At 32.7% G+C, this 72,089-nt stretch overlaps 3 protein-coding genes and 1 long non-coding RNA gene across 4 annotated transcripts in view; all 4 read left to right on the forward strand.

Annotated features, from left to right (window-relative positions):
* The first annotated feature begins 20,722 nt into the window (after positions 1 to 20,722).
* LOC134692212 (uncharacterized) lies at positions 20,723 to 35,873 on the forward strand. The gene is made up of 5 exons (XM_063552662.1): positions 20,723 to 20,931; positions 21,323 to 21,747; positions 28,842 to 29,004; positions 34,747 to 34,967; positions 35,820 to 35,873. The coding sequence occupies exons 1-5, from the start codon at positions 20,829 to 20,831 to the stop codon at positions 35,871 to 35,873; spliced, it is 966 nt and encodes a 321-aa protein (XP_063408732.1). The 5' UTR covers positions 20,723 to 20,828.
* Positions 35,874 to 39,908: 4,035 nt separating this feature from the next.
* On the forward strand, positions 39,909 to 43,394 carry LOC134692213 (serine/threonine-protein phosphatase 6 regulatory ankyrin repeat subunit A-like). Its single transcript, XM_063552663.1, has one exon. It carries the CDS (start codon positions 39,909 to 39,911, stop codon positions 43,392 to 43,394), a length of 3,486 nt encoding a protein of 1,161 aa, XP_063408733.1.
* Positions 43,395 to 58,168: 14,774 nt separating this feature from the next.
* Positions 58,169 to 60,000, forward strand: LOC134693262 (uncharacterized). The gene is made up of 2 exons (XR_010102378.1): positions 58,169 to 58,336; positions 59,684 to 60,000. It is a non-coding gene; the product is annotated as an uncharacterized LOC134693262 (long non-coding RNA).
* Positions 60,001 to 67,535: 7,535 nt separating this feature from the next.
* LOC134693186 (basic phospholipase A2-like) overlaps positions 67,536 to 72,089 on the forward strand; it is an 8,871-nt gene continuing 4,317 nt past the window's right edge. The window contains exons 1-2 of the mRNA XM_063553906.1: positions 67,536 to 67,600; positions 69,981 to 70,128. Of these exons, the coding sequence (XP_063409976.1) occupies positions 70,028 to 70,128 (101 nt within the window). The 5' untranslated portion in view covers positions 67,536 to 67,600; positions 69,981 to 70,027. The remainder of the gene's footprint in view (positions 67,601 to 69,980; positions 70,129 to 72,089) is intronic.

Raw genomic sequence — 72,089 nt, forward strand, 5'->3', positions numbered from 1 at the left:
TGGAAGAAAAACTCAAAATTTTGAAAAAAAACCAACCCCAATAATGATGTACCACAACCCCAAAATCAATTCTAATCTTCCTTTTGTGTATTGAATCTTCTGGTAAAATTTCATAGAGATCCAGTCACTTATACTCAAGTTATTGTCTGGAATCCTGTGTCTTCTTGAAAACAACTATGACATGATTCAGCAAATTTTTTACATGTTTATATTTCCGATTTCCATTCTCAATTTTATTTTGCTGTCATATACACACTTGAAAAGTAAGCTACATTATGTGCATGTAATACAAAAAATATTTGCAGAAAATAACATAAAACGTACTCTGAATTAGTACATGAAATTGATGTAGAACATGTAGAACTCACAAACTGAAGATGATCAGAGACACAATTGTTTTTTTATTTGAGTCAGATTTTTTTTTACCGAAGCCCTTCAATTAAAATTATTAAGTCAAAATTTAACACTAGTATTAATGTTTATCATAACAAATTGGCAAATACAGCCTAATTATTATACGGCCTTTATTATCACCTAAAAAACTACTGTGTACAGACTTACATGTGCGGTTTGGAAAGTTTTTATGTTTTAAGATATATATAAAAGTTAAATTTAATTTGCAAATATATTTGAAAGATAAAATCATTTTTGGTGAAGATCTGGATAAAAACATTTTTTTTGTCCTATGCTTGAACAGATTTTTTATTCATCAATTTATAAACCAAAATATTTTTTCCGGAAAAATACCATAACCCCTCTAGTCCTATAACATATGACCTTGGGGGCATTATTTACTATTTCTATTTACTGTTCTGATAATTATTTTTTTTACTATCAACGTGCCACCCATATTCCAAAAAAATAAAATATGAAAATATCAGTATAAAGACGTTAAAAATTTAATAAGAATGCGAAGTCATATGTTATAGGACTAAACCCCTCATGCTTTTTCAAGTTCAATGTTCGTTCCCTTAACATTTTCTATCTGAACTTATAATTTTATTTTAGACATAAACAATACGTTGAACCAAGGACATTTGTTCTCAACATGCATGAAATATTTGCCACTGGACGTTAAACAACCAACAACTAATCAAAACATAGGACATTGTCTTAGTATAAAGCTGGCATTTAAGGTAGCGCCTTCCTCATATTAGAAAATTATTGCCATATAACCTACTAATATTATTGACGCATTAGACCTATGATATGTTTTTAAAGAAATATAAATAATAAACAGTTAATAAATGTCCGAGTGACCTCTTGGTGGGAGAGTAGTCTTTTAAATCTTTTACTAAGATGCATTCTTATCTTAATAACACTTAACTCAAAATGCTGAAAATACTTTTAAGTGGTAATTATTCACACAATAATACGTCATGCATCTCTTATTGAAGCATTGGGTAATAACTTAATGTTATCATTAAAAAGCAATTGTGCGTCAAAGTGACTACTTAAGGGATATTGTGTATTCTTATCTCAATAAGATCTAAAACATATCGCTAGACACTAATATGATAGGCTATGGGTACGTTATAATAGTTTATGAAGCGTCATATACACTAAGTTATTGTGAAACTGCCTATTCTAGAGGTGGCGTGAATCAGATGTGGATACTTAAAAATTCCAAAGATCTTTTAGAGTACATACAATCTAATTCTCTTTCATCTTGTAACAGTATTAAAACATTTGACTTTTCTACTCTTTACACAAGTATTCCACATTCCAAACTAAAAGACAAATTAAAAGAGTTGGTATAACTTTGCTTCATAAAAAAGAATGGCCAACGTAGATACAAGTATCTTGTCTTAGGGAGGGATAAATCATACTTTGTAAAGAATCATTCTGATTCAAACAAAAAATTCTCTGATACCGATATTATCAAGATGCTTGATTTCTTGATTGACAACATATTTGTTACGTTCGGAGGACGTGTTTTTCAACAGACTGTCGGCATCCCAATGGGAACAAACTGTGCCCCTCTACTTGCTGACTTGTTTCTTTATTATTATGAGACTGACTTCATGCAGGAACTTCTTAGGAAGAAAGATAAGAAGTTAGCAATATCCTTTAACTCTACTTTCCGCTATATAGATGACGTTCTTTCACTAAACAATTCAAAATTAGGTGACTTTGTGGATCGCATCTATCCCATCGAATTGGAGATAAAGGATACTACAGATACAGTTAAGTCGGCTTCACTTACATCTAGAAATTGACAATGAGGGTCGGTTGAAAACAAAACTTTACGACAAAAGAGATGATTTCAGTTTTCCAATTGTGAACTTTCCATTTCTAAGTAGCAACATTCCAGCAGCACCTGCATACGGGGTATATATCTCCCAATTGATACGATATTCCAGTGCTTGCATTTCCTATCACGATTTTCTTGATAGAGGGTTACTGCTCACAAGGAAGCTATTAAACCAAGAGTTCCAAATGGTGAAGTTGAAATCATCCCTTCGTAAAGTCTACGGACGCCATCACGAGTTGGTTGACCGTTATGGAATAACCGTTTCACAAATGATATCGGATATGTTCCTTACGTCGTAACTTCAATCCCCTTCCCTTTCATGAATTTGACCTACCGAATAAGACTATTTACTGGATTTGTAATCACATAAGCAACACGACGGGTGCCGCATGTGGAGCAGGATCTGCTTACCCCTTCCGGAGCACCTGAGATCACCCCTAGTTTTTGGTGGGGTTCGTGTTGTTTATTCTTTAGTTTTCTATGTTTTGTCATGTGTACTATTGTTTTTCTGTTTTTCTTTTTCATTTTTAGCCATGGCGTTGTCAGTTTGTTTTAGATTTACGAGTTTGACTGTCCCTTTGGTATCTTTCGGCCCTCTTTTTTTAACAACTAAGAGATCTGCGTAGCTAACGAATACTTAACGAATACAGCTGAAGGACGCCTCTGGGTGCGGGAATTTCTCGCTACATTGAAGAACTGTTGGTGACCTTCTGCTGTTGTTTTTTTATTTGGTCGGGTTGTTGTCTCTTTGACACATTCCAATTTCCATTCTCAATTTTATTGTATATGTAGAATTGATAGTATTTACATCTAAGTATAATGCTTAATTTTATGATGTTTTGAAAACAATTCTACTTTAAAGTTATGTACGGGTTTATGTCTATATTTTCAACAAGATTACCTATAGTAGGCTTTTATAGATGTTCTTCCTAAGGTAGATGGGGTGTCTAAATTAAAATCCATAGAATTTAAAAAAAAATCAGAAACGTAGTTTATATCATGCTTTTAAAAAAATAATAAAAAAAATTGGGTCACGGGGGCTTATTTTCACGCTACGGTGTTCAAAATTGACAGCTTTCAGAAAATTACATTTGAAGACAATTAGTCTTTTTTTGGTCACGTGGTATATCTAAATGAAGAAATAGTGAAAAAAATACCAAATCCTTAGGCAAAACGTCGTGCAGAGACATATTGTTGCGCTTATAGGTTAAGGTTTTTGTGGAAACACAATGCTTCGAGTCTGTTAAAGACAGACAAGTTACTATATTGGTATTCAAAGAAGAATAACGTGCTAAAGACTTTGAAATATAGATGTCCGTAACATTCAAAATAAATGACTTTAGACGCTCTTTTCGTCCAATTTTCAACTTGGTCACTAGTTATTTGTCTAATTCGTTTTCTATCAACCAGTAACCTAAATGCTGTTTTTACAAGGGAAGATTCATTGAATTACCAATGCTAGCTTGCTCAGACACATCCTGTACCGAGCCCGATGGAGCAAATAGGGTAAAAATGGAGGGGGCATATCCATTCTTTTAAAAACGTTTCGTTGGTTTTCTTATTGAAATTGAAAAGACTTGAGCAAAGTTAAGTTAAGTTACTTTTGAAATAGGAAATGATTTTTTTCAACTTCGAACACGCCATTTTTCCGCCTTGGGATAGTTTAGCATACCCCTGCGCCACTGGCATCGTCAAGAATATTTAGAAATTTAAGTACTTAAGTCTTCTACTCAGAGGGGAGGTCACTTTACCCGTTGAATCTGTACACACCTGATTATTTTTATGCCCTTTCTTATCTCATTATACTGTTATTGTTTACATTGTTTATAATTATAACTTTGCAGAGGTCAAGTACTCCTTCACGTTCTTGTGCATCCGATAAGCAATTATAAGCAGTTTGGGAAAGAGATCTCTACCAATTGCGTAATTTTCAATCAACTGGCAATGTTTTCTTATTCATCCTGCCATTTGTTTGAACGATCTATTATTGCTATAATAAAATTAACGGTACCAATTTTCTTGCACCAGATGCGCATTTCGACAAAACATGTCTCTTCAGTAATGCTCGTGGCCAAAATATTTGAAATCCAAAGCTTATATAAAAGATGAAGAGCTATAATCCAAAAAGTCCAAAAAGTATAGCCAAATCCGTGAAAAGAATCAGAGCTTTGCATGAGGGAGATACATTCCTTAATTTATAATAATTTCTAATATTTTGTAACAGCAAATTTTAATAACACAAAAAAATCCGTATTTTCATGCCAGTCCCGAAGTACTTGCTACTGGGCTGGTGCTACCATCGGGGACCTAATAGTCCACCAGCAGAGGCATAAGATAGTCTTGAAAGTTAAGCTAGCCTTTCATGTACAATTTATTTTATTGTGTAACGGTGTGCGTTTGCTGACTGTTAGAAATTTAAGTACTTAAGTCTACTACTCAGAGGGGAGGTCACTACACCTGGTGAATCTGTACCATCTGATTATTTTTATGTCCTTTCTTATCTCATTATACCGTTATTGTTTACATTGGTTTTGACTTTGCAGAAGTCAAGTACTCCTTAACGTTCTTGTGCTTCCGATAAGCAATTATAACCAGTTTGGGAAAGAGATCTCTAGCTATTGCGTAATTTTTAATCAACTGGCAATGTTTTCTTATTCATCCTGCCATTTGTTTGAACGATCTATTATTTCTATCAGATAGTCTTGAAAGTTAAGCTAGCCTTTCATGTACAATTTATTTAATTGTGTAATGGTGTGCGTTTGCTGACGGTTCGTCGTCATACGGATAAACATTTCGCTATCGAGATTTAAGTAACAACTTATTGGAATTGATATGCTTGTAAATATCAGATCCAGCTTGATATTGAGTTGCCGAAAATCATTCATCTATAGTGAATGAATAAACTCATCATAGATACCAGAATGAAATTTTGTATTTACGCCAGACTCGGGTTTAATTAGTCTTTAAAAGACTTATCAGAGACGCTCGAATCCCAAAAAGTCAAAACGGCAAAATAAAGTACGAAGTTGAAGAGAATTGAGGATCAAAATTCCTAAAAGTTTTTCCAAATACCGTTTTGGTTCTTTAAAATAATAATCAATCTTTTTCTAATTGCTAAAATAGCTTTCTCTGCGATGATACCTATTGGTATGTCTACTTGGTATTTTATAAATGTGAATTAATTTCCTTTTTAAGAAGTTGTTTTACAATGGCGAAAAACCTTCTCAGAGATGATATATTAAACTATGTTTATCAGATAAACATTGTAAATCAATCTCCTTCTATAGAAGTTTTATTCTAACTGCAAAAAAAAATACTCGAGAGATTGTCTTTACCAATAACCTTGTCTATCTGCAATCTGTAAGGCAGTAACCTCGCGTTTTATGGCAATGTTAAATACCGCAAAGTGGAAAGGGATTTATATAAGTTGTAAAACTTGTTTCCCAATCCACTATAAATAAATATGTTTAAACTAAACTAATGTTAAATAAATATCACGCTAAGAATATTTCATTACGGGAATACAGTACAAATAAATACAAGTTCACTCAGACAGACATATACATACAGAAATAATGTAATAGTACATTTCGACGTAATTAAACGGTGTTCTGTTTTGCTGAATGAGTTCACTTTGGGTACTCAGTGCAATTTGGGTACTGTGTGACATTATGTATATTGTTGAGTAAGTTTCTCAAACGTATATCTTCTCTGGTTAAAAAATGTGGTATCGATAACTTAAAAGTATTTTTTACTGACATTATTTTAATTAAAGAATTATACATAATTGGAATAACATTTTATTAATGTCGTGTTTCCTAATCGATTTGTTGATTGATATTACCAGCACTCAAACTTCCACCTTTGAAACCCAATACAAGGACGTAAAAGCTTAATGACCTTTTCTAAAACTCTCAAGATAAAAACTGCTGGTCATTTTGTTTAGTATAATTGTTTTTTCTGTACATATGTATCAGAAAAGTGTCCTTTTATCGAAACGTGTCCACATGACGACACTAAACTGCAAAACATGTCTTAATGTAAAAGGACGCCAAAGCATGTCATATGCTTTAAAATGTTTTCATTTCCCCAAACGTGTCCATATTAAGCTTAATTTGTTTATGTTACTGGAATTATCATACGTGTCCATATTATAATAAATAGGTTGTTTGTTTATTTCTTTTTCATTAATGTATATTCATTTTACTTTTTCTTTAGAATATAGCAATAAATTACTTTAGGTCTTTTTTAAACCCGCAGTATAACTTTAGAAAAAGTGGAGCGTCCGTTCGGCTATGTTGGATGTAAATATAAGCAGCCACGCTCGGTTTAATTATTAATCATAATGCCCCTTTCTCTGTGCATCGAAACCTTCGTAGTAATTCACTCTTTCATGGTGCCACCAGTTGTATTTTGGAAAGCATTTTTTTTTACATTTACGCAACTGAAGATTGAAGTAGTTTCTTACTGAAAAGCACCGGTCTTTACTGGCTCTTAAATATTTTGTATTAAAATCACAACTAGTGCTTATCACGAATAACCGTAAAAATTTAGACACAATCATTAGATCCCGGTATGATAATAAAACTTATCTACAGTATAAGTTGTTAACATGATGTCGTTCAAAGAGGGTGGTAAAGGGTTATTTTCATGCAACGTGATCGTCGTTTTTTATTTCACGTTCAACGTGTTTTCACTTTTTTATTCGACGTTTAGTCGTGCAAGACAGGTGCCTCGTTCAACGTGTTCTGCTTATTTAATTTTACGTGCATCGTGATTGTCAAATGCTTATTTTGCGGGAATCGTCAAGAAATACTTTTTTGAAAAGCCGTAAACCATTTATATAATAAATGTGTATACTAAATCGGGAATATCAAGTAAAACAGAGAGTTCATATATATACAAGAAGACAGTGAATAAGTCACAAAAGGTTTTCATCAAAGTCTTTATTTTTCGTGCAACGTTCATGACAGAAATTATTTCACGTTCAACGTGAAATTATGTCTTATTTCACGTTTTTTCCGTACAAGCAACCCCCCTTTACCACCCTTTTCAAACAATGCATGAACAATTTGGTAGTGGGCGTTATCATGGTTATCGCTCTAAATGATCATGAAATACTTGCAACTGGACAATGAGCATTTCAGTTACAAAATGTAATTGATATGTTACATATTAAATTTGCAATTATGATAATAATAAACAACCGGCATTGAACAAAATAATGCTAATATAACCACTTCATCAACTGTGACCCCATCAAATAATTGCCGTAAACGTTATGATAACATTTGTCCCAAATGCAGATGAGAATGGTATTGCTACTAAGGTGTGTGTTGTGTCGTAAATTCTAGTTCTAGAGTTCTAGAGGATATATTAACCTTCCAGGGCACATGAGATAACCCCAGTTTTCGATGAGGTTTGTGTTACTTAGCCTTTAATTTTCTACGTTGTGTCGTTTAAACAATTATTTGTTCCTTTGTCTTTTTTTATTTTTTAGTCATGAAATTGTCAGTTCTTTTCGTTCTATGAGTTTGACTGTTACTCTGATATCTTTAGCCTCTCTTTTAATGGAACTCAATCAAAGAAGTTAATATTGTTAATGTTCTACAAGTGTCTGATGGAACTCCGAGTCATATGAAAATAAGAAAATTTCGGCAAGGAGATGTGTACAGTTCGTTCCCATTGAAATGTCTACAATATGTTGAAATTTTCTGCCTTATAATTCAACAAATATATTGTTAACAAGACACTCCAGCATACAGATCACGAGTTCCTCTGTGTAGCATGTTTTACCTATTTGTTCACTACATGAATTAACAAAAGATGCTGCCTTGTATCCAAAACTAACAAAATATGTCGTATGGTATAGCAAACTTATAAATTACTTGCGAATGCTACCATTTTTATGTTGAAAAGCATGTGGGTTATTTTTGTAGACGATTTTTTTACTTTTACATTGGGAATGTTGGTATACAGGGTTGAAAAATCCGAAGTTTGTTTTAAATTTAATAAGAACTATAGCTAGATCGTGATTTAGAATTATTACAGTATTCCTTTATCATCTATAGACATAATACATTATACTCTACATCTATTATTGACATGTAACCTACATATATCATTGACGCATTAGATCTTGATATAAAAAAAAATAGCAAATCAATGTCCTAATGACCTGTTTGTGGGAGATTCCTTTAACTATTATTAGCTTACAAAAACATAAAACATTCACTCTTTAAAACGTCATATGTCTCTTTTGAATGCTTTTGGCGTCTGTTTTTATTTAGGTTAAACAAACTAAAAACAACAACTAATGTACGTCACAGTTACCACTTGGGGGATATTGTTCCGGTTATAATGTATTTATTACTAAATAAAATCTAAAACAAAACGCTCGGCACTAATTTAATATACTGAAGCTAGGTTACATAAAAAATCACACTATGAAGAGTCATGAAAATTGAAAACTAAGAGATCCACGTAACTAAAACTTATTAAAGCAAAACGGTAAGTTATTTGTATCTATATATGATGATTAATTAAATACTGTCTTATTCGTAATTTTACATGATAGTTGAATAAGCGTTAATTGTTGGGATGTACAAGTTCCCGGTCATGCCCACTTGCAATTTTGTCCATCTGATGAGGTTAGGAGGGTTAGGGTTAGTTTACTGATTTTCATAGTTCGTTCTTATGTTGTACCGTTAAACCACTGTTCCAGGTTATGGGTGGGGATCCCGGTAACATGTTTAACCCCGTCACATTATGTATGTATGTGCCTGTCCCAAGTCGTTTGTTTATTTGTTACATATTTGTTTTTTGTAAAAATAAATTTATATAAATAAGGCCGTTAATTTTATCGTTTGAATTGCTTTACATTGTCGTTTCGTGGTCTTTTATACCTGACTATGCGGTATGGGTTTTGATCATTGTTTAAGGCCGTAGGGTGACCTATACATGTTAATGTCTGTGTCATTTTTTCCCATTGTGGAGAGTTATCTCGTCTGTTATCATGCCACATCTTGTTTTTTTTAAAGTTAATGTTTTGTTTTATCAAAAATATATGACCATGATGATAGTGGAATAAGCGTTGATGTTTTGTTTATTACAACCACTATATTGCATAAGAATTCATAGCCTTTTATACATGTTCTTCCTCAAAATTATCTATATCATATTATCGGCTTTTAACTCTAGGCGAGAGCAGTCAAAAAAGGTGAATTCAATATATAATCCGATCATTTTGTCGTGTAAAGAAAACTCTTTGTTTTAACATTTTTAAGCAACTCATTATCTAAATTAGTGTATAAATCTAAAGAACATTCTCTAAATTTTGCCATAATTCTGAAACACCAATTTTTCTTTTTATTGATAGCATTTCTCTTAACCATTGACCTACTTTATAATGTACTCTTTTTTGGTTTAGGAACCAAGTGAAGCACGACTTCGGGTGCGGGATTATATCGTTGTGTTAATGACCGATAGCTGGCTTTTGTCTCTTATCTGCTCTTTTGTCTGGTGAAGTCTCTTTGACACATTCCCCATTTCCATTCTCAATGTCATCTGTATGTAGACATAAACTTACATTTTGCCCAATGTCTTAACCGGATCTCAATTGTTTAAAACATAGATGTTTCAAACCCAGATACCATTTGATGGCGTCACAGGGTGAATATTGACTAAGACCTATAAACAATGCATGTAAATGTACAGCCATTATACTAAGTCACTACCAAACATCGTTGGCGCTTTTGATCATAAGTTACATATTTGAATTCTTTAAAAAAAAATTAACCACACCTATTCAAAGAAAAAATCATAATCAGATAGAATCATAAAGATAATGTTTTTAATTTTCATATGGAGATCAAGATTAAGCAAAACCAATTAATGATAAAAACATGTTTAACCATTTATAAATGAAATAGTAGGGTAACCTAAAAAATGCAAATAGAGTAAGAAAATGTTATAAGTTAAGAATTTTAAGTTGAAATGTATGTGACTGATCCTTAAAAACGTTCTATACTAAACATAGATACACAACTTAATGCGTATCATGCCAAACTTGCAGTACCCATTAATTAAAGAGCAATTAAATGTTAGTTTGTGCTTAGTGGTGGTAGCTATTGATGAATCAAGATAAATACAAAAATTTCAAACATAACGGCATACTATCATAACAGCGTATTAGAATGATAATAGTTATCATAGGTACCAGGCTTATAATTTAATATGCAAGACGCGCGTTTCGTCTTCATAAGACTCACCAATGACGCTCAGATCAAAATAGTTAGAAAGTCAATCAAGTACAAAGATGAAGAGCATTGAGGACCCAAAATTCTAAAAAGTTGTGCCAAATACGGCTAAGGTAATCTTTGAATGAGAACATTCTTAGTAAAATCGTTTTCAGGACACATTTACTCTGATTTGTCGGCAGGATGAAGCTATTCAAGTTATCCGTAGTTTTCTTCGATGTACTCGTGGTAATTGTGTTTGATAATCAAATCATATAGATTAGGTTTCAGTACACAAATACGGCGCAATCATTACCAAATTAACATCTTGTTTCATTTTTGTTGACAAAAGTAAGTCGACCTTAGGCGATTTTTTTTACTCTTTATTCGTCTAATTTGGTTATATAGCGCAAAAAGGTACTAGGTAAAAATACTTCGGAGGCCTTCGATGGTTTTATTCTGAGATTTAATGTTAACGTACGAAATTAAAATAAGACTTTAATAATAGTGTTTTGTTCCTTTGATAACTCTTTTGCATTAAAGTTCGATCTCTTTTTCAATAATTATATGATTTTTTGACAATACGGCTTAATATATGGTTGAATTGTAGATATTGGAACCCATTTTGTTTTTTTTTAATTCGTGAGGTCCTAACTCTTAACGTCTTTAAGAAATTAGCCATAAGTTGGTCATTTCTACCTGATCAAGAGATTTAAAAAAAACTTCATGAATCGTTCTGAAAGTTTACAATGCCTGTAAAAATCCATTTGTATAATTTAAAATTTCGTATGTAAGGTGTCTTAAAAGTGACTTATTACAATATATATCTATCGATGTAACGTGAGGGTATCAAATTGCAACTATGTTATCAGTTAGTTTCTTCACCTACATTCATTTAAGAAACATATAAATAAAACGTGTTTATTCTAAAGATTTAGCTTTAATAACCATTAAGCAGCGCAAATTTGATATGGAATCTATAATAAATCATAGACAAATTGGTTTCAATCAACCTCTAAAAGGGTCAGGTTTCTGTTATAAAGAGTACATAACTTGCTCACGTGCTTAACTTCACTTCCGCAAAAATCTAACAACTATTGGTTTGTTTGTTTTCGTCACACTTTAAGAAAAATCTAATAATAGTCTTTGCTTCCTTCAAAAATAACGATTGGATTCCCATGACATATTTTATTGGGAAATTCGTAAACCTTTTTTTACCTTTTAAGGGTGTTGCATGCGACCTTTCCATAAACTGGCTGCTTATACCCAACTGCGGCCAAGCTTCGCGATAGGTCGTGCGACATAATCAGACAAACAAACTTTATTAGATTAACTCTCTAAGGAACGATCGTTTTCATTCGTCAATTCAAACCTTCGACCTCACACCTGCAAAAATAGAACACACGTACTTTAACGTTGAATGGACTGATTAATATTCACGTAGCTGGTCAAGGTCGTCTAAAGCTTCTATCGTCGTATTCGCATACATGATTCTATTAGACTAATAACAATTCTATAGCTTAATGTACATGTGAAATTTATTTCTGTTATAATTTTCTGCAATTAATTGGTAGTAAAGTTTAAACTTTAAAATCTTAACAGTTAAAATATTCAATTTGAATATCTCCTCTAAATCAAGGGACGACATCAAAAGTTTAATGTAGGATAAAAAAACCTCAATTCACATATTTTTTTTCATTGACACACCCATGTTGCTTATCCTGACTTCTCTTTTACTCAATGGACTCGATGAATTAACGTTGTACTTGAAAAATGAAACTGTATACTTTACTACAAACACTTTTCATATTGTTTGCCAAGTTTTAGGTATTCTTCATAGAATAGTGATTTTTTTTCTGATTCCATTAACTTGAAGAAAGAAAAAAAAATTCCGAAATTGTAAGTAAATTCATAACATGTAACACGCTTTGTTAAGAAAAATGGAGATGGCCAATCATGGCACAGCGGATAATTAAATGAAGTTTATACAAACGATATAATTCATGAGGTTTTACTATTCTCGGTTGAAAAAACGAACGTAAATTATATATTGTAAATATTAAACCGTTGGTTTTCCCGTTTGATTGGTTTTACACTAGTGATATTGGGGCCCTTTATAGCTTGTTGTTCAGTGTGAGCCAAGGCTCCGTATTGAAGGCCTTACATTGACCTATAATGGTTTACTTTTATAAATTGTTATTTGGATGGAGAGTTGTCTTATTGGCACTCACACCACATCTTCCTATATCTATGTAAAAAGAAACGAACAATGTCTGTATTCATTAAATCATTTAAATGTATTTATAAAAAGGTGAGTTTCATCTTGTACATACATTTAGTCATCCTTAATTTCTTGATATTTTTTTTTATCAGTTTATCATACACGTTTCGTTTTGTATTTTATTTCAAATACGAATACATACTACATATACTTTAGCGGATTGTTCAACAATGTTATGCAACTCTATTGTTACAGTATAAATTTAAAAAATAAATATTCACTCATTCATTATCGAAAACAGTACATTTTTATGTAATGAAGAAGATGTGGTATGATTGCCAATGCCACAACTCTCCACAAGAGACCACAATGACACAGAAATTAACAACTAAAGGTCACAGTACGGCTTTCAATAATGAGCAAAGCCCATACCGCATAGTCAGCTATAAAAGGCCCCAAAATGACAATGTAAAAACAATTCAAACGGGAGTTGTTCCTTATAAACTACGACATTTCCCACAAGTATTAATATTTATTTAGTTCCAAACATGCGAAAGAAATAATCTTCACTGAATTCATTCAGGTGCACAAATGATACGATTAGTTATTTTGTTTCTATCTTTGGGGAACAACTTCCTCCTTTTATGGTAGCTACTGTGTGTATGTTTTTGCATGAAAATAATAAAGGAGGAATGTCAGTGCAACCCATCATTATTTATTGTAAAGCAGGATCAGTATTATGAAATACTTTATAAGTGACTACGAGTCGACATTGTAAGGATTATAACCTATCGTAGTTATGAAAGAAATTAAAATAAAAGTGGCCCATTTATTCATCCGTATAAAAGCGGCACATATATTTTATTTTATCCTTATATTTCTCATCATGCCGGGTACAAGATAATTGAGTTGCTGCATGCATAAAGAACTTAGAATATCAGTAGACTATTTCGACCACACTATTTGAAGTTAGCAAAACATTTATCTAAATCTTTTTGGCCAAAGGTTTGTAAACTATACAAATCATTGTTTTTACGTTCGTAGTAACATAGTAAATTCCATTGTCGGTCACCTGTGTCAATTCACGTGCACACTGACTAGACTGACTACATTGCTGTTGTATTTAAATCTTTCGGCCAATGAAATGAGACGTTACAAGTTGTTTGTTTATGATACGCCAGAATGTTATCAATGAACTATCAAATGCTAAACTTCACTGCATATCACTGTAATTTACTGATATATAATCATGTGTGTTGGTAAAGTTTTGTGATCTTAATAAGGCTGTTTGGTGTTATTTGTTTGTTTGTTTGTTTGTCAGATTAACATTCACCATTTGCTTTACCCAATTCTGAACGTTATTTTTAAACAAACTGTCCGGGGTTGTCGTCAGTAGCGAACAAAACGCAAAATTTGAAATAAAATTCGTCTTGTCTGTGAAGTTGAATAGACAATGCATGGGAAATAGTGCAGCCATGCAAATTAGAAGCATCTTTTTAACCCGTACATTTCACGTTTAAGAAAAGGAAAAGAACTAGGTGAAATCCAGTTTTCATTTAGAATGCTATACATTTGAGCACTAGGTACAGATCAGATGTGGAAATAAAGTTTGCAATATCCTTATATTCAGCAAGTGTCATATTTAAAAAAAATCCCTATATGATAGGATGAAAAAGTATTTTTCTTCAAATTAAGCTAACAAAACACGTTGTTTTAATCATAAAACCAATAAAGTAATAAAATATAAGATACCTGCCTTTGATTGTCTTAATAAAATCCTTTGATCCTCTAATTATCAAGTTACCCTCAGGCCAATGTAATTATGAAATGTGTTAGTATATTTAAAGCAGTGTATCGACAACGTGTCACTCTATTAAGTGCTAGATATTCAATTTATAGTAAAAACAACATTTTAACAAGAAATGGTTAATACAAAATATATTTTAAGATTTCCAAGCGGGGGGGGGGGGGGGGGGGGGAGGGGTTTTGCGAACCCTCCCCCCCCCCTAAATCCGCTAGTTTGATGTGACTGTTTTATTTATATTCATGTATGTTTAGCGATGTTGTGAGACAAACATGATAGTATTTGTATATACGAACTGTTTAGTCTGTAAGGAAAGCTATACGATGTCCTTGCTTTTTATGCTGATTGAGGTCATATTGGGTACTCAGTGCAACGTTTGTACTTTGACAATATGTATATTGTTTAGGAATTAAAGAATACGTTTGCTGTTTTGATTAAAAATGAGATTCCAATAACTTTAAAATAAATTGTTTTTATTTCCAATGACATTATTCTAATTAATAAGTAATATATGATTGAAATACAATTTTATAAATGACGTGTGTCTGAATTGATTTGTGGATTGCAATTACCAGGAATATCACACAATAAAAGTTTAATGATCTTGACAGAAACTCCCACATGTAATAAAATAGACATTTTTTCAGTATATTTTGTTTGTATAAGATTGTTTTTTTTCTGTTTTTATTTATGAATTGAATGCTTCTTTTTGTAAATCTATTGGGGTGTAAAAGCGTTGACCGAAGTACATTTTGTATGAAGCGCGGAAGCGCTTCATTCTAAAAATGTACGCACGGTCAACGCTTTTACAACCCTATAAAGTTACAAAAAGAAGCATTCAATACTTATAATTACATTTTTTTAGCTAGGACTATAATAACACGATTTCCATGAAGTTAAATTTTTAAATTCACCTGTGCACTTTATTGTGGGACCTCGTGTCATCATGAATGAAATGTTATTGTCTCATGCAACTGCTTACGGAATAACATGTGATGTGCAATTAGCTAATCAGAATAACGTATTATAATGAAACATACATCTAATGTAATTATTACTATCTTTTTTGCCTATTGCATATCAAGTGTTATATCTTATGGAAAATTTGTAGTAAAAAACCCAAGTTTATTGACCCTTAGATAGTAAGACTCTCGAGCGAAACAATTGATATTTGCACCAAATCAGTGATTGTATAATTCATCAGAGATACTAAGATGCGTTTACGGTAGGTAAGGCATATGTTTATTCATTTATTACTAAAATGAATACACGCACTTGACAATACACCGTCATTAGTGCTAAGGATGAGTGTATTGTTAAGTATCTTTCAGACATTTCGTTATTACGTTTATGTGAAATGGTAAATAACAGTCTGAACAAAGATTGAGCGGATCATAATTGACTGAAAGTCATATATCTTAATAGTACTGACTTTACTGCTGTTGATATTTGAAATTTAACCGAAAGACTGAAACTGACTAATCGATTTGTTGGTCAGTCGTATTTCAACGTTCAGATATAATTGATCGTCTCAGATCAAATTGAGAGTTGTTCCTTACACAAAAACTGCTCCTGCAGAGTTATAAAGAATGAAATCGGCAGTACTTAAGGTTTACGGTCACTAACACTTATTCGATGTGTTGATGCCTCCAGTAATTGTTGACATACTTTTGCGGTCTTCCATCTTTAGATACTGGTATAGTCATCTGATTTATAGTTATACCGATTATGCTGTATTCCCGATTGTGACATTTGACTGAGCGTGGATTCTTTTGGCAAGTTACACATACATTATTAGTGATGCTTACCCTATTACTGCACTCGGTCTCATCAGAAAACCTCTAATTTTAATTTTAGTTTCTTGTGAATAGTTCGGAGTTTAGTATGACGTCTATTATCACTGAACTAGTAACATATTTGTTTAAGGGCCAGTTTAAGGACTTTTCCGGGTGCGGGGTTTCCTCGCTGTACTGAAGACCTATTGATGGCCTTAGGCTCTTGTCTGCTCTGTTTTTGATGTCTTTTTGACACATTCCCCAGTAATATTACCATTCTCAATTTTATGTCTGTCTTTTTCATTTTCTAAGGAGAATACTATAGAACCAGGTTTAATCCACCATTTTCTTCATTTGAAAATGCCTGTACCAAGTCAGGAATATGACAATTCTTGTTCATTCGTTTTTGATGCGTTTTGTTATTTGATTCTGCCATGTGATTATGGACTTTCCGAATTGATTTTTCTCTGAGTTCAGTATTTTTGTGATTTTACTTTTTTGTATGTACTCCTATGTACTCCTTTGTAAAGCTTTGTCTCCTTTCAGGAGGGTATATTCCGATAACATGTGTGAAGACTGACTGATTGAAACTAGAAAATAGATGGCTCGGAAATTAAAATCTTGAGGCACAAAGCTGTGCTTAAAATAGTTGAAGAATGGAAAAAATGTACATGCAGCACTGTATAAAAGCGGAGATCGTTACAGCAACGATTTTAAGTAAACATGTGTGCGCAAAAAAATATAGAACTTTCACTTATCTAAAGTGTAAAAGACAAGTGTACTTATTCAATTAATTATCTGTCTTTTTGTTTTGTTCTTTGACTTTCATATATATTCAGAGGCGAACGATACCAGAGGGACAGTCAAACTCATAGATAAATTAAAAATATCCAATTTTTAGTTGTTTTCTGTCAAATTTTAACTTTCGAATACTGCTATAGATTTACATTCAACATGGCCACTGTATATTTTAGAAAGGCACATGTATCTTTTATGAATTTTTTTATCATGAAAATATGTCACGATTGTATGTTGTGTCGTAGACTAGTATCTGACATCTCTGCCATTTTAATTATATGTTTATAACAGTCGCAACCTTATTTACATGTATGTCCATGAAATTCTTTCTTCAAATAAATCATACATTTGTCATAAGCAACCGCACATACTCACTGCAACGAGCTTTTATTTTTAGCAATGAGTATTTTGTGATTATGTTCTTCCCCACTGAAAGGCCTTTAACAAAACTTTATAATATTTGTTGAAAATCAGAATTGTTATCGATATCTATATTTATAATAGCATGTGACAAATACAATGAAGATATCATCATACTGATGACGCATAACTAATCTATTTCATATTACCTCCCTATAAAAATGGCGTAGGCAATTTATCGACATATATGTTGTAAGTAAATCTTTGATTATTTTACATAGTTTGTATCTTGCTTGAAATTCCTACTTTACGATGGATTTTGAAAAGATATGTCGTTGTTAAATGTCGTATGAACATACTTCCAATATCTTCTTTAATTTTATGATTTGACCTTTAAATGTTATTTCTGATCTACTACAACAATATTAAGTTCTATAATTTTATAGATATCCCTCATTTACATGATAGTTGAAGTTAGTTGTTTATTTGTTGAAATTTTCCGTATTAGGCAGATTTCGCCCATATAATTATTCAAGAGGTAAAAATAAAAGATTTCGTTCTACCCAAGAAAACAGGTCAGGCTGAACTGAAACGTCACAGTTTTGTTAGACAATATTTGAGGAGTATTTGCTAACCCTTCACGAGAACCTGGGATCACCCCCAGTTTTTGGTGGGGTTCGTGTTTCATAATCTTTAGTTCCCTTTGTTGTGTCTTGTGTACTATTATTTTTCTGTTTGTCTTGTTCTTATTTAGCATTGTCAGTTTCTTTCCGATCTACGAGTTTAAATGTCCCTATGATATTTTTCGCCCCTCCATTCTTTGACAAGCTTAGTGTATTCAAATTTATCATAAAATGTGTAATATTGAAAAGCGATTTTTAAAAAATATTTTTGTTAAACATATTTGTTCTTATCTAAAGATGATATCGAGAGAAATTCACAGTTTATGGCTTTTCCATATCGCCATAATCATGATATTTATTTTGGACTAGTATTGTGCAAATAATTGTTAATATTATAGCTCGTTTCATTTAGTTGTATGAAATTCAAGATATTATATACGTATCAAAAATACGTCTCTGTATTAGGAGCCCCGTCTTGTTGTTGATGACAGATATTCTTTGAGCGCTGTTCAATGTTACTAACATACTATCATATCCCTTATGCATGCGTTTCGTTTCGTTGAGTGTTCTTGTGTTTGTTTTTTTCTGTACATGTATTCCAGTCACGCAGTATTGTTATATTAGCGATATGTGTTTAATATTATTACACAAGCGCAGTTTTGGCTAGCCATAAAACTACGTAAATTCTAGTATTTGTTCTTAACATGTCCTATTTCAAACCAGGGATATGGCAGTTGTTATCAAATAGTCTGTTTCTATATACAAAAAAAGAAGGTAAATCACAAAAATACTGAACTTCGTGGAAAAATTCAAAACAAGAAGTCTCTTATCAAATGGCAACATCAAATATTAAAACACATCACACGAATGGACAATAACTGTCATATTCCTGACTAAGTAAAGGCATTTTATTTGTGGATTGAACCTGGTTTTGTAGCTTTAAACCTCTCACTTGTAAGACAGGCGTATCAAATTCCATTATGTTGACAACAGTGCGTGAAAAAACCCAAATATACAAAACAGGTAAAAATGTCAAAATAGGGATACAACAGTCAACACAGTGTCACAATCTTAATCACAACAAAAGACAAACAAATATTTAACAAAGAAGCACAAAAAAGCATACATCACAATTAACAACGTCATATATTGCTTACTTATTTTTGTATTTTATTTATGTATGCCAAATCATCTCATTAAGGATCAAGAGTTTGAAAGCACATTGACCAAATCGTAATTTTAACATTAAATCTGGCGTAAAATTAGGTGTTTGACGTCATAATATAAACGTCACACAGGTAGATATATAAAATAGTTTTGTCATTCAAAGTATGCAAAATTTATAATAGAACAATAATATAATGGCAAGATGTTTGAACTATAGAGACACGTCAAATGTATCAAAGAAACAAAAAAAGTCACACGGACAAAGCACACAAGTAAAAATGAAAAGTAATTCAGACTATACAATGTCGGGATGCATAAGTACAGAGCCCCGTCAAATGTATATCACAAGAAAACAGACCAAACAGTAAAAGTAATATTTTTAAAGAATGTATGTATGTTTGCGTTAGCATTTTTGCACCTTGAATTTATCGTTTCCGTGTTTCCATTTATGTAGGTGACGTATTTTCCTCGGTTTAATTGTAATCTGGAATGGTTTTCTATCACCGGTTTGTGATTTTTGAACAACAATACACTACCGTTGCCTTTCTTTAATACTAGTTAAAAAAATATTCTTGATAAAGGGAAATCTGCTTGGAGTTTGGTATAATCATTTAACTACTTGGTAGATAGTAATTGTTTGTTTCCAGCAAATTGGAGGTAAAAGTCGTATGTATTCTAAAACATCCCTATGCATAATATTTTTAAAAAAGTTCTTTTTTAACTTCCTGGTCTGATCTTTAACCTTGCTGGCCCGTTTGTAAATAGAGCGAATGAGTACTTATTAGACAAGTGACCATACTTGTTGCTTCAAGCTGTAATTTTTCTAATCTGCCAGAATTCAATTGTCAACTTTCATCCAAAACATCACAAGATTATTCAAGAAAGGATCTAAGAAAAGTAAGAAATATATAAATTCAACTACTGCATCGAGCGTGATACGATTCTTATCCATTCCAGACAGTTAATTTTTTTTATTTTAACTGTCGATTGTCGTATTGCACGAGATTTGGTGGTGGATTCTGTAATGATTTTTATACGACTTGCAGACAATTTTCAGCCTTCCTTTCAAAAGACTTGCAAAACGATGTTGTCTTTCTACGTGAAGTCATCACGAATGGTCGCCCCTTTTGAGGTGTTCATCTATTAGAACATTAGCAATTTCAGAGAATAGCAAGAACATTCGAAGTCATAATCGAATTTTGAAAAATGAAGAATTGAGATCAAACGAACCACAAGTGTATTAAAGAAAAATAATCAACAGCTTAGGCAAAGGATAAATAGAGTGAGAATTAGGGAAATATATTTCTATTTATTTCCTTTAAACCAATTTTTCAATCTTCTAAGAAGATTTAGTTGTTTAGATACTTTTTCTATTTTTATCATTGTGTGTCCTATTTTCACGTTTACCTATAGCTAATGGGTAAACATTTCACAAATCAATTAACAAATTGTATGCTTATTAATATTATGTTCCTAGAATAAATTGCCAATAAAAGGATTGCTGTCAAGAGATGTGCAAAGATACCGAAATGGAAGACAATCTATAAAACCACATGCTGTGAAAACCCCAACCTTGCTACAAACAGAACATGAAAGAAGAACCTTCGACATCAAGTGGCATAAAACGTTCTATCCCGCAAGAGTTACAAGATAAAATCGATGAGATAGTTTCAAAACGTTCACGAACAACAGGTATTTGTACATCATGTAACTAACAGAAAAAAACAGACTATGTTCGAAATATTTTTGCTGTAAAAAGAGCCAGGGGAAAATCGCCATCCAATCAGGAAAACCTCCAATAAGGAACATAATATCTTCCTTTGCATGGTATTTTCTCGTAAAGCCTAATCTAAAACTGAAAAAGATATCCTCATCTAGAAAGAAAACTACTGCTGGACATATTACATTTTTTTTTTTAAATATTATTGGTGAAAGTTGTCTTATTGGCAGTTATACAACATCTTATTTTATATAAGGTATGAATTAAAAGCGTTAACTGTAAGACACGACCCCTGTCCTCAATTAACATGTTCTCTCAAATTGACATACAATAAAAACAACTCGTTTTTTAACCTTATTTCAGCAAAACTAGCAGATTTAGACGAGAATCAGAAAAGATGGTTGGTTGTTGGAATCTGCCTACACAGCGTAATATCCCCAGCCTTGAGGAATTATGTTGTTCCAATTTTAACAAAACTTTGTTATACGTTATCTGTTCATCATAGACTTGAAACACAAACATTTCCAACGCGTTTACCAAAACATCCACCAACAAACAAGACCTTCCTTAATTACGAAGGAGTCAACAACAACAAAGTAAAACATGGTTATTATAAACAAAGGTACGACTACAAGATCAAGAGTGTTGTGGATTTATCCAAGCTATTCCTACAAACACATATGGCATATTACACAGGCTTTGATGACACATGTGACTCATCCGCTTTGCTGGGATTGATCATCAATATTGACCAGTTCGATCCCATCGTAAAATCGGTTGCCCTGAATGTAAGTTAATTATCTGTCTAAATATATACCTTTAGATTGGTAAATACAAGTTCAATAATGTAAAGGTGTGCTCTTTGACCGGTGGATTATGCCAGAAAAGTGATGGGTCTAACATTTAACATCGATACAATTCCAACAAGTATACATATGCTTTACTTATTTTTTTAACAAACACCATGCTATATTTTATTCTAGCGGTTCATCTTATGCAAGTACATGTATCATGATAAAGGTATACTTAGAATGGTTTTAAATTAAGATGCAAAAAAGTATCATAATACTTGTCTACAAATCAAAATACTTTCAGCCGTTAAAAGTATACTTTTAACATAATGATCATTTGTAAGAGTATTGATATAAAGATTACCCTCATAGAGCAACTCTAGATCTTCGCAACTTTTGATTTGATCAGGGACTTTCCGTTTTGAATTTCCTCGGAGTTCAGTATGCTTGTAATTTTTACTTTTTTTTTAAAACATGATCAGCCACTGATGTTTATTTGTTTCGTAGAATTTTTTTACTTTTAAACCAGAAGTATAAAAAAATCATAAAATTAAAAACAAAAGGAAAATGTAAAACAAATCTCAATATGTTTATAACGGGCTATATCAAGTAGACATAAAACAAGGGACACAATCAAACTGAATGCATGGTTTGAACTATGCATTTCATTGAAATTAGAATAACAGAAGTTCATTATTTAAGGTTACAGGAAGTATTCATTGAAGTGTAAATAATACGGTTTCGAAATCTCGATAAATTAAAACTTGAGTTACAGTGAGTTGACTATGGGTGAAACTGTAAAGCTTAACATATAACTCAACTTGATTCAATATGTTTATAACGGGCTATATCAAGTAGACATAAAACAAGGGACACAATCAAACTGAATGCATGGTTTGAACTATGCATTTCATTGAAATTAGAATAACAGAAGTTCATTATTTAAGGTTACAGGAAGTATTCATTGAAGTGTAAATAATACGGTTTCGAAATCTTGATAAATTAAAACTTGAGTTACAGTGAGTTGACTATGGGTGAAACTGTAAAGCTTAACATATAACTCAACTTGATTTTAAAATTGACACAACAATAGGGACATTTAAATGGACCAGTGGGTATTGTTAGAGTTGAGTCTACTTTGATTCTACCTGTACAGTTTTTTTATTTATCTATTTCAACCTTACGGCATGCTTTTTTCCTTAAGTTTTTCTTTAAAAATGATAGGGAAGAAAATATCTTTGGTTTTCATTGTTTTTAATCCCCAATATATATGATTTATCTAATTTTTACTAAAAATTCTAAAAGATTGAATAAATATTTGTTAAAAACTATAAAATACTTTCCCATGTTTTTTTTTATTAGAGAATCATTAAACAAGTAAAGGAAATAAACATCGTAATAACAATATTTTTATCATTGAAATGAGTGTATTCCTAGAAGTAATTGGTCATACAATTGCCAAAGAAACAATATTTAGAAGGAAATAGAGAATTTTTTTAGTTTATTGTCATTTAAAATATTAGAAGTGATCAAGCCAAAACAAGAATGTATATGTTCCGGACCATATGAGTATTTGGACCATACGCGTATGGTCATGACCATATGCGTATACTCATATGGTCCGACCATACGCGTATGGTCCGACCGTACGCGTATGGTCGGACCATATGAGTATAATACTCGTTTGGTTATTAACGGGCCGGACCATATGAGTATTTGGACCATATAGGTATTTTTCTTCAAATTACATTATAAACGTATCAATACAAAAAATATCTTAAAAAGCAATGATGGTTACATGACAATATATTAATTATATAATTCAAAGACTACGTAAATTTTAAAATTTAGTTTTCATCGCTAATTACATTCTTGCATGTAGGCTTGGGTGACAGTTACTACCACACGGTATCATAGCTTTTTTGCATTTACTAGTCCTTGTTGTGCACGATCCTTTTCATTTACATCTATTGTTTGCGAATGAAAAGTTAGCCTTTTTGCAGCTGCGTACAGTGATACCGGATCTTGGGCCATTCCGATATATCTACGATGTTTTAATATCGAAGCTCTAGATATCGTAACACGACTACAATACACTATATTCACAAGACAATTTAAATAAAATGTTGTTACTTTCAATTGACTTCTTGTGTAACAGTTCATTAAGAAATTTTTGGAAACTCGTTATAACAAATCGGTAATGACCATCGGTATAAAATGTGTTTATTATATTTTTGACAAGTAAATAGCTAATCTTTTTGTTCTGATTATATAAATTAATATAACATTACCTATATGATAGCGTCTTTTTAATGAACATTCATACCATATGAAGAGTTGAGACGTATTTAAAGTACACTGTATCAGAGTGTTAATTACCCCGACCATACGAGTACGGTCGGACCATACGCGTATGGTCGGACCATATGAGTATATACCCATATGGTCATGACCATACGCGTATGGTCCAAATACTCATATGGTCCGGAACATATATATGTTATTTTCTTGCAGAGTATTTAATTACATGGCCTATAATGCACTAAATTTAATCTTAATGTTTTCATAGCCAAATACTATGAATGTTTGGTACTCTGAATAATCCAGTCGTTATTTCACTCACTTTGATCGCTACATTATTGTTTTTGTATTGTTGATTTTTTTTTTTATCTCTTTGGCCTTTTTTAATGGGAGATAACTCAATATAATTTGCTTTTGCCCTTGTGAAAATTTAAATAGATTTATTATTTCCATAATTTGATGAATACTTATTGGCATAACCTCCTTGTACAAATTGTGTGTGCATATTGAAATACCACAATCAAAAACAGTTTTATCTATTTATTGACACTGATATTTGACATGTCATCCAGAATTTCAAAGCTTTTAACGATTTTCCTAATTTTATCAACTTTTGGATTTTTTTCTCACATTTTTCACTACATTATACATCATTAGATTTTTTTTCTATATTCATAGTATATTCTGTTTTATTTCCATGATATATATCCCAATTAAACAGGTGCAGAATCTTTATATAATTCAGAATCTTGTAATTGGTTTATCATTTCCATTATTATATTCAAAATAGTTACCCTCACTTAACAAATATTTTGGAATATTTTATTCAATTTTTACTAGATCACTTGATTTAATGTTATCCACAGTATACATTTTTATTTCATTTCCTATGATATATGTCCAAATTAAACAACATTGGATCCATAATTTTATAATGTGTATTGCCAATTTCACTTTCACTTAAAACATATCCTCACAATAGGAATATTTTGGATTATTTTACTTTTATTTTTCACTTTATCACTATATTAGACTATACCCACTGCATTAATTCAACATTTCATTTCATTTCCAAGATCCCATTTAAATGGTGAATCATCTTTGTACTAGATCCCAAAATCAATTATGAATGTTTTCAAAATAACATTTGAAGCCACAAAAACATGTTGGCTGATTTCACACTTATATCTCCTACTTGAATTCCAGTTTTGATTTTTTTTAATCTTTAACATGACTTTATCCCATCTGATGAAAATTGAATTTCCTTGAGTGAACACATCATTTTATGCACAAAAGTCCTAATTATATTATAACAGATTTTAAAAAAGACACAGTGCAAGGTATACTCCAAAATTATTTCGAATTTTACATGTGCATCATCATATGTAAGCTCCACAAAACAGTTTGAATTAATTATTTCCTCCTTGATACCATCATAACAATTAATTCTTGTAAAAACGTCACATTTGAAGAAGCAAAATTACTATAAACTGAGAGGTGAATTCAATTAGAATAAATCCAATATTGTATGCCCATTGATACCAATAGATTTCAAACATTGCAAATAATAATCCAAAATAGAAATATTGAAGCATCATGTGAAGAAATAAACAACATATTCATCTGAGAATTTAAAACAAAAACCACCTGAACAGCTATTATGTCTTGTTTCACTGGCAACTGGACAATACTATGCATAAGGGTTAAATTTTAAAGAAGCATTTGTTACGTAAAAAACAGTTTAAATTTTCTCAAATATTAACACACAGTTAATTTCATCTTTTAGTGATTAGACTTTTAGGAAAGAATTAGATAAATCATATATATTGGGGATTTAAATCAATGAAAACCAAAAATAGTTTCTTCCCTATCAATTTTTAAATAGAATAATCCTAGGTAAAGAAAAACTTCAGGAAAAAAACAAGTAAGGTTGGAATAGTTAAAAAAAAACCTGTAAATGTAGAATCAAGGTAGACTCAACTCTAACAATACCAACTGGTCAATTTAAATGTCCCTATTGTATTGTCAATTTTAAAATCAGGTTGACAGTGTATGTAAAGTGCGGATCCTAAAATATCATTTTTACTGTATATGCCATAAATGTCTAATGTAGAATGATAAATAAACAGACGAACTTTTTTCAATTTTTGAAGAAAATGAGGAAAATGAGTTAAAATGTATATGTTCAGAAATACATAATACATATAAAACAAAGTAACAGATGCGAGCGGGGTTTTATCGGGCCTAAAGCCATCCAGCTGTGAAATATATACCAAAATAGGTGAATATTTAGGACATTTCACGAACAGATCGTGCAGGTGCTTTATAACTAACATGTAAGATGTTGTTGCAGTAAAAAATATTCATTTTAATACAATTATTAAAGTTGTGTAACGTATAATATGTTTTGTCATTCAGTTTCTTCATATTAAACTAAATTCCACTATGATGATTTCGTAATGCTAGTCATGTTAACTGTCGAATAATGATACTATTCTTTCATTTTCACTGTGGAGCGAATCATTAGTATTGTATATGCGGTGCATTTTCACTGTATAATTATTTTTTTTTTATCTATTACAGCTCAGTTCTTTAAGCATGTAGAGCAAGACTTTAGTTGATTTGCTTGCTTTTTTTTTTATTGTATAATCATTATGATAACATCCAATTTAATTCAAATATTAAAAAAACAGGTTAAACTATGCCTATTCATATTGTTTAAAAATGTCAATCTTATTTACAAAGTTTGTATAAACAAACTGTAAAGCCTTAATTTAGCCGACTTGCTCAAACAATAGATAAAATAAGAGAAAGATTTGATAAAATTTAACTTACGGAGGAAATTTTGGTTTGAAAACACTCTAATAAATTCAATAGAAATAACATTTATTTCAAATGTATTCCATTTAGTTTCTTATGAAGCGTATAGGGATCTTTATCCTTATTTTTTTTTATCCATTTCCATGACACTTCACCACTAGTTACGTACATCTTGATATATATTGAACCTTTGTTTTCCCGTTTACAAGGTTTTACACTGGAGCCCTTTATAACTTGCTGTTCGGTGTGAGCCAAGAATCCATGTTAAAGACCGTATTTTGACGTATAATGGTCTACTTTTATAAATTGTGACTCGGATGGAGAGTTGTCTCATTGTCACATAAGACATCTATATATGGCTCAAAAACGAAACGAGACGGGATAAAAAGGGATAAAAAAAAATCCACGCTACTTTATTATATCTATAATGGGCTTAATATGAGTCAAAATAGAGTAAAATAATGGGTCGCATTTGGGTATAAGCGTCACGCCGGATTGCCGATTTTTTGCGAGCGTGACAGGTGAAAGTCAAATGATTGTGTAGTGAAAAACGGGAAATGAAGTCTAGCGGTACACGGACAATTACAAAAAAAATAAAACTGCATAGTATAAGCGGGATACGGGAATCTGACAAAACAATAAGCGGAATACGGGAATCTGACAATACAGTAAGCGGGATCCGGGATCAGAACCCCCCAATGAGACCCCAGAATAAGATATTTTTGTATATTCATCCTATTGTTACAGTCATGCCTTCAATAACAAATGTATCCGATGCATGCATTTTTTTATATTTTTGGTCCCTTTTTCAATTTTGTGGGGTCCAAATTTATAGACATAAGTCCTTTAATATAGATATTTGAAATTCGTTGACATGCTGAATCTAACCGTGTATCTAGTTTGGGGATTTTTTGCCTAGTTGCTGAACTAGCCAAAATAGAGTTCCAAAGGGTCTAAAATCAACAAAAATGAATTGTAGCATGCATTTCGTGTACAATAACCCAAATGTGCATGGTTTTAACTCTGCGGTAGTATCCATTCGCGGATCTAGAATTTTTCATAAGTAGGGGCCTACTGACTGCCTTAGAGGGCCCGCTGCTGTCACGCTCCAGTGATTCCCTATATAAGTTAAAATCAAAGAGAATCGTAATCTGAAGAATACAATATGACATTATGAGAATCGCTTTTGAAAAGCTATATGTTTGATGAAGAATGAATGAGGAGTTTGTATTTCAATTTGAAAATACATGTATCATAAATCCTAAAGTCATCAAGTTTTTTTATCATTTATTGCAAGTGCATTTATTACATAATTCTACAATACAAATTCCTCGCATCTTTGAAAATTCTACATTAATAATGACTGCACTAATAGTGATAATTCATCGCATCTATAGTTAAAATGGATCGCTTTCAATAATCGATATGCTATATTATGATGCTTTTATAACACTTATTTGAACTTTAATGCTATGTTTGTTTATTATAAAGACATATCACAATGAAAATATGTTAAAACTTAACTTAAAATCCTTTAACTTGATATTTTCAAAACGTAAACAAATACAGTTTTCCCATGATCCTTTATTCTACAATAGACATACCCGCATATACCAGTAAAAATGAACTAGCTGGATTCGCACTTTATATACACTGGTTGAGCTATAAGTAAGGTAAAGCTTTACAATAACACTCATAGTCAAATCACTGTAATAAACACTAAAAATTACTGGTAAAGATGTCGCATTTTTAAATTCACAGTTTACCTAAAAGTTATTAAACTCTATTTGTTATTGCTTTCATTGTGAACTTATAGGAAAATAAACATTAGTGAAGGGTTCACGAAAGGAAAATGTATATGTAGCAACTGGTTACAAACATTTTCAAAAATAAATAACCGCCTTGCTATTTAGCTTCTTCCGTTTTAAGTCTAAACAAAATGACATATATAATTTTTTTTGTCATGACAGGTACGACGATATATAAGAAATGATTGGGCTCATTGTGCTGAATGGGATGCTGTTAAGTTTTCCAATTCATTCCAACTGATGAAGAAGCTGGTAAAGGAACTTAAACTGAGTCTAAATGAAGAAACGCAAATCATCGGGGAAATAGAAAAATGGGAAATGAATGGTAAAGTTTACATACGTATTTTTGATTATTTATTTTTATGGTGTGTTTTAAAGGTACTATTGGATAACTGAGTTTAAATAATACAAGTACATTTTATTCTTATAGTGCCAACATATTCTTAATGACAACATTTATCAATTGTAGTCTCATATCATCCATCTGTTAATCAACCATGTGAAAATCATTCAAAGACTATCCTCTGGTACTATGCAGAGCTTTCAGAACGTTCAAACTGATACTTCCTGTATTTTTAGTAGTAATAATGTATGTCGAATTTCACGATATAGTCCGGCCGATTGGTAAAAAAAAAAGCTTAAATAACGAGGAAAGCACCAAATTTTGCATGATGGTACATTTTTGTGAACTGAGCAATATGACCAACCCTCAACATTCAATATGGCGGCTTTTTTCAAGATGGCCGCCATACATTCTAAATTATTTTCCGGTATTGGGCAAACAACAGTGGATTTGATGCTGGAAGCACAACATTTAACTCATTTTAATGACTTGATGTACTCAGCAAGATTTTGTTTTGATCTATTCTGAAATATAAACAAATATTCATTATTGAGAATTGACCTGAATTTAAGCATTTTATTTAAGTATTATGTTATTTAGTCTCTGTTACAATTCTGTCCTTTCAATTTTGCTTGGCTTTCATATACAAAGTACTAGCTTTCATAAACAGCTGCAGTAGTAGCTTTCATTGATTGTTGCAATATTTTTTGTCCTGGGTCACATATAAACGCTGTGATTTGAGATTTATCTGCCCTAAGATATTAATCAGTGCCTATCTTTATTTCTTGGGTCGCAATGTTTTGCAATTTGAGATATTGAATTGTATAAACACATATCAGTGGAATTGTAGGAATTGAGAACAACAAGGACAAGAATATTGAAGTGGCAGAAACTGATTCACTTGAGGATATGGAGAAACCCACAGCTGAAGACACCTTAACAGAGGTCCTCTCAGAAATGACTATTCAACAATTGTACCAAGTTTTTTTTTACAGATAGGAAATATATTGCTTAAAGAACAGCTGAGATTAACCGCAATCTAAATCAGAGCGAAGTGCGAATTGATGAAATATGTGTTGGTTTCATAACCATGCAAGCTGATCAGAAAGAGGCAATGACTACTGATAATGAACAGATGGGAGCAATATCGCAGCAACTTCAGCAATTTGAAAACAGGGTAGACCAACACAAGGCTAGTAGCAGTGCTTGGCAGGCCAATGACCAATGAGAAATTCAATGTTGTGGTGAGAAGGATGGACAAGCCGACCACAACGGAAGAAGGAAACACAGTTCAATTTAAAAGTGCATTTGAACATCAGGTTACTTTCCAACAAATGACATATGTTGTTAGTAAATTAGTGGACAAGCGAAATAAAGAAGTTAAAATTCCTGCAATGGACTCATCATCTAAGCCAAAGTTTGACCTTAGCAAGTACAACGCAAGAACACCAAAAGTACATACATTTTAACAAACTTCCTGTCTTGGGTCTTTCCCCAATTGGTTCGCATGAGCCACCAACCGCACCAACTCTATTGAAGGCAAACTTGGACCTGCATAAGACAGTTAAAATTATTCAACAACAAGAAACATCTAGTACTGATCCAGGATACCAGCAAATAGCTAATGTGGCTCATTTGCAATTATACCACATCTTTTTTTTTTATATGTGTCATCTAATGCACACTAAACACCTACTATGAGTCAATCATATTTGGTTTTGAGCTACATTACAGAAACAATTGCATCCTATATCATGTTTCTCCAATGCTGACTCCAGTGCCTACTTACAGTACCATCCCTGTCAAGTCAATGGCAAATCCTTTCCCTCCCACATTGGGAACTCCAATAATGACAACCTCGTCAGCTCCTGGAGCTCAAAGGAGGCTTGCCACAACAGCAAATTGACCCCACTGACCGATCCAGGAAAGGGCAGAGGAAACCAATCTTCTTCAGACTCCTCTCTGGAGAGAGAATATACCCAATGGCAACACATTCTGGTGCCAGGGACCTGAGCCGACGCCCACACCTACCAAAAATGCAAATATTCAATTGAAGAGGATCTATGACTTGGGAGGCGTTCATTTACATATATGAACGGACTGTCGGTAGACGACAATAGGAAAACATGAAAAAGGTGTTCCTAGATTGCTTGGCCGATGTTTCCTTGCCGTACGCTCGCAAGGTAAACATAATCATACGTTTTTTGATTGAGTTAAGTCTGCCAATTGATATTTTATCGTATGTTTTTCTATGTTGTGATGTTATGCTATTGTTTCAGAAAAAGGGAGAAGGTTTGGGCCCATTAAAACGTTTAATCCCGCTGCAAATGTTTGCACCTGTCCTAAGTCAGGAATCTGATGTACAGTAGTTGTCGTTTGTTTATGTAATATATAGGTGTTTCTCGTTTCTCGTTTTGTTTATATAGATTAGACCGTTGGTTTTCCCGTTTGAATGGTTTTACACTAGTAATTTTGGGGCCCTTTATAGCTTGTTGTTCGGTGTGAGCCAAGGCTCCGTGTTGAAGGCCGTACTTTAACCTATAATGGTTTAATTTTTAAATTGTTATTTGGATGGAGAGTTGTCTCATTGGCACTCACACCACATCTTCCTATATCTATAGATGATTGCAATGCCTTGAGAAAAGCATTGAAGCAGTGCTTCAGCAAGAACAACTATCAGACCAGATTGGAACTGAAGCATTCTTTCGAGGATGTAAAGACAAAGATTCTGCAGGGCATCTAATACAGAGAAACCCAGAAATGATCAAGAAGGCGTTAAACAATTGAAAACCTCAATAACCAACCAGATGGTATTACATGGACGAAACAGTGCCAATTATGCCAATCGGCAAGTCTTCTTTGCTGATGGCGTTGTATCATCGACTGATTAAGGAAATATGAGCAGTTCTGTGGAAAATGAGGGGCGTAGCCTCACTCAAATTGTTACACAACTAGCTGATGTTAAGCTCTCAATTACTAGCCGATCAATATAATCTTGGGCCTTCTAATCAATATAATCGTGGAAAATCACCAGACTAATGGAACATCATCTGATCAATATACACATGTAAGGTCCCCTGAGCAATATAATATAAGTAGATAGGCAGATAGAAATACATCAAAGTTTGATGCCTATCTACAAGCAACATCCCTACCAAGCTAGAGATCATATAGTCAGCATCTCCACGGACAAACCCCATATTCCCGGTTATTCCAGGCAACGGTCACCTTCACTAAGATACGGAGCAAATCAAAGCGCAACCCCAACAACAGAGTCTTTAAACAGCAACAGGTCTGGTCAGTAGACCAATGCTCGACTCTCAAGTCGATTGGCCATGAAACATCACCTCATGAAAAAATCGAACAGAGGCCCCTGGCCCAATATTTTCATCAGAAGAACCATTGGAAAAAAACTTAGCAGTACAAGGTACTATATATGAGCGAATGTGAGCATGATTCGGGACGCTGCTGCAGTGATAACATCAGTAAATGAGAAATGAAATACAGCAGATAATGAAGATTCGGAAACCGTAACGCTACGTTGTTTGGGTGAATAGCTGGTTACTGGAAAGATTATAAAGAACACCTCTCTCGATATTGATAGAGTAAACATACAATCGGATGAGTGCAAAGCACAATTAAAAGACGATGCTAAATATTTTAAACACCCTGGGCGCAGTGATAAATCTGAATACTTCCACACTTACTATCAACAACAAAGTGATATATGCGGCATTTGTTAATAGTTGAGACTAAATTTCAACTCAGCAAATGTGCATAAAATGAACCATCACAGAGCCACAAAAAAACTCTGAAATGACTGTTACTATTAAAACTTATAAATGTACATTGAAGAGACACGAGACAATGTGCCATCGTGCCCTCGGTACTTCCTCAGAAGTTCAGATAAGCTACTTGATATGCCATCACATTTAACTGACCTGTATCTACGTTCAATCGACTCACTTCAACCTATTTTATTCCAACTATTAAAACTGAAAGCAATCAAAGAACACTTAGAATAACATTTATATATTGATTAACATTTTTATTTTCACTCCTTTTTTTTTGTATAAGTATGCAGTCATATTTACAACTGTATGTGTTCTTGAAATAACCAAACTATTTTATTTATATTTCAACATTAATTAATTAATAACAAACTCAAGAACATGAAGACCATTTTTAAAGAATCATAACTTCAATTTCTGAGAATATCTAGAATACCTTGCGGACAATCTTGATATTTATAACGTTTTTCCGCCATCTTGAGAATGGCAGTCATATTGATTTTTTCTGAGTGCCTCCATAGCTAAAATCAAAGGGTATACAACAAAGCACTACTGTGCAAAGTTTCTTGCTTTCCTCATCAAGTGACCAATTCTGCTCTAAATCTGCACCAATCGGCCAGACTAATAGGGTGACAGGAGGCTATTCATATAACTTAAAACATTTCATTGTGATAAAAATTAGTATAACAACAAGGTTTGAAATGGTTTTAAGAACACAAACACTGTCTCCGTGTCGCTAATAGAGAGCCAAATATATAAATTTTAAAGTTGTCATCTGTTTACCGGTAACCGTCGGAATGACCGAATTCCGAATACAAAAAACGCTAACCGTTTAACCAGGCTTTTTTCAATTCTAATAGATGTGATATCAATGAGTATTGAAAAACATGTGTTCTATTTGAAAAATTATCGTCGTGGTAATTGATTTGACGGATCAATTGTCCAGTATATTTATTGATATTTCTAATCCTAAAACATCTTACTAATTAGAACTTCGACACTTTTGAAATTGTCTATTAAATAGAGACAAGATCTTAAGGAAACATAATTAGTACACATGTTTCCTTTAAACATTAAATTTAAATAGGTAATCCGATTACATTTAACGATACACTTACAAAAAAAACTACATTGTGCAAGTCTTTGTCATTCTTTAAACGTAATGCCAAATTAAAAATTTTGAAAACAGTTTTCAAGTTGGTCCAAATCAGGTCCAGAATTTAACTTTGTTTGATTTCAACGAAAAATTAAATATACATGATATATGGGGTTCTTTGATATGCTGAATCTAACCATGTATTTAGATTTCTAATATTTGGGTCTCATAATCAAATTGGTCAACATTGAGGTCTAAAGCATTTGTAAAAGGTCCAAAATTGAACTTTATTATATTTCATACAAAAATAAAATATTGGTTTTTTTGACATGCTGAATCTAACCATGTGTTTAGATTTTGGATATTGTACCATAAAATGTAAAAGTCCAATTTAATGGCCATACTTGCCCAACTGTTCAGGGTTGACCTCTGCGGTCGCATATAACTGCGCCCTGCGGAGCATTTTATTATTTTGTGGATGCACAGATCTATCTAATTTTATTCTATCAATAATTCAACCGGTCTATTTAAATGCTCCTAACTCTTTGTTAGAACTTTTATTTTGTTCACTCTTTCGAAAAACTAGACCTTTTGCAAGTCTTTTTAAAAGAAAATTACTACAATTTTGATTTTTTATGAAGTGTAAAATAACAACTATAAGTAAAAAAAATATAGAATTTTTGAGTCCAAAACTATTAATTTGTATATTACCGACTCATTGCTATAAGGAATTCTATAGTCAAATATTCAAAATATTACCTTCAAAACTTAATCTTCATCTTTATAACTGTAAAAATATCTACCCTTTATTAATATAATTCCTGTTTTTTTGTTTAGGTCCGCGATTCCTAAGTGGAACAACTTATGGTCTTGAATTAGTTAACGAGTTTCGACAACAGACACGTGCGCTTGCTGAATATTCTCAACTGGTAGCAACAGAAACAGATAGTTATTTTATCAGGAAGGAAAATGAACTAAAAAAAAATGAAATCCTCCTCCTTCATAAAGTAGACCAGTTAAAGAAAGACATAGACAAACGATTGTTTGAAATAGATGAAGTAAGTTAGACAGATTATTTATTTAAAAATGTATCCGTCATGCACAGTATGATCATTTTGACTTGAGTTAGATTGTATGTGCCTATGTAGGGAAAATCCAATGACTAAATCATTTAATTGCTCATTGTTGCGGATGACTTAGTAGGAAATAGCTATACATCGAAGCTGATTTAGTCCCCATCACGTTGAACACATGAGTGGCAATAGCTCCACTTCTGCAGAAGACATATAAATCAAGAAGCAGTGTTGCTTTTGAAAATTTTGTTAGCCCTTTTGAAGTTGCTAAATCACTATTGTCTGTTCGTATACTAATCATGGTACACAACATGGACAATTTGTGAAAGTATTTCAATACATCAAGACAATTGCGTATTCATTAGTAGACCTCACATTTTGATTCATAATCCTATTTAAATTCAATTACGCTGATACATGTACATTGGGGCAATCGATAACTTTGTACAAAATACCATGAACACAGACGATATAACAAGAAAGAACGAGAGAGACAGGTTTGATTCAGCAAGTTCTCCCTTTTAATGTTAAGGCTTGAATTCATTCATAACTAAAATTCATTCTATTTTGGGATAAAAACATATATGCAATTACAAGTTCGAGTGACATTTTTTTTATTTTCGAACAACTTTGACATTTTGAATTTTAAAACATTCTTCGAATTATATTTACGTTATATTTTTTTTATCATCTAATCAACTTGATATACATAACAACATTGACTTTGGCGTATGGTTCTCCTTAATGTTTCTTTAGTGGTCAGCTATCTAATTTAAATCATTGGTGGTATTTATAGCATATCTGTAAAAGCACTAAATTATCTTTGTACACTTGCAGGTGCTCGTGGATCAAGACAAAACTTTGAAAAATCACGATACACAATTAGGTTAGTAATACAACTAATAATAAGTAAAATGTTGTGGCAGGATTGCCTATGTTACATCTTCAATGTATTCATCAGATGAAAATGAAAAGTGGATGTAAGCAGTTATAGGCAAACGTACTTCCCACAATATTGAGAAGAACCCCACCGTATAGTCAGCTATTAAAAAACCGCTTCATTGAATACGTGAAACAATTCAACAGACCACTTTCAACTTTTGTCTCTTACCGGAAAATTTCATAAATTATATACACCTTTATGCATTATTTAATAGATAGAGGGCATTAAAACGTCCTTGTGATAGTCTTTATACAGGATAAACTTGAAATAATGTTTGTTCTGTAGGTACTTAATCACATTCCCTAATTATAATGATAGCAGTGCTGATGTTCAATTAGAAGTGTCTCTAAACGCAAAAATGTTCACTAAAACAATACTTTTGAAGTAAATGCACCGAACTCGAAAGTGGTCTATTGGGAAAAATAAAGGTATAACTCTTTACTTTTTAATGTATAATCGTTTGAGCATATTCCCATATAATTTAATTTTGGATGTAACGTATCTTCTGATTGGCTGACGTCGTTTTGTTTATCAGCCCAAAAGACATCATTTGTCATGTGACCGTGATGTCATTAACGTTTTTTTATGATTTACTCCAGTTTAAAAAGAAATCAAAATAACATAAAAATGTGGTGCACACTTTAAATAACCTGCTATGCGCGTTATTCAGTGAGAACTACGTTTTTTATGTTATTTCTTCAAAGACAGAAAAATATTTTACAGTCATTCCTTAAATAATATTCACGTTCTTAGGCATCAGTTCTAGTCGTTCATTCAATCACCTCAAGATGTTAAATAGAAAAAAGAAGAAAGGATGCAATACATATTTTCATTATTCAACCGATTCCGGTCTTAATGGTTACCTCAACAACAATTGAATTTAATACAAGACAAAAATAATACATTTAAAAAAACAATTACTTTTTAATTGTGTCAATTCGGTTTAATCCCGTTATTTTTTTATCCATTTGCATGATTTCTCGCGAAATACTATATTGTAGAATATTTCGGAATAATAACATTTCATATGTTAAATGTATGTTAAGGTAGATGTGTCTAAATTATAATCCATAGATTTTTTTTAATAATTTGCCAAAACGCAGTTTATATCATGCTTTTTAAAGAATAATAATAAAAAGAATGGGTCATCGGGGTTATTTTCATGCTACAGGTTGTTAATAATTGACAGCTTTTGTATAGATTATGCATGGAAAACCAAATTTTCTGCTATAAAACATGTAAAACGAAAATTGCATCATTGAATTTTGAGATAAAATATGAGAAGATAGCTTTAATAGTATGCTATGACGTCCATTATCACTGTACTAGTATACATATTTTTAGGGGCCAGCTGAAGGACACCTACGGGTGCGGGAATTCTCGCTACATTGAAGACCCATTGGTGGCCTTCGGCTGTTGTCTGCTCTATGGTCGGGTTGTTGTCGCTTTGACACATTCCCCATTCCCTTTCTCAATTTTATTTCAGATAGGAAAAATAAAAATAAATGAGATCATCGGACCTGTTTCCTTACTACATAATAAAATGGATAAATTCCTAACACATCCTATTATAAAAATACCTTTATTTGAATTATCTACCCTTACATTTGAGTTGCATCCCCTTATGTGGGAAAGTTTTAAAAAATTGAATCAAACAAAAGTTTCTGTTTTTTTTGTAAAATACAACCATAAATTTGATAAAACATCTCATTTTCTATATTGGAATAAAAATTCTTACACATGAATTACCTTCTACTCTCAAAATTTGTACATTCTTTCAAAGATCTAGACCGATGTTTTCTGGTATTTCGATATCCAAGATGGAGGAAGATTCCCTATCTACCTTAATTCGAATCCGTGATATTCACCGCCCTTTGTCAATTTAAGGGTTTTGTAAAGGTACTATATCCTGAATAAACGGTCACACACTGTTCAAACTTAGTAAAACGTGCTCATTGTTATGTATCTTTTTGAATAGTATGAAATCAACGGATTTTCGCAAATTTAACATTTCAATTGAAAACAAGACAAAAAGGGTAAATCTGATTTTGGTGAAATGTGTTAAATAAATTGGTGCTTTAAAATTGAATTAAAAGTATAAGATCAATCGATGAATTTTGATTAATTTCTATAATCGAAATAACTTATCAATGAATACACCAATGCTGCAATACTTTTGTCTGAATTTATATTAAAAAAAACCTGAAAACGCGTCAAGAAAAATACACCCACTTTAAAAAGTTCTTTTGGGATAGTCCTGAAAAAAACATTATCCAGCATACTATTTATAAATCTTTTAACTTATGATATAACAAAAACAGCTTATGAAGTCCCGCAAATTTGTTCGTATTATTCTTGAATAGTATCAATTAAATGTCATACTTGAAACAATCATCAACGAAAAACACCATATTAACACGCGGGAGCTACCGATACTGCATCTACCTCATAATGCTGGTATTTTATACACATTTCGAATAAGAACTTTCATGATTTTTATGTAATAATGAATATATATTTTAATAGAATATTATTGATATTAATCTTTTTATTTTATTTATTTCAGCGTTACTTAGAGAGAATAGTAACCAGTGCGCATGCCATGGTGAGTTTAGATTAACTTGAAGATAAAACAATATACTGTTATTGTCTTTCCATGATATTACAAGCATATCATAGATTGCGTCCTAAACATCACGACCGTACCCGAACTTAAGAGACCGATTCAATGTAGAGATTATTATATTAGTTGGGGATTGATGCGTTGTGTGATTTTGAAATTTTAACCCACAAGCAGCTAAATATCAAATTGGGTTCAAACGTATACTATGATTTCCGTGTGACTAACATTGCTTCCAGTTCCAAATTATACAGCCAGAATCTGGCATCTAAATTGATTCAGTGATTAAGTAAAAGTCTAATTTCACATTGTGGCAGTCAATTATCACTACGAAAAAATATCATATATATATATATAAATAAAACGCCAATTAGGTGACGGAAGTGCTCTTTATCAGAATTTTGCGATTCGAACACAAACCAATGGCATGAAAATGATTTACGTTGTAAATGAAAAAAATGTATCGTACATCATTAAAATTACAATTAAGGCTTTCATTCACAATTTCTAATATCAATTTTAATTCATTTTTGTTTTATTCAGATTTTCACTTTGTTGAGATGGAACATTGGAAAAAGCAAGAAGAAATGTTCGTTGAAACGCCTGTTGTAAGAAAGATTTTACAGTGCCTTGAATCAGAACATACTGTATTAATAGTAGGTGAACCTGGCATTGGTAAGAGCATGTTGATGCATCATGTCGCTTTAAAAATACATTCAACGACAAGTTATTGTATAGTACCATGTTCAAGAATTCAGGATATATTTACCCATTATAACATGGACAAAAGCCAAATGTTTGTTATTGACGATATTTGTGGACGATTTACACCTAGTTTGTCGGACATTGATTGCTTGATAAAAAATGAAGACACGTTAAAACGGATGCTGGGAAAGGGGAAAACGAAAATAGCAGCAACATGCCGTCTAGATATTTATCTTGAGGAAACTTTTTGTAAATCATGTACTGTTTTCAAACCAAATATATTCAACTTATCTCAGGAATATTCAAAAGGGGACAGTTAAAGATATGTATTAAGTATTTATCAAAAACTAGTTGTGAGTTGTTGAAAGATCAGAATGTAGATTTTACACCATTAATGTGTTATCTATACTCCAAAAATGAAGGATTCAATTTAACAGCATTTTTACACTGTCCCTACGATGCATACCAAAAAGAATGGGAACAGTTAAAAGCAATACATCCACACAAATATTGCTCGCTGTTTTTATGTGTTATTAACAATGGCATTATTAAGGAGTCATTTTTTGACATCTTTAATAAAAGAAATAACAAAAAAAAAGATGTCTTGAAAAACATTTATGAAATCTGCGATGTGAATCGAAGTACATCTAGAATCAAAATGAAATCAACTTTTGACAGCATGATTGGAACTTACTTAGTGAAAACAAAAACTGAATACAGGGTATTACATGACAAAATGTTTGACTTTTTATGTTCTTATTTTGGTTCGAAAGATACACTGGTCAGATGTATATTGCGCTATTCAGACATCCGAGTTTTCAATGAAAGAACACAATTAGAATCCATCAATGAAAAACATGACAAATTTTCTATATTGATACCAAAGAGATATGAAAAGGAATACTTTGAAAGAATAACAAATGATTTACAACTTGGACAAATAAATCAATGCTTTTGTAATTCACAGATGAAACATGAAAAATATAGAGCCAAATTTCTCAAAGTATTACAGACAAAAGACAACAACTTTATTTTTGAACAAATGTTTTCGAAAAAATGTTTGCAATATACTCACAAGCATAACACAAAAGAAGATTCTTCAGATGATTATGACGATTGCGATCTGTCCGAACCTTTAATAACATCGTGCTATCGAGGATATTATGATATAGTTCATTTCTTTATGACCAAACATGTTGATCTAAAGAACTGTTATTCATTTAATACACCAATGACAGCTGCATGTTACGGAGGTCATGAGAAAATAGTACAGTTTTTAATACGAAGAGGATGTGATGTTACCCAGGCTGATGGTATGAAAAAAACACCTATGACAGCTGCTTGTTTGATGGGAAATGAGAAGATAGTCCAGTTACTAATTGACAAAGGATGTGATGTTAACCAGGCTGATGGTACGAAAGAAACACCTATGACAGCTGCATGTCGGGGTGAAAATGAGAAGATAGTCAAGTTACTAATTGATAAAGGAAGTAATATGACCCAGGCTGATGGTACGAACGATACACATATAGCAGCTTGTTTGGGAGGAAATGAGAAGATAGTCCAGTTAATTATTGACAAAGGATGTGATGGGACCCAGGCTGATGGTACGAACAATACACCTATGACAGCTGCTTGTAGTGGTGGAAATCAGAAGATAGCACAGTCACCTATTGACAAAGGATGTGATGTTACCCAGCCTGATGGTATTAGACAGACACCTATGACAGTTGCTTGTTTGGTAGGAAATGAGAATATAGTACAGTTACTTATTGACAAAGGATGTGATGTTACCCAGACTGATTGTATGGAGGAAACACCAATGACAGCTGCTTGTCGGGGAGGAAATGAGAAGATTGTACAGTTACTTATTGACAAAGGATGTGATGTTACCAAGGCTGATGGTACGAAACAAACACCTATGACAGCTGCTTGTTGGGGAGGAAATGAGAAGATAGTCCAATTACTTATTGACAAAGGATTTGATGTTACATGTACCCAGGCTGATGGTAGGGGACATACACCTATGACAACTGCTTGTTGGATAGGAAATGAGAAGATTGTACAGTTACTTATTGACAATGGATGTCATGTTAACCAGGCTGTTGGTATGAGACAGACACCTATGATAACTGCTTGTAGGGGAGGACATACGAAGATAGCACAGTTACTTATTGACAAAGGATGTGATGTTACCCAGCCTGATGGTATGGGACAGACACCTATGACAGTTGCTTGTTTGATAGGAAATGAGAATATAGTACAGTTACTTATTGACAAAGGATGTGATGTTACCCAGGCTGATTGTACGGAGGAAACACCAATGACAGCTGCGTGTCGGGGAGGAAATGAGAAGATTGTACAATTACTTATTGACAAGGGATGTGATGTTACCCAGGCTGATGGAACGAAACTAACACCTATGAGAGCTGCTTGTTTGGGAGGAAATGAGAAGATAGTCCAATTACTTATTGACAAAGGATGTGATGTTACATGTACCAAGGATGATGGTATGGGACATACACCTATGACAACTGCTTGTTGGTTAGGAAATGAGAAGATTGTACAGTTACTTATTGACAATGGACATGATGTTAAACAGGCTTTTCGTAGGGGGCAGACACCTATGATAGTTGTTGCTTGTTTGATAGGAAATCAGAAGATAGCACAGTTACATATTGACAATGGAAGTGATGTTAACCAGGCTGATGGTATGGAGCAGACACCTATGACAGTTGCTTGTGGGGGAGGAAATGAGAATATAGTCCAGTTACTTATTGACAAAGGATGTGATGTTACCCAGGCTGGTGGTACGAAACAAACACCTATGACAGCTGCTTGTTTGGTAGGAAATGAGAAGATTGTACAGTTACTTATTGCAAATGGTTGTGATGTTACATGTACCCAGGCTGATGGTATGGGACGTACACCCATGACAACTGCTTGTTGGGTTGGAAATGAGAAGATTGTACAGTTACTAATTGACAATGGATGTGGTGTTAAACAGGCTGATGGTAGGGGGCAGACACCTATGATTGTTGCTTGTTTGATAGGAAATCAGAAGATAACACAATTACTTATTGACAATGGATGTGATGTTAACCAGGCTGATGGTAGAGGACAGACACCAATGACAGCTACTTGTCGGGGAGGAAATGAGAAGATTGTACAGTTACTTATTGACAAAGGATGTGATGTTAACCAGGCTGATGGTATGGGACAGACACCAATGACAGCTGTTTGTCCGGGTGGAAATGAGAAGATTGTACAGTTACTAATTGACAAAGGATGTGATGTTACCCAGGCTGATGGTAGGGGACAGACACCCATGACAGCTGCTTGTATGAAAGGAAATGCGAATATAGTACAGTTACTTATTGACAAAGGATGTAATGTTACCCAGACTGATTGTATGGAGGAAACACCAATGACAGCTGCTTGTCGGGGAGGAAATGAGAAGATTGTACAGTTACTTATTGACAGAGGATGTGATGTTACCAAGGCTGATGGTACGAAACAAACACCTATGACAGCTGCTTGTTGGGGAGGAAATGAGAAGATCGTCCAATTACTTATTGACAAAGGATGTGATGTTACATATACCCAGGCTGATGGTATAAGACATACACCTATGACAACTGCTTGTTGGGTAGGAAATGAGAAGATTGTACAGTTACTTATTGACAATGGATGTGATGTCAAACAGGCTGATGGTAGGGGGCAGACACCTATGACAGTTGCTTGTTTGATAGGAAATCAGAAGATAGCACAGTTACTTATTGACAATGGATGTGATGTTAACCAGGCTGATGTTATGGGACAGACACCAATGACAGCTGCTTGTCTGGGAGGAAATGAGAAGATTGTACAGTTACTAATTGACAAAGGATGTGATGTTACCCAGGCTGTTGGTAGGGGACATACACCAATGACAGCTGCTTGTATGATAGGAAATGAGAATATAGTACAGTTACTTATTGACAAAGGATGTGATGTTACCCAGGCTGATGGTAGGGGACAGACACCCATGGCAGCTGCTTGTATGATAGGAAATGCTAATATAGTACAGGTACTTATTGACAAAGGATGTGATGTTACCCAGGCTGTTGGTAATGGACAGACACCTAAGACAGCTTCTTGTTGAAGAGAACATATGAAGTACAGTTACTTATTGACAAAGGAAGCGAAGTTACCAAGGCTGATGTTATGGGACAGACATCGATGATTTATTATTGATATGGTTATATTTTAAAATTATATGTTTACAAAATTTAGAATTTTTTGATATACTAAGGTTTTTCTACCTCAGGATAGATTACCATAGCTGAATTTGGCAAAACTTTTAGGAAGTTTGGTCCTCAATGCTCTTTAACTTCGTTCTTTATTTGGCCTTTTTAACTTTTTTAGATTCGAGCGTCACTGATGAGTCTTTTGTAGAAGAAAAACGCGTCTTTCGTATATACAAAATTTAGTCCTAGTATCTATGATGAGTTTAATGACAGCTGCTTGTGAGGGAAGAAATGAGAAGATTGTACAGTTACTTATTGACAAAGGATGTGATGTTACCCAGGCTAATGGTACAAAATTTACATATTTGACAGCTGCTTGTCGGGGAGGAAATGAGAAGATAGTACAGTTGCTTATTGACAATGGATGTGATGTTAACCAGGCTGATGGTATGGGACAGACACCTATGACAGTTGCTTGTAGAGGAGGAAATGAGAATATAGTCCAGTAACTTATTGACAAAGGATGTGAGGTTACCTCGGCAGATGCTACGAAACAAACACCAATGACAGCTGCTTGTCTGGGAGGAAATGAGAAGATTGTACAGTTACTTATTGACAAAGGATGTGATGTTACCAAGGCTGATGGTAGGGGACAGACACCCATGACAGCTGCTTGTATGATAGAAAATGAGAATATAGTACAGTTACGTATTGACAAAGGATGTGATGTTACACATGCTGATGAAACACCTTTTCACCAAATCGCCCTGCTTTTTCACCAAATCTCCCCACTTTTAAATAAATCGCCCCACTTTTAAAAAAGATCACCCCAAACTGGTTTAAAGTGGATTCATAACAAACTGGACATATATATATATATATTATAGTTAATTGCTATTAATAAGTATTGCAATATGCATTGTGTTTAAATGCAATATCAGTATTTAGTTCTATTATAATCTTAATCAATCCTAATTCTATCTTGCTTTTGAGATATGGTTTTTCATATGTGACGTCATTCTTCTGCTGTTTCAGAAATTTCATAAATTCAAATGTGACGTAATTTTTGTGCCTTTTCAACGTCGTATGTGACGTCATTTTTATGATTTACTGCGTTGAGTTCTGGACTGAGTTGGGTGTGTCTATTCTGTGTTGGTCTTTGCATTATGTATTCGTGCTTGTTTTCTGTAATTGGTTAATACTTCAGTTTCATTATGTATATTTTTTATATTCATTTGATAAAATTTACTGTTTGCAATAGCATTAATTGTTCTAAATTATTAGGATGATCTTATCCCAAGCATAAAAACATAGCCGTATTTGACACAACCTTTTTCAACTTTTGATCTTCAGTGCTGTACAACTTTGTACTTTTTTTCACTTTCGATCTTTTATATCTGGCCGTCACTGGTGAGTCTTGTGTGGACGAGGCGCATTTTTGGGGTATTGAATTTTAAACCTGATGCTTTTTGTTATCCTTTAATCATGTGTTTCTTTGTCTAATACGTTCTCCTATTTATTTGTATTGTAGTCCTGTAATATTATGTTGTCATTTCAATGTTATATTTAACATTGCCATTAAAGTGCAAGGTTTGGCATGCCACAAAACCAGGTTCAACTCACCATTTTTTCCCTTTAAAATGTCCTGTACCAAGGCAGGAATATGGCCATTGTTATATTATTGTTCGTTTCTGTGTGTGTTACATTTTAAAGTTGCGTCGTTTGTTTTCTCTTATTTTTTAGTGTAATTTCACATTGCGATAAGACGTGTCACGGTACTTGTCTATCCCAAATTCATGTATTTGGTTTTCATATTATATTTCTTATTCTCGTGGGATTTTGTCTGATGCTTGGTCCGTTAGGTGTTGCATTTTGGTGGTGTGTCGTTGTTCTCCTCTTTTATTTAATGCTTTTCCCTCGGTTTTAGTTTTTTACCCCGATTTTGTTTTTTTTGTCCATGGATTTATGAGTTTTGAACAGCGGTATACTACTGTTGCCTTTATTTACCATTCGACCCACTTTTTAAAATATCGCCACACTTAATGAAAAAAAAGGAAACTCTAGATGAATATATTATTCTAGGTCTGCCAACTCGTCCCACTCAAAATGAAAACTTATTTAATTATTTTTATTGACTATGAGGTGACATGACTCAATTTATCAGAATTTTTCTATTTTCCATTAGTGGCCGGGGCGAGTTTGCAAGACTCAATTCATCAGTACGTCTCTATTTTTCACAAGTTGGGCTAGTTGGCATTACCGTCAGGAGAAAACTGATTCTCACTTCTTTCTGTTGTATTTCCACAAAATGAAAAGTACTACAGAATAGATATAAGAATATGTGATAAGAGTGCCAATGAGATAATAAGAAAAGCATGTTTATCTAATGTTTTCATAGGTATTAGTTGTATTCATGAGTGGGACAGAAACATAGATATACAACGGAATGGCATATTTTGCACCAAGTTGGGCGAGTTGGCATTACTTAAAACGGATAGTTCGTTTTATTCTGTCATTGAAAATAAAAAAGTTTTCAGTGTACCAGTTTTAATGACTTTCTGCTGAAATCAGAGTATTTTTTTTTAAATTCTTTTTTTTTAAAATCAATTTGAACCTATTTAGTATTCTGTTTTATGTAACATAGTTTGACCAATTCTTTAAAAGTGTCCTCATATGTACAATGATGGATTCTTTAAAAAAAAATACGTAGAATTTTAGTTTCAAAATAGGTCACAAAATTTGATCTTTCTTTACTAGTATTCGTTTTAAGCCCCTTTTGATAATATATACCATACAGTTAATACACACCTGTCGTCTGGCACTAGGTAGATGAGACTGATTGTTTACTGCTAGTCGCCGATTGTGGTCAATGCTTCGGTGCTCATATATTTTTGAAAATTACATTTTTAATACTCCCGTTGATAAAAGTATGAAGTAAAGTTCCAGAAACTCGACTCAAAGTTGGTATTAGGACACAATTGGTATATTACAGAGTAGACGGTATACTGGTATTTAAATATATAAGAGCTCACAACAATGTCGCTAGTAAATTAAGATCTGAACACTGAGAAATTGTATCAGTATTTGAAATGGTGACCAAAAAACTTGGAAGTTGTGGTTTTGATTTCAGTTGTTCCTCATAACTTTGTTGTAACAGGTTAAGTGAAATGAACACACCCCTTTCCTGGATATGGATTCCCAAAGTTGCGAACAAATACGAGCATATACTTAACGTAAACAGAGATATGTTAACTCAATACGATGGAGCCGAGGGTATGATATTGCTCCGAAAAATATGACACATGCGTTCAGTCCATTTAAAGCAGACATGCATTATCACTGAACCAGTATATATTTGTTAAGGGGCCAGCTGAAGGACGCCTCCGGGTGCGGGAATTTCTCGCTACATTGAAGACCTGTTGGTGACCTTCTGCTGTTGTTTTTTTATTTGGTCGGGTTGTTGTCTCTTTGACACATTCCCCATTTCCATTCTCAATTTTATCTTATTAATGTATTTTACTTACCAGGTTATGGGATGTTTAGTGCTTTCAAACATGGTAAACCCGCCACATTCGATAGTTTCCTGATCTAAGTTAAAAGCTGTTAGATAATTTCTTGTTTGTTTTATTTGTGTCCGTCATACATGTACTTGAATCGTTTTTTTGTAAATTGTTTTGTTCTAAATTTGACTTTTATATTTCAATATTTAATTGTTACATATTTTTATGATGCATTTTAAAACCAACTTCACGGTATCAGTTTGTCGTATTGTTGAAGGCCGTTAGACTAGCTTTCATTACTTTCAACCCCAACAAGAACTCAACATTAAAAGTTCATTAGATTTCATAAAGAATTTGACTACTTAAAGGCTGATACAAAGAGTAGAATTTCCTTCATTTGCATCCGTCTTAGATTTACCGACAATTCATATGTATTAAATAAAGTGCTACATTGGTTTACCTTAACCATCTGTCTTAGATTTACCGACCATCCACATAAATTAAATAAAGTGCTACATCGGTATACCTTAACCGATATCGACATGTTTCATTGTATAGTATAGTTGGATAGAGGAGACCTTTCAAATGGACATTGAAGCAATATTATAATAAGTACATTTTCACTGGTAAAGTCCTTTAATTTCGTATTTTGTTTTGTTGGAAAAAATACGCTGAATGGTCCTTTGATTAATCACACCTTCATTAACTAAATTTGAACATATATCTCACATCAGATAAAATAAGACAAGATAATTTTATTAACCAATCATGGTTCCCAAAATCTGAGCGATACAATCAAATGATTTAAAAATTAAAGCACAGTAAATGATTATTATGATTAGAATGATTAAAGTAAATTTAAACAGAAAAAATAAATACACATTCAAAAAAGTGACATGATTATAAACCATGTTAGTGACTGGGCATTTAAAAGTCAAAATGAGACTATACATATCTTCAAATTCTTTTAGGTCATTTTTTATAAGCAACAAACAAGATAAGTATTTCCAATTGGACATGCTTTGATACTATAACTGCCCTTGAAGTTTTATAAGATACTTTTGTTGTTTGCTTTGGAGATTCCGTACATCGTCAAGTTCAATTCCAATTGTGCACCACTTATTGCGGACCTGCTTCTGCATTGTTAGGAGTTACAATTTATGACTAAAATCAGCAAAGCCCATAGAAACAACATCTGATACAAAACTTGAACACATACGTTTAGATACTTGATTGATATTAGCTCACAATAATGACGACTTCGACATGTATAATGAAGACGTTTATCCTGTTGAACTAACTTTAAATAAAGTTAATACTAATATCTATATCATTAACGGGAAACGGAATACCAAAATTGATCATAAAAGAGACGATTTTCATTTCCTATCGTTAATTATCCATTTTTGATCATTTTTTTATGGTGACGTTCTCTTGTCACCATCTCATGTTGTTTATATAATTCCACCTGTTAGATATGATCGTGTATCTAACAACGTATTCTAATATGACGTGCTTCTTTCGCTTTGTAAACAACAATGTGATAAAATTCTCGATATATCTATACTTAGCGCAGACTCCGTGGTGTACATAATAATGTCTGTTACAATATACTTCCCACGTAAATCCACATGTATTGAAAACTATTTGCAAACCCTTTGTCGATTTTATTGCTTTAAAAATTGCAATTATAAAAAGACAAAATCACTTTTATTCTTATTCGGATGCATAATAAAAAGAAGCATTGCACAAGAGCTCGAAGAAACCAACAAAATAAAAATAAAATAAAATTCCGCGAAAGTTTATAAATGATTTTGGCGCATTTAAGTCATTTCAAAACCTGACACCATACAAATGAAAACGCTAAAGTTGAAAGTTTTCTGTTACGTGAACTATTGAAATGTCGTTTACTATCGTATTAAAGTTGATTATCAAGGTAGGTTTTGTTTGATTTTCTATTCTATTGCATTATTCGCATATTTACTGATTTCAGCAAGTCAACATGGCGGCCCCTTAGTTACGACATTTCAACTTTTGATTTGACGGTAGCTCACGAGAAAAACATGTAAATCAAAATGACAATTGTTGGTTTTGAGAATGAAACAGATTTTTTTTAGCGGTTGTTCATGAAATAATCCATGCAAGCTACGGATCTATTAGAACGTTTGAGCTTTAACTAACAGGGAGTGAAAAAGAACAGCCACACACACAGCTTTACCCACCCTCGCTTTAGTTTTTTTAATGATCGTATTTGTCCTATTAGAATCGAAATAATTCATGGAAGCTAACGATCAGAATAAAATTCGAATATCACGGCCCAGGCCATGTGTAAATTTCCAATAATCTATGGCTTCCATGAATTATTTCTTAATTAGATTTTATTGAGAGAAATTTGTGTCTTACTGAAAAATTATAACACCAGGGTTATCGATATCACAATCAAGTCAAAATATTTACTTTAATTAATCATCGGTACAATGACATCACGGTGACCTATAGTTGTTAATGTTTGTGTCATTTTGGTCTTTTGTGGATAGTTGTCTCATTGGCAATCATACCACATCTTCTTTTTTTTTTTTTTTTTATATCATCCGTAAATATAATCCAACATGCAGACACATTTACGTTCAGGTATTTCGCATCCAATTTTTATGGTAATATTTTTTTTATGGTAATATTCTTTCCAAAGCATATACATGTCGGCATTCACCTCAATAGCTTACAAAACCTTTAAACAGACTTATTAAGAAGGGATATAGTTAAGATAGTGTTTTCATGTCATTAAAGGTTGTATATTTTGGCGTTAATTTTGATTCACTAGAAGTTCTTTGCATCGAAAAAAAAACCAACATTTGTTCTAAAACCAGTTGTTGGCTTGATACGGGTTATGTTAACTCATATATTTATGATGGAATGATACAAAACCCTTTACGGGAGGGATTGTACTTGATATTCAGATTATGACTATCAGTTATATTTTGGTCTGCAACGGGCATACCAGAAACTGCTAGTAAACTTTGTTAGTAAACGTATCATTGTCATTTTGTTTAGTTATTTTGTTAACTTTTCTGACATTGGACTTTGACTTCTTGAGAACTGATTTTATTGTGCGTATTGTTTTGTATTTGTGTTTCTACATTGGCTAGGGGTAAAGGTAGAGGGTCGAGATATAAAAAAACATTTAACCCCGCCGCATTTTTGCTCCTGTCACTAGAGGTAACGGGAGAGGGTCGAGATCTAAAAAACCCCGTTTAACCCCGCCGCATTTTTGCTCCTTTCACAAGTCAGGAGCCTCTTGTATGACTTATAATTTTTGTTTCTTGTGTATGATGCGGAGTATAGTTTGACGTCCATTATCACTGAACTAGTATTCATTTTTGTTTAGAGGCCAGCTTAGGCACGCCTCCTAGTGGAGGAGTTTTTTTTATTGCGTTGAAGACTCAGTAATGGTCTTCGGCTGTTTTTGACTACTCTTTGATCGGATCGTTTTCTCTTTGACACACTCCCCATTTCAAGTCTCAATTTTATTGACAAAATATAAAATGACATTAGTACTGTACACATGTTATTTTTTATCGTTAAACAAAATAATTGTTAAGATGGATCAATATTTATCACACAAAATCATTACAAACACATGAAAACCCAAACCCGACCGATATTTTATTGTGGTGCTTTTTTTCCCATCGCGGTACATCGAGGCATTCAGTAATGCAGATTTTTGTTTGCGTCACTGCAATTAGTTATCAAAGGTATCAGAATTATAATTTAGTACGCCAAACGCGCGTTTCATCTACATAAGACGCATCAATGACGCTCACATCAAAATATTTATCTAGCCAAACAATTACAAAGATGACGAGCATTAATGAGGATCCAAAAATTCTGAAAATTGGTGCCAAATGCGGCTAAGGTAATCTATGCCTGGAATAAGAAAATCCTAATTTTTTTTTCGAAAAACTCATAGTTTTGTAAACAGGAAATTTATAAAAATTACCACATTATTGATACTAGTAATCATGTCAATACCAAATTGTGACTACTGGGCTAGTGATACCCTCGTGATATTTTTGAGTTACGGCACTTTGTAACTAAAACAGGGATGTTTTTTTTCACATTTCGCACCGTATCTTAAAAAACGATTCTTGATTATGGCTTTAAACTTTAAACGCTTCTTAGTTATATTAATCTTAATAGATAAAGCGTAAGTCTTGCCGTATACAAACTAATGAGACCCTGTACAATTTAAACAAAGAGCTTGGAATAAAAACCGAATAGATAAAGTGTACGTCGTGTCGTAAAATGGAAAGATACTTGTATAAATGTACAACAAACCTGCCATCGCTGTATTGATAATGATTTCACATTTTCAAAAATATATATCTATAAGACATCCTCCCTCACTGTTCAATTGATCGAACAATAATGGTAATAATTCCAAAAAGTCAGCACTCGTAATAATTCACGATGGCAGCGTTTAATTTGATTACATATTATGCCATCGGTGTTGTTTGTTTTTTAAAATCTAATCAAAAACACAATCCTTAATATTTGATTGAATTTCATTTCATTAAATTTCCCCTTTATTATTCCCTCCTCAACATTTACTATTTTAATACTATCGATAATCGAAAACGGGATTTTATGGTGACGGACGTGTTCTTATATGGTGTCGGAAAATCAGCTTTTATCTACAGACGAGATTTGCAGAAAATACATTTATGTCATAATTGACCCTCCATACACCTAATAATTCATTCATAAACAACGGTGAAACGAATTTTACCTTTTATTGACAACTTTGTATCCGAGAAAGAGAACCACATGTGGCAGTCGTCTTGAAAATTCAACAAACTATTTAAGAAATTTTATGATACATTTCTAGCTAGCAACTTATATTTATGAATTTTATTGGAGGAAAGCTTAAATACATATTAATTAACAATTAACCATTCGCTATTTACAAAATTGATTTATAACGTTTTACACATTCCGTGAAAATTTCAAAAACTATGAAGGACCGTGTGCAAATAATATTCAAACACAATGATCTACTACAACAAGGTTGTATTCATTTTAGCATTTTATCTGAGATCAACTTTAATCATCAATATGTTTAACGCTATAATAAAAACTTTGAACTTTTAATCTCGAAAGTGCGAAACAACTTAGACCCATCTATCTAATATTTTTATAAAGAATTTTAGTAGTAGCACAGCTTATTCGGACTATAAATACTGCAGAGATAATTGCTAAGCTTTTATAAACCAACTGCTTATCAAATGAAGCACACTAGCAATATAATATATTATATCAACCATTTATGACTGAGGCAAAATTTATAATTTAAAAGTGCTTACAAATTCCGAGCAAACCTCTTACTGGTACACAACTTTTAACGCCAATCATTATATCTGAAAGCAAAGGGAAATACGTATCAGATATACAAATATCAATGTAAGGAAAATATATAAACATTTTTGTATGAGGCTGAGAAACTGGGTAAGGGCGAAGTTCTACCGAGCCCTTCCCCAGTTTTTCGCCGAGTACAAAAAAGTGTATATTTTTATGACATTGACCCAATATTGTTTTTACACTGCAACTTTCATTAATACCTTGATAGCTTTTTTCATCGTAACACAAATGTCAATCGTATTGTCATCCCTCAATGGACCCCTGATTGTAGAGAAAGTGTTCCATGATGAAATTAACATTATACAAAATATAGCTATGTTTCTATATTTAGGAAATAAACACAGGTAGTTTAGTTGCAGTATCAATCAGGTTATACATTGAATTGACAAAAATATACACTGGAGGTGTAAATCAGGCACAACTAACCAAGAAATATAAACAACAAGATCCAACGAATCGGTGATATCAGTGTATACATATGGTCAGGTACCTGTAACCTCACTATAAGGAACCAGAATGGTTACATTTCTATAACATCTACAAATGAGGATACAATTCAACTCATTTTAGACAAATTTTACTAGTGCATTGATACTTTAAAGAAATATCTACATTCTAAAATGACAATACTAAAAATACAACCATATTCCATCATCAAATATAATCGGAAAATAGCCTCAAAGATCAACAGCAAATTTAAAACAAAATTATCACACGATTAGCAATAACAACTATAGCGACTTAGTTACACAATCAGATGTTATAAATAAATATTCAGAGCAGGAAACACAACTACAATAAATAGTCAAAGTTAACAATGGCATAAAATATTTGAATAGTACTTACGGAAACAAAACTCAAGAGGGAAAAGTAAACCGACAGAGAAATACCTAAACTACAACTTACATGTATATTCGGACGGTATGCATCCAAAAGGATTGCTTGATAAAGCATGGCTTGGTCAAATTTAAGACTTAATACAGAAGGACTGTTTAACATCATAATTGAAAAGTAGACTATAAAAAGTGCAGACATGGGATATCCAAGCCACGCTGTTAAAATATAGATCTGATTAAAACCAATTGTGAATGAATAATAACTGATACGATACGATAAGCAACTAGCAACTTAAGGTCAAGTTACAGTAAATGGGCTATGTCACAGATTCTGTTAAATTTGGCACACATCTCTGGCTCGATTAACTTCAACTGAAAATCGAAAAAATAATGTATTTATCTCAATTATCATTTGAAATATTACTGTTTGAATTCTTACAAAAGGGGTGAACATTTGTATAGAAAGCACATAAAATCGGCGAAAACCCTTCTTAAATTTGTCTTAAAATCGCCAAATCTCTAATTCTACTCCATAGATTTTTCTTAAAACTATATGTTGCTGATACATAAATTTCCGTTATAATGATGCAAAATAAAGATAGGGTCACCGACTTCGTGTTTACGGTATACATCATTCATTTTGCGTTCTTTGTGAAAAAATCCAACAAAACGTCGAAATAATCGTAACGTTATCGCGTTGCAGGCCGTAAAACGATGGTTTTTGACGTTTTTCACCACCAACAAGGTATCAAATTGATTATTAGACAAAAAACGAAGTCGGTGACCCTATGATTATTTTATATCATTAAAACAGAAATGTATGTGTCAACAATATATAGTTTTTTAAGAAAAATCTATGGAGTAGAATTAGAGATTTGGCGATTTTAAGACAAATTTTAGAAGGTTTTTCGCCGATTTTATGTGCTTTCTATACAAATATTCACCCATATTAAAAGAAATCAATCTGCAATTTTTCAGATAATAAAAGAGATAAATGTATTATTTTTTCGATTTTCAGTTGTAGTTCAACGAGCCAAAGATGTATGCAAATTTTTAGCAAAATCTGCGACATAGACCATTTACTGTTCCTTGACCTTAAGGTGAATAATAAACTGGATACATCATGAGAAACATTAGCAACCAGGGAATACATACAAGTACCAAACCCCAAACCTAAAATTTGCGATCCAATGATTTTGAGCAAAATTAAGACAGAGCAATCGCTCGGAAACTTCAAGCTATAAAGCGCTGAGCAAATATTGTCTAAATAATGACGGTAATGGTATTACGTGAGAAGCTGATGATGCTGATTCCTTTTAATTATTAAAGAATTCCATAATATACTATTATGAACAAATCATTTGTGAAAACAACATTACTGTAAAAACTGTGCCAGACCAGAACAAAAAAGGTCTTTTTATCAGAATGATACTTCATATGTATATAGACTAAACCCACGTCTATACATTGTCAGTATACTACACAGTTTGTCGCTTATTAGTCAATTGAAAAGATACTGATAGGTTCATGTAAACCGAACTACCCAATATACACAATACAATCAAAAATGTAGTTATAACTGGTAACCGATTAATGAAATTGAGAATTGAAATGTGGAATGTGTCAAAGAGACAACAACTCGACCATAGAAATACAACAACAGAAGGTCACCAAGGTCTTTAATGTAGCCAGAAATTCCGGCACCCGGAGGCGTCTTTTGGCTGGCCCCTTAACAAATATCTATTAGTTCAGTGATGATAAACGCAATACTAATTTCCAAATTGTACACAAGAAACTAAAATCAAATTAATACAAGACTAATAAAGGCCAGAGGCTCCTGACTTGGGACAGGCGCAAACATGCAGCGGGATTAAATATGTTAATGAGATCTCAACCCCCCCACCTATACATCTAGCCAATCAAGTAAAGTAAACGCATAACAATACGGAAATTTAAAATTCAGTTCTAGAGAAGTCCGAGTTTAACCAGGCTGAAGAACAATTACAAGAACTATCGAGGATGAAGAACTCCACTACAAACTCAAGTCAGAACTAATACCCACCATACTGTTACACATAAAGATACTGGTATATCTAAACAAAACAGTGAGACAATTTCAATTAAATGTATAAGATGCAGAAGAAGCATTCAGACAAAAGGTGTTTGTTGTACCAATGGAAAACACTGGATTCCTTATAGTTGTGACCATTCAACCGAAGATGATATTTACAAAATAGAAAATAGTACTAGTGGCAATACCTATACATGCAACAATATTACACCAAATCTGATGTTAAAGTCTCCTCCAAAAATGGAAAGTTTGCCCTCTGCAAGGGACATTCTAAATGAAGAGCTACAACTAAATTGCTGATAATGTAATGTACAGATATACGGTAATATTATCAACTGTGAAGTTTAACCGTGACCTTGCCACCAAATGTGTATCACCCGTAAAAAAAGAACGATGATACAAGCATATGTACAAACTGTATAGGCAATATGGACCAAAGAACTGACTTGCCGAACTCCACTGAACAAGATGATATGAATATCTAACTACTCCGCTAAATACCAACTCTATGAGGAATGATGATGAAGAAAATACAACTGTGAGTACAATATACAATAACAACACCACATATATATCACTGAAAGATAACATTGTCGATCAACAGAAATTAAACAAGTAGACTGAGTCAAAGAGAGACAAAGATACGTAAACGTGAAGAGGAGGTTAAGTACAAAAAAGAATGACAGAAGATTAAAAAAATGCAAGAACATGGTTTCAATCTCACATATCCATAAACTAGACTCTAGAATTAAAGAACTCGAGAGATCAAATGAGATACAATACGAATAGATGTACAATTAATACAAAGACCGGGAAGTAATAACCCGTCAATAGTTCACACTAACCATGATGATCAGCATGTTAGTACCCAAAAGGATAACAACCACTTATTAAACATCTTGCAAGACAGGCCTAGGGGCTCTAACTTTATTCTACGCCAAATAGATACGCAACTTTTCAAGATGGAAGACTCTTTTTATTGCGAAAATGACTACACAATCACCATCATCAGGTCAAGTAAAAAATGTAGCTTTACCACTGCAATATAAGGCTAAACAATCTGTCCAAGTAGATTTAAGTATGAACTTCGAGGAAAACCAAAACTCCCGCACTATCTAGAAATGGCCATCTACCACAATATACTGGCACTAATAATAGTACAGGACCAGAAATATTTCATATGATGGGACAACCTGTATAATACAAACCACATCCGAACAATAGCCATCCGCTAAAGAACCCTCAGTTAGATCTGAAATCCTAAATAAACACTTCGGTCATGAGACAAAATATACAGCCTCAACTTGGTCACAACATCAGCAACTCTCATGAAAGTCAGGATTACTCTAATAATCCAACCCATCAAAGACCAACAATGATAGCTACTAACTCTTTTTTAAGAGATGATTCGCAAGTTAACAGAGTGACTTAACATCAAAATACCGAGAAAGTGATAGAGAGCAAAAATAACTATCAAAATACTCTAAATATTCCATCTATAAAAACATTAAAACTACAGGTCAATCCTTTCAAGAAATAGAGAAATTTTCGGATATTATATTAATTCATAAACATTGGTTTCATTTTGAACTAGAACTATTAAATGAACTACATCCAAAAATAGTAGGTGTCGAACAAGCAGTAGATCCACGTGACCTAATAGCGGCCTCGCATATACCTCGTTGATAAGGTGGCGTGGCAATACTTAAGCAAAAATCAATAGACGGTTATATTAACCCATTACCTGACGGATCAAGTAGATGACAAGGTATTGGATTGGTAATAGATAAACCACAGACAATTTTATCGTACCTTCCTACACAATCCTCAAATGATAGCTATGACATATTTTTAGACTGTTTAGACCAGATTTACGAAATTGTACGAAAGAATGGTAGGACCCGTGAGATTATAATCGGAGGAGATCTAAACCCCAATGAAGACCTATGGAATATATCCATTAACAGCAGACATAAACAAACACTCAACTTTTAAATGATGGAATGTAAACTGAAAACTAACTCTGAAGGCCTCACATTTATAAATGTAAATGGAAAAGATACATCTGAAATTGACTACTTTTTTATTTACTGATCCTTAGTGTGAATCAACTCATCATAGATACCATTACAAAATTTTGTATATACGTCAGACGTGCGTTCAGTCTACAAAAGACTCATCAGTGACGCTCGAATCCAAAAAAGTTAAAAACGCCAAATAAAGTACGAAGTTGAAGAGCATTGAGGACCAAAATTGCTAAAAGTTTTGCTAAAAACAGCTAAGGTAATCTATGTTTGAGGTAGAAAAGCCTTAGTATTTCAAAAAATCTAAATTTTGTAAACAATTAATTTATAGATATAACCATATCAATGATAATTCATGTCAAAATGACTGATCGATTTATCATCTAATGTATCAGACCATCATCCTATATCAGTGAGAATCAAATGCAACATATCACGGGAACAACAATCAATGAACTCTGGAAAACAAACACTCAAAGTTAGATGGAATAAAGTAGACAAATCTAGATATGAAGAGACTATCTAAAGAAATAATGTAGATTATACAGAAATGTTAAACTCTGATAGGATTAATATATAATTGATCACCCTTCAAGCAATGGACCTCTTGTCTGACACTGCAAAACACCTTCACCAATAGAAAACGTATAGCAATTTGAAAGATTATTCAGTGTGCACTATATTTTTGATGTTATTTCTTCATAGATAGAGAAAAAAATATTACAGTCATTCCTAAAATAATATACAAAAAGTAATAAAAGATATAAGTTAAGTTATACTTTGATACGCCAGACGCGTTATATTTACCTAAACAAATATGAAATCAGGTATACGCCCAATCAGAGACATATATACACAGAGATTGGCAACTGTAACAGTGGTCAACGAAATCTAATCCACGACACGCATCTCACGAGACTTTAACGAGATCGCCATATTGATTCTAACACGACAAGTACACCACCACGCTTCGAATTTTATTACACATCAAGCATTTCAAAACAGCATAATGTAAGTATATATTTCAATTTTTACTATGAATTACCTTGTTTTATTCAGTTTGTAGTAGTTATTATTTAAAATATTGAGACGATTAACGTTTTATTGCAGTTTTTAATAATGGTAAAAACTGGGCCGAGATGCACGTTATGAAAATTTTTAGCACGGTCGTAATTTTTATCAAAACATTTTCATTTGAAGAGGAATAAAACAAATTGTGTGATGAATTACTTTCCCCAGACATATTGAATTTGCATGTAGAGGTTGTTTTTATCATATGTTCACCCAATTTGATGCAATTTACAATTTAAAATCAGTATTATAGCTGACGGCCATGTTTATTTTCTTTAATATCAAGACAGACCCCTGTCCATGACTACAGTTTAAAACTTTTCCATCTTCAGAGAATAATTGTTCCCAGCACATTATTTTTTTTCCTATGACATACTGAATTTGCATATGGAGGTTGTTTTTATCATATTTTCACCCACTTTGATGTAATTTACAATTAAAAATCAGTATTATAGCTGACTGCCATGTTAACTTTCTTTAATATCAAGACAGACCCCTGTCCATGGCTACAGTTTAAAACTTTTTCATCTTCAGAGAATAATTGTTCCTAGCTCATTATTTTTTTTCCTATGACATACTGAATTTGCATATGGAGGTTGTTTTTATCATATTTTCACCCACTTTGATGTAATTTACAATTAAAAATCAGTATTATAGCTGACGGCCATGTTAATTTTCTTTAATATCAAGACAGACCCCTGTCCATGGCTACAGTTTAAAACTTTTCCATCTTCAGAGAATAATTGTTCCTAGCTCATTATTTTTTTTCCTATGACATACTGAATTTGCATAAAGAGGTTGTTTTTATCATATTTTCACCCACTTTGATGCAATTTACAATTAAAAATCAGTATTATAGCTGACGGCCATGGTGTTTTGTTTCAATATCAAGACAGACCCCTGTCCGTATACACTTGATACTGTAAATTCAGAAATTATTGCGTGCATTTATTATTGATTTTCTCATTTTAAACTGAAATGCGATTTTAATTTTTACAACTTCTGTTAAGAATCCTGTTAAATCCATTCAAAATTTTTCAAAAAGTGAGTTTTAAACTCTTTCGCATTTTTCGCAATAATAAAAACCTTGCATTAATTTCTGAATTTACAGTAGACTTTTCCATCTTCAGAGAATTATTGTACCCAGCACATGCATTACTTTCCTATCATGACAAACTGGATTTGTGTATAGAGGTTTTTTTTTTCATTATTTCCACCACTTTGATGACATTTACAATTTTATATATTTTTACATTCAGTATCTGACAGCTTTCTCTTTTTTAACAGGGTCCTGCTTGCTATAAAAGGAGAAAGATGTTGATCAAATTTACCTGTCAGTGCAGCATACAAGAGATATAATATCATACATGGGCTGAATGTAGGACTCCCAAGTCTTTCTGATTGAAAATAAGACTTCCTGGCAAACAGGAACAACTAGTGATGACTTTTTCCAAAAGTGACGGCACAGTCATGTTGTGGACTGATTACTACTATCAATGTGATACTTAAAACTAACAATGGTTATGTAAGAGAGAAAAGTACATGTGCTTATCCTGACTGTAAAATGGATAAAAAAGCAAATAAATATCTTGTGTTCAACTTCATTAGTCTTATTTATGTTAACAAAATTTACATGTAGATGTATAACAATATGATGTAGTATGATTGCTAATGAGACAAGGATTTTCATGTATGACTATCATTAGAAGGCCACTCTATTCACAAATTCCTTCCTCTTCATGGAAAGTAACATATGTAATTGTTTACATAAAATGACAAAATGTGTAGGAAAAGAAGCAAGAAATGATCACTCTTCTTCTGTTCACTAGTCTCTTACATTGGTCACCATCTATGTTTGTTTCAGTCCTTTAAAAAAATGTCAATGGTGCTTATTTATATTTATCTGTTGTGCTGTGTTGTTTCAGTTTTACATGTCCTCATTCTGTGATCACTATTTCACCTCTCCTGTTTTGAAAAAATGTTTATGCTAATATTTTCTGCAATAAGTTGAAAAGGCACAGATGCTATGACTAAACAGAAATGTGAGGTATATGTGTCAAGGAGACAACAACCCAACGACAACAATATTCTTGGCACATTTATGAATGTTTAAAAATTCTTGTGAAGTTCAAAAGCACATAACGTGTACTTATATTATACCCATGACCTGGTACATGTATGTACCTATTGATGCATTCCGTCCTAACTGACACAAGTTGTGGGAAGAGACCAAGCAGTTGATATGCTTATAAAAATCTGATATTAAAATGAATTTCTGTATAACAAATTCCGGGAATGAGACTTTTATTTAAAACAGATGAGATATTTGTGGTTAAGGTTTAAACAGAAGCAGCAGATGTCAAGGGGCAAATAAAAAAGTACAAGGTCTTGTAACACAGAGGAAAAAAATAACAAATGAAATGAAAATAACTGCACAGAAAATTACCTTGAACAACATAAACCCACAAAAGATCAGATAAAATTTGTACACAATTTTAAATCTTTCTAATTTCAAACTCGAGATTCACTGTGTATATATGTCTCTGGAAAGAGTAAAGATAAGAATGTTGAAATACTCCAGTGGTTTATGAAACAAAACATTAAAATTCTACAGTTGAACAGGAACATATATATTAACGTAAGATATATATACTGTTCCCAGAGTTGAGCAGAGCATTTTACTGTACTTATGAAACATATTGTTTTTAATCAAAGTCTGTGATATTAAGTCTTTAAAAAAATACAAATAATGACGGATTCATATTCAATGATCTTCAATATTTCATGGCAGCAAAAAATAGTGATTTCGACAACACTATAATGTACGTTCATTGAGGAAATTTACGCAAATGTTCCATAAATAATTTTATTTTAGGTCAATCGACAATTAAACATTATAATTAAATTAAAACAGATATAAATTCAGTTTCTCACGAGACAAAATTCGGATACAAAATTCTACTGGCTACATTATTTTTTATATATATGACAAAGTTGCCTCATTTCTTTTTTTGACATGTTAAAAGACTCTTTTTGTTTTCCTGATTGAATATACACTATAGTATTGCCGAGTGCTTCTGTTAAAATAAAGTTCTGGTCATGGTTAAAATAGTATGTCAGAATTTGTTAATCTTTAAAAAACAATTGCCAAGTAATAATCCATTTAGAATTCACCTCCGGTAATATTCAGGTGATCGGAGGGCAATAAATTGCGTAATCGCACACCTGTGAATCAACAATCACAACTCTATTAAGGACCTAATTACCGGAAAATCGGACACACACAATTTCACTGTGTAATTAAACAAACTATTGCAAAGATATATGCCGTACCGAAAATGTTCTTGTAATAACAATTGAGCATTACCAGATTTGAAATTTTAATTATAAAATGCATATCATATAACAATATTTTTCTCAATAAATGCTGAAAGATAAATATAACATTCAAGTATTTTTTATTAGAAAAGAAATTATAATATGATCTGATATAATTTTCCCATTGCTTTTCTTGATTATCTATCGAGGTTATTCATCCCCGACTTGATTGCATGTTCTAAATTTTATCGACGAGAATCTCATTCTGGGCCGCGATCTTTAACGGGATTTCACGGAGTTGCCAATCTCTGTGTATATATGTCTCTGGCCCAATCAATTGCAAACTTGAAAGGCCTTGAAAACTAAACATTAAAAAATAATAATACAAACTCTGTTCTTATCTAAGGTTATCAATAAAAAAATCTTACTTTTATGTTTGATAATCTCCCTTTGGTCAGTGATTTGCATTATTTGGTGTTTTGTTTATTTGTTTATTTTAGTTAATTTTGTATCATTAGTGCATTTATAATATTCTAAATGAGATTATTTGTAACTTTATGTGATTATTACGGTGGTAGAATGCGGCCATGAAAGAAAAAAATATGTTGTTCCCTCAAAATACTATGTCGTTGCAATTGGAGATCGAGATAAAAAGTTTCTGACAACAGTAAAAATTTTATTTGTATAATTTGCGTTATTGGTTGATTATGTTTAAAATCTCTGAATATATATCTGAAAAAATAATAACAGATCAGTGTTTTTTTTCTCATTTCAAAACTGGATTGAGTTTTCGTTTTTCAAGCCAATCAAAAATTAGTTTCATTTTGGGGGGAGTTCTTTTAGCATTATTTTTTGACATTGTTCTTTTATTTTAAACGAGTTCGATTTCATTGTATATTTTGAAGTAAAACACACAGTATACAAATGTACATGGTGGTATATGCATATTAACATAATAATGTGTGAGAGAGACAAATTAGTTTAAAAAAAAATCGTTTGTCCTTTTAGCTCACCTGGCCCAAAGCGCCAAGTGAACTTTTCTCATCACTTTGCGTCCTGCTTCCGTCGTCCGTCGCCCGTCGTTGTCGTCGTTAGCCTTTACCAAAATCTTCTCCTCTAAAACTACTGGGTCAAATTAAATCAAACTTGGCCACAATCGTCATTGGGGTATCTAGTTTAAAAAGAATGTGTCGTGACCCGGCCAACCAACCAAGATGGTCGCCATGGCTAAAAATAGAACAATGTAGATTTTGGCTTATAACTCTGAAACCAAAGCATTTAGAGCAAATCTGGCATGGGGTTCAGTTGTTTTTCAGGTAAAGATCTATCTGCACTGAAATTTCCAGACGAATCGGACAACTGGTTGTTTGGTTGCTGCCCCTTAATTGGCAATTTTAAGGAGATTATACTGTTTTTATGGCTATTATCTTGAATATTATTAAAGATAGAGATCAACTGTAAACAGCAATAATGTTCAGCAAAGTAAGATCTACAAATACGTTATTAGACTAAAATGATCAGTTGACCCCTTAAGGAGTTTTTGACCTTTATAGTAATTGTTTACCAATTTTTCTATTTTTTTCTAATCTTTTACAAAAATATTGTCCTCTAAAACGACTGGTCTAAATTTAACCATACTTGGCCATAATCATCATTCAGGTATCTAGTTTAAAAATGTGTGCGGTGACCCTGCCAACCAACCAAGATAGCCGCCATGGCTAAAAATAGAACACAGGTGTAAAATGTAGATTTTAGCTTATAACTCAGAAACCAAAGCATTAAGAGCAATAAAGACATGGAGGTTAAATTGTTTTGCAAGTCAAGATCTATCTGTCTTGAAAGGAGTAGGTTCAGTAAGACCCCTTTTTGGCCCCAAACCATAGCAGTTTTACAAAATTGTGATAATGTAATCGTTAAGCTATTTATTGGAAAGTAGAATGATTCTGCTACATAAATATAGGCTCTTTTTGACAATACAATGCACATATATCGTATATTAGCATCATAAAGTCCTGCTAAATTACTGAAATCTTCACAATTTTAGCATTTTAGTTAAATTTTAGACGGTTTCTGTCTAAAATGAAAGTGGCCGCATTCGTGTTCATTCATAATATTGAAATGTAAGTTGTATTTGATGATAATACATAATATATATAAAGGTTGAGGATGAACACGGATGCGGCCACTTTCATTTTTGACAAAAACCATCTGAAAAGTAACGATTTTTGGCAAATTTGATGGATTTTTCATATCTAAGCTTGAATCGGAGCGTTTTTAATGACATAATCAGTTAAAATCTTTCACAAAAATTAATTGAATCAATTGAAATAACCACTATAGTGTTTAAAAAGTGTCTAAAATATTTCGTCAGATGAATTTGAAAATTGAGGCCAAAATCGGTCCTTACCGGACCTACTCTTTTTCAGATGAATCTGACAATTGGTTGTTGGATTGCTGTCCCTGAATTGGAAATGTTGCTGTTTTTGGTTATTATCTTGAATATTATTTAAGATAGAGATAAACTTTGAACAGCAATAATGTTCATCAAAGTAAGATCCACAAATAAGTCAACATGACTAAAAAGGTCAGTCGATCCCTGAAGGAGTTATTGCCCTTTATAGTCAATTATTAATAATTTTGTAAATTTTAACAAAATATTTTTCTCTGTAACTAATGGGCCGAGTTCATTATACATTGAGATAATAGTAAGAAGCAAGAATGTTCAGTAAAGTAAAATCTACAAACACATCACTATCACCAAAACACAATTTTGAATCCATCAGTGTACTTTGTTTAAGATGCACATAGACCAAGGTGAGCGACCCAGGCTCTTACGAGCCTCTAGTTTTTTTTGCAGGCAATCTTATTTTTCTTTCGACAAAGTTAAACGACGATCCCGCCAAACTGTAAATGCCATGGCAGAAATTGACAACAAAAGAACCTTGTCTTTTAATTTATAAGTGAAAATACAATATTGTTATTTATTCGAATGACAAGTTAAAAAAATAAACGAGAAAATCAATGTCTGTCATTGCTTTAACATTTATTTCCCTGAAACCTTTTATTTCTATCGACGAATTCCACTGTTAAACATTGATAAATGGAAACGACACTAGAGTGTATGCATCCTCTGTCTCAAGGTAAGAATATTTTTTTCTCTCTTCATTTTTTATCTAAAAATAAGATTCAAAACAATTGTAATGGTATGTGTATTACTGCTATGGATGTAAATGGTTTTGTAATGTTTATTAGTCGTTAAGGCTACAGTTGAGTAGGACCTTAGTGTAGAAATGCATGGTTTACGCTAGAGAAAGAGCTAGACAGATTTAGAATTTTGGCGGGGAAATTAGTGGCAGAGTCGAAAGTTATAGGGTTTATCGTAAGGAACTCTCTGTGCTCCGTAAGGGTAACATTTAGAGAACACCCCTATCAGGTAAATAGTATAAACGCCCTGGGGTATATAAGAGAGTAACTCGGAAACGGCACTCGAGACTGTCGGTTGGCTGTCGATGTGCCGTCATAATTTAACAGAGCGTCCGTTAGTAATAATAAAGAGACACTTTGTACTGGGTACAATTGAACGTGCAGGTTGATCGGATTGACAATGCAGTCTGTCACACTCGGATGACAAGCTGTACTAGCCCGTACTGTCAGTTGTGACAGACTGTCCCATTCGGAGGACAAGTTGTACCAGACCGCACTGTCTTGTATTGACAGACTGTCCCATTCGGAAGACAAGCTGTATAGTGGCATAACGTCCCATTAATAGGACAGACTGTTATATTCACGGTATAAACTTGTTTATGTAATCATATTGTGTTGTAAAATGATGCTCTTTATGGGTTCTTGATTAGATTAATAATATTCTTATCTTATCTTACCTTATCTTATCTTATCTTATCTTATCTTATCTTATCTTATCTTATCGTATAAGAGTCCATACTTTCTTTGTATTGGCAAAGAGCCCGTGTACTATATAGAATCATATTCAAAACAGTGTGGTCCTTGCCATTGATTGACGACCTAAATTATCCCATTGACTGGGACAGATTAGGTGAACGTTTGTCGGTAACAATCACTGCTCACTATGACTTGTTAAAGACACTGAATCTGTGGGGTCACCAAAGGTTCTCAACACCTAAATAAAGCAATTCGAAAAACTAATCCGGAATAATACGATGTGTTGATTTATATCAATAATATAAATCAAAACATAAAGGTTATTCCTGAATAATTTTTCGGATTACTTTGTTATTAAAGACGTTAAGAACCTTTGGTGACCCCACAGTTCAAATTCTATAATAAGTAAGAAGTGAGCAATGGTCGTTACCGACAAACGTTCACCTAATCTGTCCCAGTCAATGGGATAATTTAGGTCGTCAATCAATGGCCAGGACCACACTGTTTTGAATATGATTCTATTTTGGTTCATTGCACATAACGTAGATAGTTGTAGTATTTAGTATTGCAGTATTGTTTGTGGACAACGTGGATTCAAGTATTTACTGGAACGGACGTTTGAGATATAAACGCCTGGTTACACGTTAGAGTTGTATGCAACACTTTATCAAAGTCTGTGACATCCTTAATTTCACATGTAGCCAAGGACGTATATGTTAGTTTTACGTAACCAAGGACGACTTATATGTTAGTTATACGTCCTTGATACGTCCTTGATATAGCCAATCTGTAACCTAGTGAAAAACATTTAACATTGACATTTTGTTGGTTTTTTTAATATAATCACTTCTTTGAATGATGAATACTATAAAAATGAAGTCTGTAACTATAATTCTCCGTTTTAGAATCTAATAAACTCTTGTAAATAATTTCACAATTGTAGTACTACACTCAAACCAGGTGATTGGCTTACAATGTTTCTAAAGAAAAGGAATCTAACCAGTGACGTACGTGACACAGCCAATTTCATTCTTTTCATAACTTTTTTAATCATCATCGTGGTATTGCTGATAAGTTTTTGTCTGTAACTATTTGTTTTTTTTATGTTATTCAAATTGAAAGTAAGTCAATTTGACATCTAATGAATTTAGATTGATTTTGATATAAAGTCACATGTTGAAGGATCGTAGTCAAGACTGAGCATGACAGTCTCTCTTTCTTTGTTTTTTTTTGTGTTTTTTATTTGGCAATAAAACAATTTGTCTATCCCAATGACAATGTTTATTTTTTAAATGAATGATATAATCTTACTTGTTTTCAAATTATAACTTATGAATTCACATGCATATTGAATATATTTATAACTATAATGAATGTATATTTATAATTATGACGAGTTTAAAATGCAATAACTTATTGTTTGCAGTTCCAATTTAACAAATACGAACAAAGGATTTAAATGGTCATTGCAAAACTTTATTTCTGTAGTGATTTAAGGGTTTTCCAAATATTTTTAGAATGCATGCAACTAGCAGTGGTAAACCAGTAACCCGAATTCTGTAATAAGCAACTTGCAGTCCCAGTACATCATAATGGTAAGATAATAAAAATTATACTAGTATAGTTACGTTATTTAGTAAATTTAACGCACTAATCTATGTGTATTCTTTTTGTTTTGCATTTAATTATCATTTTGTTTATTTACATATCTACATCTTGTATCATAATGCTTTAAATATTCTGACATGGTAGATACGCTTCTTTTCTTAATTCTTTTTTTTGTTAGTATATAAAATAGATAATAATAATATTAATTTATTTTATTATTGTGTCACATACTTGTCACAATTTATAACTACTCTAAATCAATTTATTGGAAATTATTGTAACAGTTGTTTTCTTTCTTTCTTTCACAGGTTAGTAATACAGCACCAATACTTACTACAGTCATTGTAATTATCTTGTGCCAATCGAATGTATGTTCGGGTGAGTATGGTTTTAGTCTCAGTAATCATTTATTGATCTAAAATAATATCTTCTGATTTTCTAAGACGAAAAAATATTATGGGTTAAACTTCATCGAAAGGAGGGTAAAAAAAGTTTGCAAAAAAGATATCTAAAGATCACACAGGAGCTTTGTAACGCATTACGTGCAATGAGATAAAAAAAAAAACACTCAAATATTAAATTAAAAAAAGAACTATTTTTGGAATATATCGGGTTTTTTGTAATTGTTAAACAAACTTCCGCATTTAAATTGCGCCTGTCCCAAGTCAGGAGCCTCTGACCTTTGTTAGTCTTGTATTATTTTAATTTATTTTCTTGTGTACAATTTGGAAATTAGTATGGCATTCATTATCACCAGCTGAAGGTCCGGGTGCGTGAATTTCTCGCTACATTGAAGACCAGTTGGTGATCTTCTGCTATTGTGTTTTCTATGGTCGGGTTGCTGTCTCTTTGACACATTCCCCATTTCCATTTTCAATTTTATTAAGTACCAACATCTTCTTCGTTTTCTTACGTTTTACCAAGTTATGCTTTACAATAGAGGTTACGATATACTAGTTGTATATGATAAAATCGTGTATAGATATTTAGACTTAAAGATTAAAACATTCAGTTTGAATAAAGAAAAGTTTAAAATGTATGGTGATTAATTCATAACTTTTCATCATGCAGCCAATGAAATTACAGAAACCAGTTATTTTACACTAGATCTTTAACATTTTATGGATTTCTAACAAAATATTTCAGCTCATACGTAAATAAAAATCATGGTTTATTGAATCTAAGATGTGAAGGTGCTTATGTGATGTACAGATTTTTTTTTTAAGTAATAAAATGAAATATTGACAAGATGTACATGAAGAACTTGAATTTGTATTATAAACAACACAAGTTTACAGTTTTAACAATTATCAATTATGATACGTGATATATATCATTTGCCGGAATTTTTTCTCGAAAGTGAACCATTTCAGTCTTTGTTTTACTAGGTCTTTTTTCGAGTGGCCATCCATCTGTTATTCAGTATTTTCTATGTCGTAGTGCGAGAACGCTTATGAAACTTTGCTTTCAACAATTTTAAATAAAACTTTACTAATTACATTTATTTAGGGGCTCAATTAAGCAGAGAAAGTTCCCTTTGTATTGTGAATCTTTTATGATATCGGAACGTGTCTAGCCAGACAGTACTTCTACCAATCATACGAGAATATTATGTCCATTAAACATTAAACACTCACATTTGTTGTAATTCTATACATGTCTGTTCAGCTTTCAACAATATTGAAATTTCAAGGTGCTCGATAAAACAAAAAACATATCTTGCCTTCTATTATCTTGCTTAATATGGGTTTTTTTCACTTACCAGTTTGATTTCTAACAAAAATATCTTTAAATACAGATAATAACTGTTTGTAAAACAAATTGCTTCCAGGTTCAAGCATTACTGGTGAGTCCTAAAGTAAGGAAATCGAAAGAAAACGGGTAATTTTCAGCCATTTTATTTAATGTTAATAATTATAGTTCAAAGTAAGGCCTTCAAGACGGAGACTTGGCTCACCCCGAACAGCAATCTCAGTTTGTTTTTGCATAAAAATTGCTTCATGGTTCAAGCAATACTGATGAATTTTAAAGTAAGGAAATCGAATGAAAACGGGTAATTTTGAGCCATTTTACTGATGAAAAAGAATCGGCGGGGGCTGTGCACCCAACCACCGCTCTCTTGCCGTTTTCTATTTTTATTTTCGTGTTAACATCTGGTTGATTGCGCACTATTCCGACCTAGCACCAATTCCGACTGTTTTCATGGTGTGCCATTAATTTTGCTTTTTTAAATTTAAAGAGAGACTTTTCAATGAGTAGTCGGTTGTTGATGTCTGATGAAGTTTGTTGTACTGTGTGATGATCTACATGGGCAGACAGGGAACATGCACACACATTATACGGTGTAGTTAAAAATGTTTGCTTGCGCTGTTAACACATCACCACATTTTTATTTAAACAACATTGCATACAATAAAGAAGGTTTTTTTTTAACCGAGTTTAGATGACAAAAATATTTGCTGTTTTTATGTCCCATTTAGGGGCATTAATTATGTTTTCTGATCTGTGCCTCCGTTCGTTCGTTCGTCGCGCTTCGGGTTAAAGTTTTTGTTCGAGGTAGTGTTTGATTAAGTTGAAGTCCAATCAACTTGAAACTTAGCACACATGTTCCATATGATATGATCTTTCTAATTTTAATGCCATATTAGAGGTTTTCTCCCATTTTCACGGCCCACCGAACATAGCAAATGATAGTCCGTGTACTGGGGACACATTCTTGTGCGAGCATGTTTTATTTACAGAATTACATTTTCTTTAGGTAAACACACAATTGTGAAACGAAATGTAGCACAATTAGCTCGTGAAATGGTTCATTATTGTGGCTGGGTTAAAGGTTATGAACTTATGGATTATGGATGTTATTGTGGTCAAGGCGGCTATGGAGAACCTATGGACAACTTAGATAGGTAAATGGTATAGTACAACTGTTTACAGACTAAAAGAAATCAACTGATTTAGTTTTAAAAAAAAACAGTTGTTTTTGCTTTCTTTTTAAATCATATTACATGATTTCTTGTTTTTTTCTTCTTCTTAAATCAGTAATTTTTAATAAGAACAACAGGGCTTTATGTCACATGTATACGTTTACGAGACACAAACACCAGTAACCCAATAAACAAGTAACCAAGGGTTCAGCATAAGATATTGGACAAAGCATAACTGTACGCGGTATACATCAAGACTAGCTATTTGAGTTATTATCACGTAAACAGAAACAACAGGATGCACATACGATATTAAGAAAACAATAATAATTCATATTGCACTATGATGGTTTTTTTGGCAACTGTCTGATTTTACTCTCATGTATGACTAATGTTATCACATATCTCATGTATGACTAATGTTATCACGGCTCTCATGTATGAAAAATGTTATCACACCTCTCATGTATGACTACTGTTATTAAACCTCTCATGTATGACCAATGTTATCACATATCTCATGTATGACTAATGTTATCACGGCTCTCATGTATGACTAATGTTATCACACCTCTCATGTATGACCAATGTTATCACATCTCTCATGTATGACTAATGTTATCACACACCTCATGTATGACTAATGTTATCATAACTCTCATGTTTGACTAATGTTATCACACCTCTCATGTATGACTAATGTTATCACACCTCTCATGTATGACAAATGTTATCACACCTCTCATGTATGACTAATGTTATCACACCTCTCATGTTTGACTAATGTTATCATACCTTTCATGTTTGACAAATGTAATCACACCTCTCATGATTGACTAATGTTATCACACCTCTCATGTTTGACTAATGTTATCACACCTCTCATGTATGACTAATGTTATCACATCTCTCATGTATGACTAATGTTATCACACCTCTCATGTATGACTAATGTTATCACACCTCTCATGTTTGACTAATGTTATCATACCTCCCATGTATGACTAATGTTATCACACACCTCATGTATGACTAATGTTATCACACCTCTCATGTATGACTAATGTTATCACGGCTCTCATGTATGAAAAATGTAATAACACCTCATGTATGACTAATATTATCACACCTCTCATGTTTGACTAATGTGATTACAACTCTCGTATAGGACCAATGTTATCACACCTCTCATGCATGACTTATGCTATCACGCCTCTTATGTTTGACTAATGTTATCACGCCTCTCATGTATGACTAATGTTATCACACCTCTCGTTATGACTAATGTTATCACACCTCTCCTGTATGACTAATGTTATCACACCTCTACTGTATGATTAATTTTATCCCACCTCTCATATATGACTAATGTTGTCACACTTCTCAGGTATGACTAGTGTTATTACACCTCTCATTTGTGAATAATGTTATCATACCTCTTATGTTTGACTAATGTTATCACACCTCTCATGTATGACTAATGTTATCAAACCTCTCATGTTTGACTTATGTTATCACACCTCATGTACGACTTATGTTATCACACCTCATGTACGACTAATGTTACCATACCTCTCATGTATGACTAATGTTATCATACCTCTCATGTATGACTAATGTTATCATACCTCTCATGTATGTATAATGTTATCACACCTCTTATGTATGACTAATGTTATCATACCTCTCATGTTTGACTAATGTTATCACACCTCTCATGTATGACTAATGTTATCATACCTCTCATGTATTACTAATGTTATCACACTTCTCATGTATTACTAATGTTATCACACATCTCATGTATGACTTATGGTATCATACCTCTCAGGTTTGTCAAATGTAATAACCTCTCATGTTTGACGAATGTAATATCACCTCATGTATGACTAATCTTATCACACCTCTCATGTTTGACTTATGTTATCACATATCTCATGTAT

The sequence above is a fragment of the Mytilus trossulus genome, chromosome 12, assembly GCF_036588685.1.
Source record: "Mytilus trossulus isolate FHL-02 chromosome 12, PNRI_Mtr1.1.1.hap1, whole genome shotgun sequence".
Taxonomy (NCBI): Eukaryota; Metazoa; Mollusca; class Bivalvia; order Mytilida; family Mytilidae; genus Mytilus; species Mytilus trossulus.

Excerpts from the sequence above, each read along its gene's own strand:
- LOC134692212 (XM_063552662.1), top strand. The coding sequence starts at position 20,829 with ATGAAAGAAGAACCTTCGACATCAAGTGGCATAAAACGTTCTATCCCG. Across the intron at positions 20,932-21,322 it reads AAAACGTTCACGAACAACAG|CAAAACTAGCAGATTTAGAC; the intron begins GTATTTGTACAT and ends ACCTTATTTCAG. Across the intron at positions 29,005-34,746 it reads AGAAAAATGGGAAATGAATG|GTCCGCGATTCCTAAGTGGA; the intron begins GTAAAGTTTACA and ends TTTTTTGTTTAG.
- LOC134692213 (XM_063552663.1), top strand. The coding sequence starts at position 39,909 with ATGAAATCAACTTTTGACAGCATGATTGGAACTTACTTAGTGAAAACA.